General features: G+C 36.1%; 2 protein-coding genes, 1 long non-coding RNA gene and 1 pseudogene across 4 annotated transcripts in view; 1 reads left to right on the top strand and 3 right to left on the bottom strand.

The window, feature by feature from the left end:
- The window catches only part of ABCI11 (non-intrinsic ABC protein 14), a 6873-nt gene extending 3721 nt beyond the window's left edge, over positions 1 to 3152 (bottom strand). The window contains exons 1-6 of one of the 2 annotated variants that reach the window (XM_039030194.2): positions 2798 to 3152; positions 1662 to 1803; positions 1506 to 1563; positions 1173 to 1252; positions 674 to 725; positions 411 to 544 (exon numbers count right to left, since the gene is read on the bottom strand). In XM_039030194.2, the coding sequence (XP_038886122.1) occupies positions 411 to 544; positions 674 to 725; positions 1173 to 1252; positions 1506 to 1563; positions 1662 to 1747 (410 nt within the window). In that variant the 5' untranslated portion in view covers positions 1748 to 1803; positions 2798 to 3152. Of the gene's footprint in view, positions 1 to 410; positions 545 to 673; positions 726 to 1172; positions 1253 to 1505; positions 1564 to 1661; positions 2449 to 2797 lie in introns of both variants that reach the window. The other variant, XM_090313026.1, reaches the window with a different exon arrangement.
- Positions 3153 to 29418: 26266 nt separating this feature from the next.
- On the top strand, positions 29419 to 32386 carry LOC150036905 (uncharacterized). Its single transcript, XR_016528965.1, has 2 exons — positions 29419 to 29693; positions 31529 to 32386. It is a non-coding gene; the product is annotated as an uncharacterized LOC150036905 (long non-coding RNA).
- A 15768-nt stretch (positions 32387 to 48154) lies between these two features.
- On the bottom strand, positions 48155 to 49079 carry LOC150036904 (uncharacterized). The gene has a single exon (XM_090313315.1). It carries the CDS (start codon positions 49077 to 49079, stop codon positions 48219 to 48221), a length of 861 nt encoding a protein of 286 aa, XP_090169441.1. The 3' UTR covers positions 48155 to 48218.
- Positions 49080 to 51166: 2087 nt separating this feature from the next.
- On the bottom strand, positions 51167 to 67594 carry LOC150036903 (uncharacterized; annotated as a pseudogene).
- Positions 67595 to 72089: the final 4495 nt, after the last annotated feature.

Genomic DNA, 72089 nt, shown 5'->3' with positions numbered 1-72089 from the left:
TTTTCTTGAAAAAATAGTAAGGGAACAGAACAAAAAGATTTATTGGGAGAAATGTAAGGAGCAGAAGAAATTCAGGATTGGATTAATGTGTCTAGATGACTTCCTCCTCAACAAGTTTTGTATTTTGCCTCTAGAGTTTTTCAATAAGCTCCTCTGTTCCAATCTTTCAGGTTGGAAACATAGTCCTTCTTGCATATACTTTGTTCATTAATACAAGTGTTTCCCGTCAAAAGAAATGAAGATATATAGCAGGAAAATGAGGTGATATGTAAGAAAAAGAAAGACCACACTAACTCTATGAGGTTAAAGCAGCCTGGCGGTTGCAATGCTTCTTATAATCATATATCAACGATTTTCTAAACTTGTTTCAAAATATTAGTCCTGTCAAGGCTAACCAAAATGGACGCTACCTCTCTGGAAATTGAAAGACAATGCCAACTCTCTCAGGGGTTAATGGCTGAGAAGACTGACATGGTTTGCCATCTTTATCATACTTTTGGACATAAATGGAACCTGAAGTTGGTTTGTTCAGACCTGCAAGAAGCTGAACGAGACCAGGAAGAAAGATTGACTACCTTATAAACAATAAATCAACATACAAGTAGATAAAAGAGACCATGAGAGAAGTAAGGGAAAGCCTAATACATTTAAAATTCAAAGAAAATAGCTTAACCTGCAATAAAGTAGTTTTCCCACTTCCACTCTGTCCAAAAATTAACCCAAAACTGCATAAATCAAAAGTAATGTGAGAAGGATAATGAGGTATATGTGTGCATTAATTAAACCGAAAGAAATCTTAGGGAAGAAGTCCAAATTAGAAATATGTGATGAAACATCCTTTATTACTATAAGAGAGAGCAGATAAGTCTTTCACAAGTACTGCCTTGAATATCTGATTCAAGTTAGCCAGGCTGAACTGCTTTATACAATTATTAGAACTCAAGAAAACTTTAGGCTTCAGAAAGAAAACTCATTCAATCATCAACTTCTAAAACTAGTTTCCTATCCATACTCATCATTAGAGACCATGAGATAACTTTTAAGAAGAGTGATGATTAAATGTTTATAGAATTTTCAAAAGAAGTTTTAGTCATATACTCAAACATCATGGTAAATTTGAAAAATATTTTTAATTAGTTTTAGTCAAGCAAGTCACTAAAAGCAAATTGAACCTTTTCTCTCGAAGGGAAAAATTAACTGCATTGAGAAGAGAATGCTCTGTCCCTGGAGGCCGATAGCTTAAATCCCTAACCTTAATAATTAAAAAAAAAAAAAAAAAAAAGGACTCAGTAGTCAAATCAAGTTTCACAATAACATCCACAATCCACCAAACTGCAGAAATTGTAACGGTATGAAATGGGTCAATCTCAATTAGGGCAACAAGGAAGGAAAAGAACCCTATGCTAGAAACATTAGATTTAATTTAGAACAACAAGAGAGATAGATTTTAAATGACAATAAATCCAAGAAAGGAACGAGTTGAGAGATTGTAACTCATTACTCACTTCAAAGCAAGAGTAATCGGATTTCACAGTGAGAGCATTGGTTCTTCGTAAATTTGAACTACAAACGCCAATATAAAAGTGATAGGGAAATGAAACAATGGCTTGAATTCGCAAAATAAGAGAAAGGAAATGAAAGGGATGTGGGGGTTTGAATACCTGAATGAGTGGGGTGCAGCTAGATTTGATTGTGGGGTTGAGTTCCGACCAATGAACAACTTAGAAACAGAAACAAAGCTCGCCATGGCATCGGTTCAGCCGAGACGAAGAACCAAGCTAATGGGCTGAAGCTGAATTCCGTCTTCAAGCATCAAATTTGTCAAATTATTACCTTGTTTTTTCCCCTTTTCTTTTCTTTTAAAGAAATAATAAAATTCATGGAATTGTATAACAATTATGGCTAAAAGTTTAGCAAACATAGCATAATGCACAAACGATTACAAGCATGGCAAAATTTGGATAAATTCTTGGAGTCTATCACTATATAACTAATACGAGTCTATCAACGATAGAGTCTATTATTGATAGACTTTGCTATATTAATAATTCTTTAAAAATGTTGTTATATACTCAACTATTACCCCTAAAACTTCTACTCATTGCGACGTATATAAATTTGGTATATTGTTTCTTTTAAACCTTTAAAAAAATTGTGTTTAACTAGTGAAAATTATGAAAAAGAATCTATTATAGTTCTTGTTATGGGTAGATTCATCGAGATAGGTTGAGTTTGAGAATCTAGAGAAGAAGCTTAGGCATGAGAAGTCTGAGCTTAGAAGAGCCTAGGAGGGCCTAAGCCTGAGCCTAGGAGGGAGGCACTAGAGGGGCCTAAGAGTGCCTAGAGAAGAAGCCTAGACATGAGAAGCCTGAGCCTAGAGAAGCCTAGAGGGCCTATGCCTAGAGATGCTTTGGCTAGGCATGAAAAGCGCTATTGTCAATCACAACCCTGCAGCAGGGACACAACAGAATGAATAAAACAAATCAGAACAAGAAATTACATTCTGAAGCAAAACAGAGAGGTTTAAAGAGGAGAATTATTCAAGGAAGAAACAGCCACAAAACTTATAAATCATGAGTTCATTCAGTTCATTCCGAGTAAATGAATTGCAAAAGGAAGCAAACCCCACCTCTGTTTTGCATTACTGACATTACTCCAAGAAGTCAACAAGACCAAGAAAATTGGAGAAACCTCAACAGATGATATAGAAGACCCAAAAGCAAATTCAAGATTGAAATGAAAACCCGTTCCATTAATAGACAAAAGAGAGAAAACCCATTACGAGAAAGAAGAGTACCTGGGCGGGTTCAGGCGCCTGATAAGTTTATCATACTCGTTGTCCACGATGAAACCCTTCAACAAGAACAACCCACAAAAACTTACTATACCCAGAAACGATTAAAGAAGAAGAAGAAGAAATCCGTCGAGCAGGAAAGGAGAAGAAGAAGAAGGCAAGGAGTGAGGGTGTTTGGTTTTAGGGTAGGCAGTGAAAGTTTATTAGGATGCTAGTTTGTTAATTTGTAGGATTTGACTATGGGCCTCTTTAGGGCAATAACATATGAGAACAGATCATATAGCTCCTATGTCACTATTTAGTCCACCCACATATCATCTCTCCTTTTCACTTTCTTTGCATAGAGTAATTCTCTTTTAACAACTCAGCTTCTTCACTCCCACTTCCTATATAGCCTCCTTTCCTATGACCCACTCACATTTTTATTTCTTTATTTTTTTCTTGAGTTTATTTGGTATTTCAATCTAGAAGTATACACATTTTTTACCTTCAATTTACATACATAATTTTTTCTTTCAATGTCCTACGATAGAGTATATTAACAATTTATTGTCTATAAATTATGTTATTCAAGTTTTCATTTTTATTTACTTAGTATATCAATTATTTATTTGTATAACGTCCATTAAAAAAATCACAATATTTTGGATTAAATCTTTGTACACAATTACTCGGGTTTTCATGAACGTAGCTTCGTATAAATCTAAAATCAAGAAAGATATTTATCATATTTTTTTCAACAGTGTTGTTGATTGTTGTGTTATACCTAAAAATTTCTCAGGCTCTTGGTGGAAGGTTGGGTTTTGGCAGTGGAGCTAGTAGCTATGGTAGAAGAGTAGTAGCTCAAACCTTACTTGGAAAGTATCATCTTACAAGCAATTCAATTAATTTTTAGTGGAATAAGTTAGCAGCTTGATTGAAGAGATTGTTAGCCTTTTTTTTTCCCTTTCTTTTACCAATTAAGAACATTATAGATTCAAGTTTGTTAGAACTACAGCTTTGCTGTATGAATTTTGTTATTCTCTTTGAGCACTAACTATTATTCACACCTTGTGAGCAAGATTGAGATTTAAATTTTTGTGTTTTTTTGAGATCTTAATATAGAAAAACAATTAAGATTTTATTTTGTATATGTATAGATGAAAAAAGAGACTATTGATTTTCATGTGTGTAACAAAAAAAGTATATTCAATAACATCACGATGACAAACATTTAATATCAGATAATTACTGACAAAAAGTAGGTGAAAAACCGAAATTGAAGATAGTATTCAATGTCGGTTGAAAACTGACATTGAAGATAACTGGAACTGAAATCTTGGTCATCTATAATGTTGGTTTAAAACCGACATTAAAGCCAAGACTGTTGGGATTGGTGTCTTAATTCTCCCGGTGGTCTCGTAGTTTGTAAACATTTTGTACACATTGTTATTAATAAAATAAATGTTATTTTATATGCATTTACTCAAATCCAATAAACTAAGATCTATGGTTATTTCATGTAACTTAAGCATGTATGTGAGACATACAAGTGAATCATACCTTAAGTAATAACCTAAATGGTCTATAGTAGATGGATAAAGGAGGGATACTTTATCCTGGTGACACTATGGATACGACCCGCTTTGTAGATGTTACAAGTGTTGTAAAGTGCTATAAATGGTCTGATTCAGACCATTCATGTGGAGACATGTGAGTGAGGGTATTCTATACAAAGAGTTTGTATAAGACCGGACCATGAGATGATTAGTCTTTTTATATAACGCCGTTGATAATTGAGACTTACATTTCACTAAAATGACCATAGGTGACATGACCTTAATCCTGAGTGAGTTGGGAACTTGATGCATTAGTTTTATGCGGTGATATAATGAAAGGAATTGCGGTGATGGGAAGTGCGTTGTGCAACAAGTTTTCTCAGCAGAATTCAAGTATAAATCCTACTGAGTTTCCTGGTAAGTCCAGAGTCGAACTCAGGGACTAAGGAAAACGGTATGCGGTGATAATTTTTAAGAAGACTTTGTGGTAACTAATAAATCAAAGAGTTGTTTTTGGGTTGTTGTTTGGGGTATAAAAAGTATGCGGCAGAGTTAAGAAAAGAGTTAATAATACGGAAGATGTGAAGAATATGCAGTGAACGGGTTGAAAAGAGGTTCAGCTAACACTTCCTAGGATTGCGTTCATGTTATGCGATCATGCAACACACATACAATAGAAAATCATCTTTCAACGCAAATGCTACGACTTCTAAGTCTAGAACGCATGCAATATATGCGATAAAGTCTATAGGACCTACACGTAAGCCTATATTCTTGTTTATGCAATGACGAATGACATACACACATACAAGGCGACCGCATAATACCATAACCTATCTCTAGGGTGCATGCGATGCATGTTGGCAAACATAGCTTATATCTAAGTACCCATCTCTTGCTTGTGCAGATCTAATCTTGCTCTCTCGAGTCTAGATTTTAACCTAGCTCTCTCAAGTCTCAGGTTCTTTCTTTAGACTCTCTCTCGGCTCTAAAGGGGTGTTGGTCGCAACATAAGACAAGATAATCGTATGCAATGAAGATCCTAGGCCATGTTAGCTAAGTTCTTCTCAACCCATTTGATAGATTTAGCTACTCATGCGTGCTTTTAAGAGAGTGAAAAGATGTAGATAAGCAAGTTCCATTTTATAGATATGTAATTGAAATATAGAATAACAATGCGGAATAAGAATAAAGAGCCTGGTAGCAATCTTTTACTTCCCAAGGCTTTTACACTGTTCTTCTCTACTCTGCTTAAAAGATAATCTCGCTCTCGCGAGAGTCGGTCCTCTCTCTGCTTTTTCATGCCTCTGGGTTCTCTCTCGAACTGACCAGAGCGATCCTCCAACATCTCTTCCCTTCTCTCGCTCCGCCTTCTAAGTAAAATAAAAACTATGAACAAGGCTACTTATATCTAAGGGAAAATTATCTAACTGTCGAACTGTCTAACTAGTTGAACTCCTTCACTGAAGGTTGCCTTTGGTATTTATAGAGCTTCGGGGTGAAAGGCTGCTTCTCTCTTATGATTGTACTGATGGGATGACATTAATTCTCTGTCTGATGCGCCAAATATTTTTTAACGAAAAGTTGAGTGTACTTGCTACAGTAATTCGTTAACGGCTTGTCAACTTAATTTGGAATCGACCATCATCAGCTTTCTGTCCCATCGTGAATTATTGCCCTTTTCACTCAGATGCGCCCACCAAGTTATGCCGGCTCTATATGGCAACCTTCTTGAGCAGATATTTGTGAGCGCAAATGATCACATAGCCTTGCGGTGCGAATGACCGCATAACCTTGCGGTGCAAATGACCGTATAGCCTTGCGGTAACGCAATCTTTTGATGCGCTCGGCCGTTGATTTCTTGTGATCACATTTTTCGCCTTGCGTCAACGCATATTCTGCACAAAAATACATAAGTTAACTGTTTTCATGTGATAGACGCATGCGACCGCAATATTATGAACTTAATGCTTTCTGGACACAATCTTATATGTTTTTATCAACGCAACCCTACATTGTTTTATAACTTAGCACTGTAATAACGTGCATTTCTACCCGTTATCATAAATCCTACCTATAAGGGCGGTCCGTTGATTTGTATGGGTGAGAGTGGCTGGATTGCCAACTCAACAAGCCTACCATTTTGAGGATTCATCTGATTGGGGAGCTGGGAACTCAGCTACACAAGACGGAATTCACTCCTTCCCCGAAGCAGGGGTAAGTAGATAAGTTGTTCCCTTAAGGATTGGTTCCGGGTCTTGAACATGGTGGCTACACCCTCTCTTTGGAAGAGAGGACTCAGTCATAGTAGAACTATAATTTGTTGTTCATTAGAGGAATCAGTGGTACTTAAAGAGTTAGATGTAACTATAGGGGCAAAACGGTTGGCCCAGTCGTATTTACGAGCGATTTGTGAAAGGTCATCACACTGTTGATTGGCCATATGGACACAGAAATATATCTGTAGCGTGAAGATTGCAGCTGTCGGTCTTTAGTGGAGTGACCAACAGTTAACGGATGGTGGATCTCGTGATTAAAGAGTTTAATCAGTTATTCACATACCGTTGGAGCTTGGAGCTTCAAACTACAGGTCCATAAGGTCCCCTTGGTAGCTCAATGGATTCAAGTTGATAATCAGTTTTTGGGTTAGTTTGAAGTGTTCAAATTAACAAGAGGGAATTTGATTATATATGATATAATTAAATTGGTTCAATTATATGTGATATAATTGATTTGATATATTAGATACATTAATTGGAAGAATTGATGTAAATATGATTTATAATAAATAAAGGAGAAAAGAACTATGGTTTAAATATTACATATGATATGATATTAAAACTATAGGTTATAGATATAATATGATAAATTAGTTATTATATTTATTTATAATAAAACAATTATATGATAATTGTGGGTGGTTTTTCTTTTCTCCATTAACCGTGCAAGTGGGAGGTTATTTTCAGTTTTTAATAACTGAAGAATAAAATGAAAAGAGTTTTCATTTTATGGACGATGACTAATTGATCGCTCACGAAAGACTATACGACAGCCCTTTTGAGAGACCTCACGAGAGCGAGAGATTGCTAGACGATTGACTAGATGACGCTCACGAGAGCGAGAGATTGCTAAAATATTGGATAGACGATTTCTCACGAGAGCGAGAGTTTTCTAGATGATTGAGTACCCACTGGCTATACGATAGACTAAACCTTTCCCCACTGGCTATACGATAGACTAAATCTTTCTCCCACTTACTCAATTGTGTAGCTCGATCGTATACTTCCTCCTTCCCTCTACCAAATTCACACAGAGCCCATAACTCTTGGATTATCACTCTGAGAATACCAAGGTTGTCGAGTTGTAGTGTCAAGGGGTTGCTGTTCGAGGATCAGAAAGTTCGTGATTGTGACTAGAGCGAGAGATTGCTAGACGATTACAATGAGAGCGAGAGATTTCAAGAAGAAGAGTTCTTCAAAGGTATGTCTCTCAATTCCTTTTGTTTTAGTAAGAAAGCATGCTATAATTTTCTCTGTAATGCATAATTGTTCTTGTATGTTTGTGAATGTGTTCATTCTTTCACAATGGGTTTGGAAAGATCTTGCTTCCGCTCACTGGTTCTCTTGAATAAGAGTTCCTTCAATGACATTAAAGACCTTTTATCACATGATCTTCAATGTTGGTTTTTAACCGACATTTTAGCCCTATAATGTCAGTTTTAAGTGGACATTAAAACCTAATTTTGTAGTATAGACCCTTCAGGATAAGACACCGAATCCTATCCATGTACTATAGACCTTTATGTTATTACTTTGAACATGATCCATCTGTATGTCAACTATATACTATTTAAGATTGAAAGAACCCCAAGGTTTCCAGTGGAAGCGGGATCGATCCTAATTTTTTTTCATAGAATTGCAAAAATTACAGAACAAAAAATTTATGCATTAAACATAAAATTACAACATACAAAATAAAAGAGGAGGAAGGGTTATGATCAACTTACGCTTGAAGCCAAATATCTTCACGAATTTCCTCTTTTCTAGTCACGATCAAACACGCACCAAAAGGTCGTCAATGAAGGCACCACCACAAACATTTCCTTTATATTCTCTATAGGGAAAGAGATTCTCAGAAGTGTGTCGCTTTGAGTTTTGGGATGAAGGGGAGAGTTTGAGAGAGAGGAAGAATAAACTCTACTAGGAGATTTTGGTAGAGTACTAGATGAGACACAACCCCAGGGAAACTATTTAAATCTTATGTGAAGAATAAAGTGTTCAAATAACCCGAAAACCCGAACAACCCAGACTACCCTGATGGAAAAATAGGCATGCACAACGGAAATGAGAATCGATTTTACTCTAATTGCACAAATTAAACATGCAACCTTAAATAAACTAATTAGGGTTACTTAGAAATATTACCTTTGAAGCTCTAAAAACTCGTCTATCTCCACTCGAACACGAATCGGACAACCACTAGAACTGACCTACTATCCTCTGGACTCAGAATCGGATTGAGGGACCCGATGGATGAAGAACCTGAGAGAGAGAAAGATCTGGAAATAAAAGAAGGGATTTTGGGTTGGGTTTGAGTTTTTTTAACCCAATTTTAGAAAATTATTTTAGCAAAAAGTCCAAAAGTTTTTAATCCAAAATGACAGGCCCATATTTATAGAAAAGGGCCACGCAAAATTGCATGAAATAACTTCATAAAATTCCAACACCCATAATCCACTATCTAAGTGGGCTTAATGTCTCCACTATAAGCCAATACCTAACCCACTATTTTGTTAGTGGAATTATCCAACAAAAGATTGAATTTCCCACTAACTTTAGTCAAAGGGAAAAATAGTCATTTGGTCAAAGTCAAACTTTGACCGAAAAGAACATTTTGACTTTTCATTTTCTCGAAATTCAAATCACATTTGAATATAAGGTCGGTCAAAGTTTACTTTTCAAAGTCAAAAGTCAACTCTTTAAGTTTTTACATCTTTGACCATTTCCATTATTTCCGAGCTTCCGAATATGAACGTATTCAAATTCTTGATATTTAAATCACATTTAAATATTAAAGTTGTATCTCTAAACTGAAAAACCGACCACTATATCACATATACTTGTTTGTTTTTCTCTCTTCACCTAATTCGAACAATTCGAATTATTCTATCATATTGTTCTAAGTTTATTCCATATGAGCTAGTAAGAAAACCTAATGGACCTATAGATCATGGGCTCCAACGATCCGAGATTAGCTGGCTAAACTCTTTAGATGAAGCTAATCAACATACGTTAACTCACGGGTCATTCCACTATAGTCTCGTAGTTGCACTCCCCTTACTATAGATATATTTGTGTCCATATGATATAACCATGATTATTAAGTTAATCCTTCACAGGTTGTTCGTAATCTCGGCTGGGTCATAAAAACCGTTTTACCCTCGAGACTACATCTTATTCCTTAAGTTCCACTGATCCTCTAATGAAAAATTTGTTTAAGGTCCAACCTATAAACCGAATCTTTCTCGGGCCAATGAGAGGGTGGAGCACCTTGTTCAAGACCTGGATTCAGTACTAAAGGGAACAACCTATCTACTATCCCTATAACGGGTAGGACTGAATTCCATCTTACACCCTATGTTCCCAGCTATCCACCTGATCTTACCCCTGAAATGGGAGGCTTATTGAGCCAGCAATAATGAGCTGCCCTCACCTATGCAGATCTAAGGATAATTTCGAGTGAACAGAAGTTCATAGTTAGCTTAGGATTAAGATTAAGTTACCTAGGTCATCAATTAACGAAATAGTCAGTTTTATACATTAAACGACATTTAGAACGTAAAAAGTGACTATTTTATGGTCTAGTCTTATGTAAACTCTTTACATAAGATGCCCCCATTTTCATGTCTCCACATGAACGGTTTAGGATCACATCGTTTGTACTAACTACAAAATGGGTCGCATCCATAATGTCCCCAGAATAAGGCGCCCAATCTTATTCATATACTATAGATCATTTTGACTATATATTTGAACTTGATCCACATTTATGTCACTACATAAAGTTCAAACTTAAACTTAATAGCCTCTGATCCTTAGTTTATTGGATTCATGAATATAGAATTTAAATTTACTAAAGATTTTCAATAACAACTTTATTGAACAAGAATATGATATTACAAACTACGAGTTTTAGGACATAAAATCCAACAAACTCCCACTTGGTCTAAAACTCCTAGCAGGATCAAACGATGCTGAATTTAACCGTGAGAAATTAATATTACATATGAGTACAATAAACATATGAATACAATAAACTAGGGCATATATCCAAGAGTTCTCCCACTTGTCCTAGTTTACAAACACCGTAGACCTAAACTCTATAGGTGACCCTAAAAAACTTTAGCCGTGAGGGTTTTTGTAAAAGGATCAGCAATGTTTTGCTCAGAAGGTATTTGGGTCACTACAACATCACCATGGTGTACGATTTCCCTGATAAGGTGGTACTTGCATACGATGTTCTTTCCCCGCTTCGAGGTTCTTTTGAATTTGCAACTCACCGCTGTTGTCACAATATAAGGTGATGGGTAGATGCATATTTGGAACAACTTCCAAATCTGTTAAGAATTTCCCCAGCCATACTGCTTCTTTTGCTGCTTTGCAAGCAGCTACGTATTTAGTTTCCATTGTGGAGTTAGCTATACAGGTTTGTTTTATGCTTCTCCACACTATTGCTCCTCCGTTAAGAGTGAACACTGATCCAGATGTAGACTTTCTAGCATCTTTATCAGTTTGGAATCAGAGTCAGTGTATCTAGTAAGGATCAGATCCTTAGCACTATACAGGAGCATGTAGTCCCTAGTTCTCCTGAAATACTTTAAGATTTCTTAACGGTAGTCCAATGATCATGTCCAGTATTAGACTGTTATCTACTGACGATCCCTACTGAGTAGCATATGTCAGGTCTAGTACATAACAATGCATACATCAGGCTTCTAACTACGGAGGCATATAGAATATTTCTCATATCCTTAACTTCTTGAGGTGTCTAAAAGGAAACAAACCCTTTTTGGAATTCTGCATTTTATATTTAGATAACATTTTGTCTATATAAGATGCTTGAGACATGGCTAGTGTTCTATTCTTGCAATTCTGAACAATTTGGATCCCAAGAATATACTGGACATTTCCTAAATCTTTCATTTGGAATTGTGTATCTAGCCATTGCTTGACGTCAGTAAGATATCCCACAACATTCCCAATAAGTAGAATATCATCGACATATAAAACTAAGAACACTATAGTAGAATTGACGATCTTCTTGTAAACACAAGGCTCGTCAACATTCTGTTCAAAGCCATAAGATTTGATCGCAGTATCAAACCTTATATTCCAGGATCTAGAAGCTTGTTTCAACCCATAAATGGATTTTTGACGCTTACAAACCTTTTATTCTTGACCCTGTGCAATAAACCCCTCTGGTTGAGCCATATAGATACTCTCTTCAAGATCGCCGTTTAGAAAGGCTGTCTTGACATCCATCTGCCAAATTTTATAGTCATAAAAAGGTGGCAATGGATAAGAGTATTCTTATCGACTTTAACATGGAAACGAGAGAGAAAGTTTCTTCATAGTCCACTCCCTCTCTCTAGGTATAACACTTTGCCACAAGTCGAGCGTTAAAAGTCTGTACTTTATCGGCTTGGTCTCATTTTCTCTTGTAGATCCACTTACAACCAATTGGTTTTACATCATTTGGTTGATCTACAAGTTTTCAAATAGAATTGAAGTACATAGACTCCATTTCGAGGTCCATGGCTTTGATCCACTGATCACGGTTCATATCTTTCATCACTTGTTTATAGGTTGATGGATCCTCTATGCCGTCATCAGGTATGACAACTTGTGTTTCTATTAAACCTAAGTAACAGTCAGGCTGATGAACAACCCTCCCACTACTCGAGGCATTCTCAACTCTTGAGAAGGATGTGACTGACCTGATATACTAGTTTTATCTACTACTTTAGTAGATGAACTAGCTTTATCTGTAGCGTCTTTGGAAATTTCATTCAATACTAGTTTACTGCGAGGTTGATGACTTCTTATGTGGTCTTCCTCTAAGAATGTGGTATTTGTCGATACAAATACCTTATTCTCTTGAGGATGATAAAACAGACCACCCCTTGTTTCCTTTGGATAACCTACAAATAGGCATAATTTTGAACGATGTTCCAATTTCTTGGGATTTTGTACCAACACATGTGCTGGACAACCCCAAATTCTAAAGTGACGTAAACTACTTTTACGCCCTTTCCATAACTCATAAGGTGTTTTTAAAACACTTTTAGAGGGAATGTTGTTCAAAATATGGATAGCAGATTCAAGTGCATATCCCCAAAAGGAATCAGGCAATTGAGCATAGCTCAGCATAGAGCGAACCATATCTAATAAGGTTCGGTTTCTTCTTTCTGATACACCGTTCTGCTAAGGTGTACTAGGTGCAGAGAGTTGTGCCTGGATCCCGTTTTCTATCAAATATCTTGGAATCGTATGTTCATATACTTTCCACCTCGATCTGATGGAAGTGTCTTTATTGTTTTACCTAATTCATTTTCAACTTCAGCCTTATATTCTTTGAACTTTTCAAGAGAATCAGACTTGTGATGAAGCAGGTAAACATGACCATACCTTGAATAATCATCAATAAAACTGATGAAATATTCATACCCACCTCGAGCCTTGACATTCATTGGTCCACAAAGGTTCGAATGTATGAGCTCTATAGGTACTTCGGCTCTGAGACCTTTTCCTGAAAAAGATCTCTTGGTCATCTTTCCTTCAAAACAGGATTCACATGGAGGTAAAGAGTTATCTTCTAACTGACTTAAAAGGCCACTCTTGACCAATCTCCCAATCCTATTGAGATTTATGTGACCAAGTCTTAGGTGCCATAGATAGGCATTGGAAGAAACATTTTGTTTTTTATTCTGAGTTTCTAATGTTCTAAACATTTCAGTATTTAAAATAAAATTTGCTCTAGTTGGTCTTAACTTATATAAGTTGTCTTCAAGTGTAGCAGAACAAATTTGAATACCTTTACAAAAAATGAACGCTTCATTTATATTAAAAGATATTGTATATAATTATTCTATAATACAAGCGATAGATATCAGATTCCTCCTCATAAGAGGTGCATGCAAAACATTTTAAGTACTAGATATCTATCTTTAAAAAACAACTTCAGATCTCTCACTGCTTCAGCTGAGACAACCTCTCATGTTCTAACTTTAAGGGTTATCTCACCTTCTTCAAGCTTTTTCCAAGAACTAGTTTCCTGAAACGAGAAACAAATATGATTAGTGGCTCCTGAATCTAGTATCCAGGTTGAAGTATCATATTCCACTAAACATGTTTCAAAGACCAATAAATCATATTTACCTTATGCCGTTTTCTCAGCTTTCTTCTCTACAAGGTACTTTTGGCAATTTCTCTTCCAATGCCCGTTTTGATTACAGTGGAAACATTTTCTTTTATCTGTATCTTTCTTTCCCTTTTTTTATCTTGGGAGCCTGCCCTTTTCCCTTCTTTTTCATTTGAGCTTTAGAGGGTCCAGCTTTATTTTTAGAGGATGATCCTCTTATAAATTTTTTCTTAGTGGTAGCAACATTTGCTTCCACTTCCTTCCCTTTACCTAAAGTAAGGTTTTGGAATCACTAGAGTTCTTTAAGAAGGGTAGTGAGGTTAAATTCTATCTTATTTAAAGACGCATCTGTCTCGAAAGGTATAAAACTCTTCAGAAGAGATTGTAAGATAAAGCTAACCTGAATAGCCTCTTCAATGGGTCTGCCATTTACTTCAGCTATATTGAAGTACATCATCATGTCCAGGACATGTTCTCTAACATAGGTCCCCTTCTTCATCCGCTTCGTGTAAATGTGCTTAATTGCCTCGTGTCTAAGGGACCATGATGGTTGCCCAAACATTTCTCTTAATGAATCTATTATCTCTTTAGTCGTAGCTAAGGATTCATGTTTCTTTGCCAAAACATCAAACATGCTGGCAAGAATGTAAACACAGGCCTTTTCATTGCCTTTGACCCATCGATCGTATGCTTCCCGAACAGTTCGGTTAGCATTTGAGGTTGGGGCTTGAGGAAATTCCTCAGTTAAGATAAATCTTAGATCGTCAACTACTAGTATTGTGTTTAGATTCGATTTCCATGCCGAATAATTGTCGTCGTTTAGTTTCTCAGAAGCTAAGAGTTGAATTATTGAGCTGTTCATGCTGAAAAGATAAACATATTCTTTTTAGTAAAAAACATTAATCTTTTAAATCCAATCAAGTTTAGCAAAAAAACTAATAATGTATCCTTCATTATTATATTTTGCAATGATATTTCAAAAGTTTAGAGTAACCTCCACCGAAGGGCAGTCGATTATTCCTCTTTTGAACCAAGACAATCTTGACTAGATGCTAACCCCAGAATAACTCTTTATTCCTATAGCACTTTAGTTATTGCTACTTTGGTCGAAAATATACTAACATCTTAATAATTCTTGTAAGTGTAACCTTCCATTTTTGGATTTCAGAAACCAAAATCAACATGCTCTCGAAAGTGGAAAGTCAATATGAAAACTGATCTAAGAGAGCCTATCCAGATTTGGGGTTCGCGGTGTTCCAAATCCTATAATACAACCCTTCGAAGGGAAAGGTCGCTCCAGGGCAGACATGCAGGCGCATTATAGGAATCTCACGGTGCTACCTAATGGAAGAGACCGTAGGATATGTTGTTACATACCCCTCACCCGCTTACTATGAACTACTTCCCCTATTCACCTTGATATTGATCCATGCAAACACTCTTTGAAGGGAGTCCGCTCCTAAGCACGAACCAAAGCCCTGCATAGACCTCACGATGTGAACTCTTAGGAACGCTAGAGCTAAAAGTACACTACTTCTCTCTAGCTGAAGTGTTCTATAACGGTTTAGGGTATAAAAAAAAAATACTTAGAGATATATTTCGGCTAAATTAAACATATCCTAAGTTTAGGTGATAGATCCATATATAACTCTTATACTGGATTTTAACCTATGATGTTTAGGTGATAAACAAATTTTATTACCTCACATCTCTCACGCATGCTCATTAAAACTAGGATTATTTGACTTAGACACTAGTTTGATCTCCAGGTAGGAGGTGTTTCATAAACCGTCATCTTAAGAACCCCAACCTTAGACAAGATCTCCCCGAGTAAGTAAATAACTCTTTGTTTAACAAGTAATCGACCTATACTAACTCTTTAGAAAAGCCGATTGAAATTGCACCAATTTAATCCTAGGTGAGCATGCAACTTTTACCTTTGTTATAGATTTTAAAGTCTAGGTTATTTTATAACAATTATAAAATAAAATTATAACCATTATAACCCTAGAATCATACATCTATAACATATATTCATACTTAATGATCATGCTTTAATATAACACTTTATATTAAAAAAAACTTAACATGCATACTATATACATTATAACAATTATAACATATATTAAATGCATTTACATGTTTACCTATGGTGGGATTTTAAATCTATATGGCATACTATATGCACAACAAGATTCAAAATTTAATTAAAACATACATCAACATGCATAATTAATTAAACACCCTAAAATGAATTGGTTTTGGCTCTTAAATTAAGTAACAACTAAATTATTACAATAATAATTTGGTGTAGTACAAAAAACCGCTCTCAAACCAGCTTCAAATACCTTTGAATCAACTTGACCAGCAAAAAAACTCTCGAATCGGCCCAAAAACTCCAAAAAACCAAGTGGAACCGATCAAACCAGCTCAACCAGGTCAAACAGACCGATCCAGACCGTCTGGACCGGCTGGTCAATGCACAAAGGCACAGTCAACGAAAGCGAACGGGTCGACGAAAATGGGCTGGAATGCTTCGTAACAGCTGGCGCACGCGTGCGACAAACCAGGTTGGATCTGGGTGGGAAACGCGGGCGCGAGCAGGTGGGCGGCGAACCGGGTCGGATCTGAGCATGTCTCGGGTCTAGTGGAGCGCGAGAGTTGGATCCGAGCTTCGAGTTGGGTCTGGGAGCAACTTCGGGTCTGTGAGCCTTTTTTTCCTTCACTTTGAAGGTGTCCTCTTTCTCGGAACCGAGCAATTACATCATAATTTCAACTCTAATGATTTTAGCAAATTTACAGACTCTTTTTCACACATTAATGCTCATAAACATGTGAGCAATTACAAATTAATACTACCAAAAAAACTTAATTTAATTGCCAAAACCTAAAAACCATTTTAGATTTCAATCTCAATTTTATCTAATAAATTGATACCCATCACATGCAATTGAGTAAAATTAAAACATCTCTGATACCACATGATGGAAAAATAGGCATGCACAGCGGAAATGAGAATTGATTTTATTCTAATTGCACAAATTAAACATGGAACCCTAAATAAACTAATTAGGGTTATTTAGAAATATTACCTTTGAAGCTCCCGAAACCTGTCTATCTCCGCTCGAACACGAATCAGACAACCACTAGAGCTGATCTACTATCCTCTAGACTCAGAATCGGATTGTGGGACTCGATGGATGAAGAACCCGAGAGAGAGAAAGAGATGGAAATAGAAGAAGGGATTTTGGGTTGGGTTTGAGTTTTTTTTAACCCAATTTTAGAAAATTATTTTGGCAAAAAGTTCAAAAGTTTTTAATCCAAAATGACAAGCCCATATTTATAGAAAAGGGCCATGCAAAATTGCATGAAATAACTTCATAAAATCCCAACACCCAGAATCCAGTATCTAAGTGGGCTTAATGTCTCCACTATAAGCCAATACCTAACCCACTATTTTGTTAGTGAAATTATCCAACAAAAGTTTGGATTTTCCCACTAACTTTAGTCAAAGGGCAAAATAGTCATTTGGTCAAAGTCAAACTTTGACCGAAAAGTCAACATTTTGACTTTTTATGTTTTTTTCCGTGTTGACTAATTTTGACCTCCCGAGTATGAATCTACATTCATTTTCTCGAAATTCAAATCACATTTGAATATAAGGTCGGTCAAAGTTTACTTTTCAAAGTCAAAAGTCAACTTTTTGACTTTTTACATCTTTGACCATTTCCATTATTTTCGAGCTTCCGAATACGAACGTATTCATATTCTTTATATTTAAATCACATTTAAATATTAAAGTTGTATCTCTAAACTGAAAAAATCGACCACTATATCACATATACTTGTCGGTTTCTCTCTCTTCACCTAATTCGAACAATTCAAATTATTCTATCATATTCTTCTAAGTTTATTCCATATGAGCTAGTAGAGGAACCTAATGGACCTATAGATCATGGGCTCCAACGATCCGAGATTAGCTGGCTAAACTCTTTAGATAGAGCTAATCAACATTCGTTAACTCATGGATCATTCCACTATAGTCCTATAGTTGCACTCCCCTCACTATAGATATATTTGTGTCCATATAATATAACCATGATTAATAAGTTAATCCTTCACAAGTTGTTTGTAATCTCGGCTGGGTCATAAAAACCGTTTTACCCCCGAGACTACATCTTATTCCTTAAGTTCCACTGATCCTCTAATGAATAATTGGTTTAAGGTCCAACCTATAAACCGAACCCCTCTTGGATCAATGAGAGGGTGGGGCCTCTTGTTCAAGACCTGGACTCAATACTAAAGGGAACAACCTATCTACTATCCCTATAACGGGTAGGAGTGAATTTCGTCTTGCACCCTATGTTCCCAGCTATCCACCTGATCTTACCTCTAAAATGGGAGGCTTATTGGGCCAGCGATAATGAGCTGCCCTCACCTATGCAGATCTAAGGATAATTCTGAGTGAACAGGAGTTTATAGTTAGCTCAGGATTAAGATTAAGTTACCTAGGTCATCAATTAATGAAATAGTCAGTTTTATACATTAAACGACATTTAGAACGTAAAAAGTGACTATTTTATGGTTCAGTTTTATGTAAACTATTTACATAGGATGCCCCCATTTTCATATCTCCACATGAACGGTTTAGGATCACATCGTTTGTACTAACTACAAAATGAGCCGCATCCATAGTGTCCCCAGAATAAGGTGCCCAACCTTATTCATATACTATAGACCATTTTGACTATATATTTGAACTTGATCCACATTTATGTCACTACATGAAGTTCAAACTTAAACTTAATAGCCTCAGATCCTTAGTTTATTGGATTCATGAATATAGAATTTAAATTTACTAAAGATTTTCAATAACAGCTTTATTGAACAGCTTTATTGAACAAGAATATGATATTACAAACTACGAGTTTTAGGACATAAAATCCAACATACCCAACCCAAAATATAAGGGTTGGGTTGGGTTAAACATTTTCTATTTTTGTTGGGTTGGGTTGGGTCATGAGTTAGCTAAAAAAAAAATTTGGTCGTCCCAACCCAACCCAAATTTTATATATATTTCTCTTTGTTAAAGGTTTGATTACTTTGTGAATTTTTAATATTTTTTTTTTTTAAAAAATTGTTATGATCTTTGTCTTTGTTGAAAGTTAGCAATAAATATTTTAAATATTTGGTATTTAGCAGTTGAATTTTATGAGATTTTAGTTATTAGTCATGTGTTGTATATAAATTTACATATTTTTAATTAAAAAAATTATAATCCAACAACCCAACCCGAATTTTAAGGGTTGGGTTGGGTTGGAGACTTTGTGTTATTTGGGTTGTCAATCCAACCAACCCAAATTTTCGGATTGATCCTAAAAACACCTTCAAACCAACCCAACTCATGTATACCCCCAATGAAGAAATGATTGTCTCGTGAAACTACCCACTCATCACGATAGAGATTGTGAGAGAATTAAGGGGAGAGACGTTATTTCCCTCCCTTTAATTTTTAAAAATAAAATAAAATTAAAAATAATTTAATTTAAATAAAATTATATATATATATAATAACTAACTTATTATGTATATATAACTATATATTATATCATATCTAACACATAACCTATAATTTTTATATTGTATCAAATACAATATAACTTATAGTTATTATTTCTCTCAACGATGCATAAAGTGTTTAATATAAATCGCATTTATACTAAATTCAATTATATGAATCTCATCCATTTAATTAGTATTTGAATCATATTCAAATTTAATTCATCTCAAAATAAACTTTATACTATAATGTATCAAATATATTATATTAATGATATCATATATAATTAATGTAAATTAATTATATCACATACAATTAATTCCCTCAATTAATTTGAATAATTCAAATAATTCAAAGTTATTTCTCAATAATCCTGGTTGAGCTATAGAGGGGACCTTATGGACCTATAGATTAAAGCTCCAATGATACTTGAATAATTAATTTACTTGAATAATTAATTAAACCCCTTTAATTAAATTATTCAATATCCATTACTTCCGGTCACTCCACTAAAGATCGATAGCTGCACTCTTCGCATTACAGATATATTTTCATGTCCATTGGATTTAATCAGTCAACAGTGCGATGACCCTTCACAAATTGCTCGTAAGTACAACTAGGCCAAAATTACATTTTCACCCCTGTAGTTACATCTAACTCCTTTCCTTAAGTACCACTAATCCCTCTAATGAACAATAAGTCATAGCCTAACTATGGCTAAACACCTATGGGCCAAGAGATGGTGTGGCACCACATTGTCAAGCCCTAGAATTAGCCTTTAAGGAACAATTTATCTACTTACCCTAACATTAAGGAATGAGTGAATTCTGTCTTGTGTAATTGTGTTCTCAACTCCTCAATTAGACAAATCCTCAAAATGGTAGGCTTATTGAGTTGATGATCTGGCCACTCTCACCATACAAATCAAAGGACTGCCTGCATAAGCAAGAGTTCACAACTCACTCAGGATAGTCACCTATGATCATCCTGGTGAAATATAAGTCTCTACTATTAACGATGTTATATAATAAGACTATTCATTTCGTGGTCTAATCTTATATAAACCCTTTTGTATAGAACACCCCTACTCACATGTCTCTACATGAATGATCAGAATCAAATCATTTGTAACACTTTACAAAAATTGTAACATCTACAAAGCGGGTCATATTCGTAGTGTCAACAGGATAAGGTATCCAACCTTATCTATCTACTACAGACCATTTTGGTTATCACTTAAAATATGATCTACCTGTACATTTCTACATACATAAGCTACAGAAGATAACCTTTGGATTTTAGTTTATTGGTTTTGTGGGTTAATGCTACTAAATATCAAATAAAATATCTCATATTTTATTAAATAAATAAAATTGTTTGTACATTACAATTACAAACTACAAGACCCACGAGATTTAGGGCATAAATCCCAACAAAAATTACATATAATAAGCTTGGATTTTATCTATAATGGATAATTTAATATTGCATATTTATAATTAAAGTAAACTAGCTAATTAACTACGAGGTTTTAGGGTATAAATTCCAACACACTTAAGCATCAGTTACGATGATGATGTAATTACCCAGCGAGTATTAATTCAGTGTGGTTCCAAAGATTTAAGAAGGGTCGTATGAGCTTGAACATCAATTATGTTTTACTATCCTATATAAATGACCAAAGCCATTAGTCGAAGGTATGCCTAAGACACCTCACTATTTCTACTATCAAGTTACTCACAAACCCGAGACTGACTTGAACGTCGGAGTGTGTGTGACTTGACACCACATCGGTGCTCAATTTATTTTATCTTGCAGACACTTGAACTATTTTCTTCCATAATACAAATTTACGGTTGATCTTTTTATTTTATTATTATTATTATTTTTTTTTTTGCATCAACAGTTTCCTTTATTAAAAAAAATTCTTTTTATAGTGTCAAGTATAAATTTTAAAATTTTAAAAAGCAAAATTACCAAAATAATAATAATTATTATTATGATAGTAAGTTTTTGTAAATATTTTTTTAGTACAAACAGAATCAAAGGATTCAAACCACAGACCTTTGGGTCATAATAATATTATTTTTTATTCTTATAATTTGATGTTCAATTTTAGTGTAAGTGATTTTAAATATTCAATTTTAATTTCTTTTCTTTTCTTTTAATACATTTTAAAGTTAGTCATTACAACCCGTGAATGATATTTTAACCTATAATGTTCATGTATGAACTCTTTCTTTCTTTCTTTCTTCTTTTCTTTTCTTTTCTTTTCTTTTCTTTTCTTTTTTTTTTTTTTGTTAAACTTGAAACATTTATAACCATATATTATATAAATTAGGTTAAAAAACATTTCGAATCCCTATTTTTGAAAAAAATATCCCTTTTAATCGATGAACTTTATATCGTAACAATGTAATCTATGTGTTATTGTATGTAACAGTTAGTTTCCATATTTTAAGTTTTCTAATAATTTAGCTTTTATTGTGAAATTTTTTATTAAAAGTAAGTATCAAATTTTACTATGTAATCACTAATTAGACTATATAGTTTAGATATAATCACATGTTCTTAGTCACTCTGTTAATCTAAAGAAATTATTCATCTGTAATGTTCAAGATGAAGACTAAGTTGTTATAAACTTTAAAGTATATATATAGACTAAATTAGTACAAAGAATTAGATTCTTACAACATTGAAAACAAGAATTGAATAGTTGCATCAAAGTAATGAAATAAAAATCAAAATCTAAAGCAACATAGCACATACTAAGGGATCCCATAGATTGTGTTTGTATTAACTTACCATGGAGAGATATTTCAAATATTTAGAATTTCAATGACGAAGGTTTAGATGAAAAAAAAAACGTGAGTTATAGAGACTCTTATACCATGTAATCTTTCACTTAATTTATGAGAAGAGTATTAGTAAACAGAAAAATAAGTAATAATAACAATTTAGTATTATTAGTTGGCACAATTAACATCATTTTAAATGTTGCGTAGAGTCTAACAACAACATGTTAAAAGGAAAAAAAAAAGCATAAATATAACTTAAGGTTACTACGTACTTAGAAATTACTACAAATTATACTAAAACGCTTTGGTAATCCCACCTACCATGGGAGCAATTTAAATTGTATTTTGACTAAATAATTTACGTTTGAGCTTCTAAATGTTTGTTAAGTATTTTTCTTTCCCATTTAGTCTCATATAACTTACTTTAAGAAGTAAAAATAATAAAAAAAAAGTAGTCTAATATATTTTAACACGTTGCCAACAAAGAATAAACTTGTCTTCCTTAGTTGAGGTAAATTTTAGAAATTAAAGTGTAAGTCAAAAAGTTGTTTGACAAAACTTACAAATATAAAAAAATTGAAAATCATGATACAAATAACGCGTGGAATTATCAAAGTAGGCTAACAAGAGCGTAACTCAACTGACATAGTGTTCATATTATCAACCTCGTGGTTTAAGGTTCGATTCTCCCGCCTCACATTTTAATTACAATGTTTTTGTAAAAAAGCAAAATTGTCAAAATAGACTTTGTTCCACGATAATTAATAAGATTTTTTCTTTTAGAAATGGAATGTTATATTCAGTCTCTTATCTTGTTGTTGTTATATTAAAAAATAACATGTGAAAATTAAATTAGGTAGAAGAATCACACAATGGAGGACAAGTTTTGAAAATTTGAATTCGAAGAAGACTTTAGATGAGATGTATGTGGGCATTTGAGTGTTATTGGAGAGGGTTTTAAAATGTAAATAAAGTCAAGGTTTAGAGGGCAACCAATAAATTAGGTCAATGATTTTCCAATCCATCTTGAAATTTCGTGACACGGGCTGCGGAGCTAATCATGCCCATTTCTTTCAAACTTCTATTTCACGTGCCTTCTCGAACCTCCTATTACATTTCTTTACTATTTTCTTTTTGAATGGATATTGTCCACATTAGACATACTTTCATTCACTCCTAAAGATCTCATATCAATAAAGATAGTTATCTTCAGTTATATATTCATGATCTTCTCCTTATCTAATCAATATGAGACTTTTGGTTACATTCCCAACAAGATGAAGTTACTCAATAAATATATATATATATATATATATATATATAAGAAAATAGAAAAAGATGGGAAAATAGATTTCTTTGATAAATGTGAAAATAGGAGAAGATAAAATTTTTTGATGAATGTAAAATACAGAACAAGATGGGAAGATTGAGTTTTTTTGATAAATGTTAAAAAAAACAAAATGAGAAAATAAAGTTACCTGATAAACATGCAAATTTCAATTATTGAAGTTGAGTTGTTTGTGCTAACTTAAGAAGTTAGTAGGCTAAATGACCCCAAAGTATTTAATACTAAAAACATTGCTTACTCCTTGAAGTGGAGGAACAAGAATGAGACTATTTATATCATTCATCATTTGACATCTGCTTAGAATATATGGAATATCGAAAATATCAGTGTAGATATAATCCAAGAGTGTTTTGGCCATTAAACTCCAACTTGGTTACTCCTTTGGTTATGTGAAGCAAGAATGAGACTTTGGGTTTCTTTCTTTAAACGTGTTTACTCTGAAACTATCCGTAGGCTTGAGCCCGTTTGTGAGAACATGTGATAAATTTGGTTCACGACTTAGTTTAATTTTATAGTTTAGAAATTTAGTTAATTATATGTATGAACTAGAGTTTGTAGAGTGTGTAGGGGATGAATTTGGAAGGAAATGGGTTTTGAAATTGAAATGAAGAAAGAGAGATGATGATAAAGCCGCCAGCAAGTAAATCCACTAAAGTGATTGACCAAATTAATTATATGAATATCTGTTCTTTTTCGTGTCGTTCACGACACGCCCTCTTCACATATTTTTGTCAGGGCCAAAGAGGGTTGGGATTGCATAATTCAACCAAACTCCGAAATAAGAACTCTCATAAATATTATTATGGATAACAATTACCAAATATTCTTCCCAGATTATTCCTCATCCTCCCATAACTCACTGCCTATTACACCCATGGATCATCAGCTCGAAGAAGAAGAAGAAGAAGAAGAAGAAGAAAGTAGTTTGAAAAAAACAAATGGATGTATGAAATCGAAGACGAAGATAAGAAAAGAGAGATTTGCGTTTGAAACGAGAAGCCAGGTTGATGTGCTTGATGATGGCTACCGCTGGAGAAAATATGGTCAAAAGGCTGTTAAGAACAACAAGTTTCCCAGGTTTATTCCATTCTCCTCTTCCATCCTTCTTCTATTCTTTTTCTTCCCATCTCCAAATCATTAGAACTTCAAAATTAAGTATCTTCGAAATATCACAGACTATATCACTGATAGATTTCTATTCATCGATTATATTGTTGATAGAATACTCCTACTAACATTGATAGACTCTAAAAGTTGGATCAAGTACTAAAGATATATAGTTTATTACAGTTAAACTTTGAGAATTAATTTAAATTTTATCATTTGTAAATTTTTTTATATTATATTATATCTATTAATATTTTTGGCCAGATGGTTATATTTGCAAATGACCTATAATTTAATCCAGAATCGTATTTAAGCTTTTGAAATTGAATAAACTTAAATATTTTAGAATGCTTTAACGTTGTTGTAGTAGTTGAGTGTTTGAAATATGAAATTTTGTTGTTATTCTAATATTATTAAAATGTATATTGAGAATAGATTTTAGTGAGTTATAGCTCTTGTGTTCAATAGTACCGGTGATTTAAATATATCTAATCAATATGTCTTGTGTTAAAAACTCTAACATACCATGTTCTCTTCAATTAATACCATTTTTTTTTACTTAAAATGGCTTCTAAATAATATTTGTATTAGAATTACTAATTAACTTAATCATATAACCTACTAATTTAAGAGTTCCATGCGAGTTCAAAAATATTTAGGATAAAAAATTCAAATATCTTGATAAAGATATATGTCATAACCAGTTGAGCTATGTTCAAGTTGAATCTACCTTAAATTTTTAGATTTATCAACGAAATACTCGATCGAGAATATATCGATGTTAACCAATGGAATTATGAATATGCATAGGAGCTATTACAAGTGTTCACATGAAGGATGCAAAGTGAAGAAGCAAATTCAACGGCTTACAAATGACGAAGGAATGGTATTAACAACCTATGAAGGAGTTCATTCGCATCCCATTGAAAAGCCTCAAGATAACTTTCAACATATCTTGACCCACATGCAGATTTACTCTTCTTCTTTTTAAAACATTTATTCCTTTTTTATTTCTTTTCCTTTTCTTCACCTTACACTTCTCAATTCTTATTATTCCTTTGATATATATATATATAATGCTTTAGTATTTTAAACACTCAATACTCATTAATATTATTGAAAGTATTTTGATGAGAGCTAGGGTAGTACCTATTTTCATGCCATCTTCTTTTATTTCATGATAAAAATAATTTAATTTGTTTGAAACAAATTTTATTGGACAACTAAATGGGCTACACACGTTGCTATCTTGAATGCAATTCAACTTACACTTATCTTCATGTATTCCTTTCATGCCATCTCCTTTTATTTCATGATAAAAAACGATCATTTAAGTTGTTGTTTCATTTTTTTAAAAAAATATTATTTTGATTCTTGGACAAATTTGTTCTATTTTAGTCCATATACTTCTAAAAACGTCTAATCTAGTTTCTGAATTTTTAAAAGATGTTTACTTTGCTGCTATTAAAATTCTATTAATTCTTATACCAAATAATGAGAAGACTTATATTTTTAAATAAAGTAGGATTTTAATTTTAAATTAAGGGGAAAAGTGATTTTATATAGAATTCAAAAGTGATTCTCCATATAATTTTATCAAAAGAATTGATAAAATCTTGGACTAAAAGATCGTTTTTTGAAAGCAAGCATCCCAAATAGTCTCTAACAATCCAAACAATTCAGGAAGTATCTCAACTCAGCTACGGACATATATCAGAGTTGATAAGTTAAAAAGGAGTAAATACTACGATAGATCCTCTTGAAAACTCTGTCTTATCGAAGTTGCCACTTTCAAGTTAAACAATTAATTTTTTAGTTGAAGGTTATCTTTTTGTATCGATTTTTGTGAAAAACGAATAAATAGAATTTGGAGTTTTAAGGGAAAAAGAAAAGAAAATAAAAGCGTAGGCAGTTTCAATTTCTTTATTTTGTGTTTCTATTCCACAATGAACCATGAAGAAGATGATCCTCCATTTGGGGCTTTTTACGATCTCTGCTCCATCATTATTCACGTCCTCAAAATTCCTCCATTACCAATCCCCATCCTCGCTTCCAATTCTTCTCCGCCGCTCTTCGCTTCGCTCTTCATCGGAATTTCTCTCGCTTTGATTCTCTTCGGAACCATCACACTCCTCATTGGATTCCTTTTGATTCCTCTTGTTGTGGCCTTCCTCTTTCTCTTCTTCTTCTTCAACCTCCTTTCATTTTTCTCCAATTTTGCTCGCTCCGTCCTCTGCTTCTCCCCTGTTTCTTCCCCAAAATATGTTTCCGCCGGTCAGTGAATTCATCTCTCTGTCTATTCATCAATTTTGCTATTCTATGTTTGAGGTTAATCAGATTTTGTGGCTAACTTCTTTGCAGTTTGGGAATTGCCCTGCTGCGGTTCATACTGAATTCCGCCGCCAACTTAGGGTTCCTCGAGATTCTGGAGGTTATTTCCTCACCACTTTTTTTTTTTTTTTTTTTTTTTTTTTATCTTTCTTTTAAGAAAAAAAAGTTTTCTTGTTTCGTTTTATTATTCCAGTGGAAATTGTTTACAGCAGGTTTAAAAATTCTCTTTAGTTGTGACTTTCACACGTAACAATTTAGTCTTCACACGTTCAGATGGGTAAGAAATTAGTCCTAACGTTAAAAAAAAAAATCAAAATTACATGTCATTTTTTACTATTTTATGACATAAAATTATGTATTTTTATAAAAATATTGATTATCTAATCAAATTATCAGTTTATTTAGGTAAAAAATTTTATTAAATTTTAACACTAATTTTTATTACAAGAACTATATTGATACAAATTTTAAAAGTATAAAAATTAAATTATTATATAGTAAAATTTATGGACTAAAGATTAAAAATATTAAGACTAAATCGTTATACATCAAACTTGAAAGTGGAAGATTAAGATGTTACTTTTAGGAATAAAAGTAATTTTTAACCTTAATTATTTAGGATGAAAATATTTGGCAAACTTGTTGATTTCTATACTAAACAACCATTTCAGAAATTAGTTAGGATTTAACTTTTGGCAAACTTGTTGATATCTATAATAAACAACCATTTTCTTAACTTTTTTTACAATTATATCCTTACCTTAATTTATGCAACTACAAAAATGCCATTAATATTATCTATTTTATTATTTAACTTAAAAAATGTAACTTATTTCTTTTTTTTAATTGCAGACGTTAACAAAAATATAATTAATTTTTTTTGGGATATAATTGAGAAAATGTTAACCTACGTCAAATAGATTCTATAAAACAGTACATTAAATAGTACTTTAAACTCGTAATAAAAGAAAAGTAATAAACTTCTAAATATAGTTAGTTGTTTATATTAATTAATTAGAATTATGTAGTAATATAAGTTAAATCTCATATTTGTTCTTTTTTTAAAAAAAAAAAAATTAAAAAGTTCTTTTAACGTTATTGTCACCTCCTACTATGAAAATGAGTTTCTTTCACAATTTTGATTTACCAACTAAAATTCATTGTTAGGTAACGTGACTGTGTAGATTAAGATGATTCAGCTCAAAATCCTACACAAATAAAAGTATGTAGAAGAAGAAAGATGTGTGTTTGCTTACTTCAATAGCGAAGGAAAAGATTGAATGAAGATCTAGCATAGCATAAGATATATTTGAGAGCTTCCACGAAAGAAATTTAAATATTTTAAATTCATATTTAATTTTCATTTTGATGTATTCCAAAATTAGAAGAAAGAAAGTTGGAATTCTTTTTTTCCCTTTATTTTACTACTTTTAGTTCTACTCTCATGGAATCTCCATCTTGAAAATACTTCAAAATGTTAGAAGAAACAGTTAGAGACAACATAGAATGCACATAGGTTGAATCATACCCATATCCATATTTTTATTCTATGTTTCATAAATTGTATGATGATATTATATTTTTATGATTGTCAAGTGAAGTAATGTAATCTTATTTCAAAGAAATTATGTATCAACATACTTAATTCTTTATTTTTTTTAATGATATCATGAATTTTATTTTCATTATCTTTTGTATTTTTTCATTATTTCTTTTTCTTTTCCATATAATTACACTTGAATTTTGTATATTTTATAATAATATATTTTCATAGTGTTTCAAATATTTATATTTATGATTTATTTTTAGATGCTAATGTAATCTTAAAATGTTTTTTTTCTGTTATTTTCTAATATCCATAACAAAAACAAAAACATATTCTATATTTTATTTTATGTTAAACTATATTAGTTATTACTAAATGCATATTCTTTTTTTAAATAAATATAGTCCAATAAATATGTTTTGTAAGTTCTTATAAAAATATGTTGCGATTTTCTTTTTAAAAAGTATATTATTTGAAATATTAAAAATATAATGTATGAACCATTTAAACGATAATCTAAGGGTATAACTGTAAATTTAAATTGATTAAGAAAATGAAAATGGGTAAATAAGAATTTATTATTAACTAATTAATAGTTTTCGTAGAATTGTGTATTAAAACAAAATTAAATATCAAATATTTTCAAAATAATTTTTTTCTACATGATGTAAGTAAAGTAGTAGCACATTGAAATTGTATGAACGATTTGGATCAAATTGTTTGTAATACTTACAACATTTGTAACAATTACAAAGTATGTCGTATCGATAATGTTATTAGGATAAGACACTCGGTCTTAATTCATATATTATAGATCCTTTAGGTTATTGTCTTAAACATGATTCACTTGTATGTTCACTACATATTGTTCAAGTCTCATTAAATATCCTTGGATTTTTCCTGTAATGGATAAATTATTGCATGTTTAAAATAATCAATTATTATATCAAATAACTAATTAACTATGAGTCTTTAGGGCATAAATTCCAACACGAAGCAAGTGAACCAAATATAGATTTGCCTCTATCAACGGTGCAACAGAGGCAGAGATTGGATAGAAGCGGAGGATGACCACATAACCCGTTCTCAATTTTGAATGAGTTATGGACTCATGTCTATGCGGGTAGTCCTTTGATTTGTTGGATGAGAGTGATTCGAGTCAATAAGCCTAACATTTTGGGGATTTGTTCGAGTAGGGAGCTGTGAAAATAGCTACACAAGATGGAATTTCACTCATTCCCCGCCTTTAAGGTAAGTAAAGGACTAGTTCTCCTAAGTGCTGATTCTGGGTCTTGAACACAAGGTACTCGCCATCTTACTGGCACAAGAGGGACTTGGTTTGGTAGGACCACAAATAAATTGTTCATTAGAGAGATCGATGGAACTTAAGTAGTAAGAGGTAGTCATAGGCATAAAATAGTAATTTGACCCAACTATAATTACGAACCGCTCGTGAAGGATCAACTTACTATATCAGTTAAATCCATGGACACAAAAATATTCTACAGTGCGAAGAGTGCAGTTATAGATCTTTAGTGGGGGTTAATGAATATTCATTAACATAATTAAAGAGTTTAATTAATTAATGTTGAATCATGGGTGCTTTTTAATATGTAAGTCCATTAGGTCTCCCTACTAACTCACAATAGATAAACAAGGACTAATATTTTGGAAAGAATTTGAATTATTCAAATTATTTAAAGGAATAACGTTAATTGTATATGATACAATTAATATAATGTATTCAGATACATTATAATATAACATTAATTTGTATAAGATTCAAAATTAAACTATGTAATAAAAGAAGATCTAACATATTTGAATATGATTCAAATATTAAATTAATATAAATAATATCCATATTAAAACTATAGGTTATGAAAGAGATGCTATTACTACAAAAATTGTATTACTTGACATTTTTTCGCAGTTAAGTATCAATGTACTTGACGTTTTTTAAAAATGTCAAGTAATCTCGTATCAAGAATAAGAGAAATATTTTTGACTGGGTAAAAACGTCATGTTGTAATTTACTTGATATTTTATAACTGTCAAGTATATGAAATCTTTGGACTTATTTTAAGTGTCAAGTATCTAAATTCTTGACATTTATTACGGATTAAGGTTTTTATAACTTGACAGTTTTTACTTGTCAAATGTAACTTCTTCTTGACATCCCATAACTGATAACTTAATTAATACTTGATACGTTTTGTTAGTCAAGCTCATATTTTTTTAAAAAAAATTGTACTATTAAAATTACCTATATAATTGCTCCTGTTTTGAATATACCATAGAAGATGACGATTTTATTAACCAAGTAAACAAACAACACATATATTGAACTATTTAAGTGTATTCAATCCAATCCAAACTCTTTAGTAATCAACAAAAGTGCATATATATTTTTGAACATATATATAATTGTTGTATATACTTACAACCATAAAAATGTTAACAAAATTCATAACAAAGTCCATATGAATAATATAATTTGTAAGTTATGTAGAAGACTATCAACTCAATCATACGAACAATTTCAAATAATATAATTTGTAAAGTACTTTTCTTCGACTATATATATACATATATATATATTCATCGAAACATCGACTTACTACTAAATTTAAAAACTTAAATAGCTGGTATTTCTTCTTTCTAATTGTGTCGAAACACTTTTATATTATGATATATGTACGTTGAATCACTTTTAAATTAGAAAATTTAAACCCTCTTTCTAATTTGTGTCAAAATCCCCTTCTTATTATTCTTTATTTCTTTCTTTCTTTGTTGGTCATATATGATTATTCTCATTATTTATGTTATTTTTATAATCCAACAACTAAAATTTTTGGATCGATTAATGATTTAACATAGATTAGAACATGAAATTATGTGAATTCATGGAGTGTCATTTTCTCCTATCAATATTGATATCCACTCATTTGATTTTTTTTTTTAATACAAACTTTCAAGCTAATATACAAAGTGATCAAAGGAGTGTTATAGTGTTAGATATATAGCTATTTTTTTTTTTTAATAATCCATCAACTTACTCGAGTTGTTTTTGGTGATTTAAGCAGGTGTTCCATGGAGCGAAGAGGAGCATAGGGTGTTCCTAATTGGGTTAGAAAAGTCATTATGTCAATTATATCATATATAATTTAATTAATTTAATTATATCATGTATAATTAAATACCCTATTATTAATTTGAACATTTCAAATTAACCCAAAAACTGATTCTCAACTTAAATTCATTGAGCTACCAAGGGGACCTCATGGACCTATAGCTTGAAGCTCCAACGGTACGTAAATAACTGATTAAACTCTTTATTCACATTATCCACCATCTGTTAACTATCAGACACTCCACTAAAGACTGACAACTGCACTCTTCACACTACAGATATATTTCTGTGTCTATTGAATATAACCAATAAACGGTACGATGACCCTTCACAAATTGCTCGTAAGTACAGCTGGGCCAATTTATTGTTTTGTCCCTGTAGTTATATCTAACTTCTTAAGTACCACTGATCCCTCTAATGAACAATAGATCATAGTTTCACTATGACTAAACCTTTCTTAGGCCAAGAGAGGGTGTGGCGCCACATTGTTCAAGACTCAGAATCAACCCTTAAGGGAGCAATTTATCTACATACCCCTGCTTCGTGGAAGGAATGAATTCCATCTTGTCTAGCTGAGTTCCCAACTCCCCAATCAGACGAATCCCCGAAATGGTAGCCTTGTTGAGTCGGCGATCTGGCCACTTTCACTCATGCAAATCAAAGGATCACTCTCATAGATAGGAGTTCACAACTCACTCAGGATTAAAGTTATGTTTGTTGGGATTGGTGTTCTAATTCTCTCGGAGTCTCGTTATTTTGTAAAGATACACATTGTTCGATGAATAAAATAAGTGTTATTTAATTCTGGCAATTACTCATATCCAATAAACAAAACTCCTTGGTTATCTTATGTGAACTTAAGCATGTATATGTGATATACAAGTGGATCATGCCTTAAGTGATAACCTAAATAGGTCTGTAGTATAAGGATTAAGGTGGGATACCTGATCCTGGTGACACTATAGATACGACCCGCTTTGTAGAAGTTTGCAAGTGTTGTAAACTACTACAGATGGTTGATACTGACGATTCATGTGAAGACGTGTGAGCGGGGTGTCCTATACAGAGATTTTGTATAAGACCTGGACCACAAGATGACTAGACTCTGTATATAACACCGTTGATACTAGAGACTTGCATCTCACCTAAACGACCATAGGTGACATGACCTTAATCCTGAGTGTTTTGGGAACTCCTGCCTTTGAGGGCGATCCTTTGATTAGTATGAGTGAGAGTGGCCAAAATGCCAACTCAACATGCCTACCTTTTTGGGGACTTATCTGATCTGCGAGTTGAGAACTCAATCCACAAGATGGAATTCACTCCTTTCCTGAAGTAGGGATAAGTAGAGAGATTACTCCCTTAAGGGCTGATTCTGAGGCTTAAACATAGTGGCTACAACTTCTCTTTGGAAGAGAAGACTCAGTCATAGTAGGACTATGACTTATGTTCATTAGAGGGATTAGTGGTACTTAAGGAGACAGATGTAACTACAAAGGTATAACGATTATTAGCCCAGCTGTACTTACGAGCGATCTGTGAAGGGTTGTCGCACTGCTGATTGGTTAAGATGGACACATAATATATCTGTGGTAAGCAGAGTTCAGTTGTCGGTCTTTAGTGGAGTGCCTTACAGTTAACGGATGGTGGATCTCGTGACTAAAGAGTTTAGTCAGTTATTCACGTACCGTTGGAGCTTCGAGCTACAGGTCCATAAGGTCCTCTTGGTAGCTCAATGGATTTAGTTGAGGATCAGTTCTTGGTGGTGTTTTGAAATTTTCAAATTGACAAGAGGTATTTTGATTATATATGATATAATCGGTATAATGTATGAGATACATCTAGTGGAGGATTGATGTAAATGAGATTTATATTAAGTACCATGGAATAAAAAAAGAACTATGGTTTACATGTTTCATGAGATGAAATATTAAAACTATAGGTTATAAATATAGTATGATAAGTTGGTTATCATTTATATTTATAATAATATTAATTATTGGATAATTAATTCTTTTTCTTTAATAACCAATTGAGTGGGTGGTTATTGGATTCATGGTAACCGTGAGATAAAAGGAAAATTGTTTTCCTAATTTTAGTAAGATTTTACAAAACAATCGAAAACTTTTCATAAAAAGTTTTGGAGATTTCTCTCGACGAAAAAGGGATATCACGGTAGTCGTCAAGTAAATACGGATCTACTAAACGACGGTTGGGCGAGCTAAACGATCGTACAGTGACGAGCTAAATGATATTGCAGTATTTACTAAACGATTGCATAGTTTTGCTAGACGATTGCTTGCCCAAAGTAAATGATCGTGTAGAATCTGTAGGCGAAAGATCGAGCTAAACGATGAGCTAAACGATCACATAGCTTTTGCTAGACGATCACTTAGCTTTATCTAAACGATTGGGCATCGACCTATACGATAGGCCTCCGCCATCTCCCACTTGCCCAGTTGTGTACACGATTGGTGTTTCCTCCTTTGTTTGCCTCAATCCAAGTCCGAACAAAGCTCATGCTCTGGATTCTCACACCGAGAATACCAAGGTAGCCTTGTTTGTGGTGTCATACTCAACTCGACGTCGTAAAGGTGCTGCGGAGGTCGTTCGTGCTGATGCTGAGGAGTTCGTGGCCGAGGCGATCATTGAGGATGAGCGTGGTGTTTGTGTTGCGGTGTTGTGGTCGCGTAGATTGAGCGTTCAAATTTGCTGTTGTTCGAGCGATCGTGCACAAAGGAGCATGGAGACGCATTTAACGACCCGACCCCCTAAGACTCAAGTTAGGCCGTTACTAAGCACATGCATGCATGAAACTTAAAACGACACCCTTTTATAGTGAAATAAATGTTAAATAAATAAGTTGAACTCAAAAGACCTTCATTAAATTTAGATAAAACAGACGATAGGGTACCCATAAATCATAAATGATAATAAGTAGGTCTAAAAACAAATCTTAATAGTATGTTTCAAACATCAAATTGAAAGTTGAAAAACATGGGAAGAAATCTAAATATCATGAGCGGAAGCATAAAATTGGTCCCCAGTGGCTCGTTCAAGGATTCCTCTTGCCATTTGCCAGTGTGTCCTTGCCCTTACCTGAAACATAAACACGAGAAAGGGTGAGTATAAAATACTCAGTAAGTAACCCTACTACTGTGGTTGGGCTAGACATATATGTCCTCTAGATGCCTACCTCTAGTGGAACATAAAAATTGCTCTAGTCCTCATAGGACACATATATACATGCAAAACTGGTTTCTATCTTACTGTAGTTAAGTATGCCCACTACCTCTGGTGAATCCCGAAGGAAACACAATCTGGTGAATCTTGAAGGAAACACAATATCTAGTGGGCATCTAACTAATTAATAAAATCACTATCATAGTCTCAACATCATAATTATCACAATATGGTTCTAGACATACATACATGCCTCCATATCCACAGATCAAATACAACGTCATGGAATCAAATATCATCTCATGCTAGCATTCAAGTATCTACGTGCACAAATAAATCTTTTAGATCCTCATTCAAGAACATACATCGGTTATACTAAACTATCAGTCTATCATGCCATCGTTCTGTTCCTAATATTCATCTATCATAGTAACCTACATCTAGTGCCTGGCCCATGGACAGTTTCAGTAGTAAGATTACTTACTTTGATATTAGGTTGAACCAAAAAGCAATTGAATCTTTGTGAAATTTTTGAATCTTTAATCGAGCCAAATATTTGAGCAACTAACCCCTTCTAATCTCCACAATATGTGAATTAAATCCTAGTACATAAACCAAAATAAAATTTAACCTTTAGGTTCACACCTAAGCGTTTAATCACCCCAAATTCAGCAACAATAACTTAATTCGTATAAATTACATTCGAACTGAACAAGTCACAAAGCCTCAAATCTTACCAAAATTCTTGTTGAAATCACCTTGTTCACACGAGGTTTCCAGAGAAACGTATTTCGTGGGGTTGAACTTGAGTTGGTGTTGATGTTGGAGTTGATCTGGTGCGATGTGGTTCGATTTTTAATACTTGATCATCTGATTCTCTCTCAGTTGGGTGAATATACTTGACTTGGAGAAGGAAAGCACCAAACGTTCTTGAAGTAGAAGTCTTGGAAGAGTATTTGTGTCTTCAAAGGTCTTCTGCCTTATAGGAGTGCAGCTTCAAGAGTTTTGGAAGCTTGAAGTAGAAGTCTTGGAAGAGTATTTGTGTCTTCAAAGGTCTTCTGCCTTATAGGAGTGCAGCTTCAGGAGTCTTGGGAGTCCTCTGCTTGTTAGTGAATTCTCTCTGGGTCTTCTGAGTGTAGAAAATGCTGCCCCTACAAATGAAGAGAACTTCCCTATTTATAGAATTTTCAGGTGGGCTTCGTGGGCTTGGTTGGTCCATGGGCCTGATCTGAAATTTGAGTCCAATTCAACTTTTTTTGTATTTTGGACTTTAAGCCCAAATCGTAATATCAAATTGGACCAATTTAATCTCATCTGATTCATCCACGTGACGTCATCGAAACTTTTTCTTCAATTCAATTCGGAACATGTGTCAACTTCTAATTGGACCCAAAGTCAATGATTTAGAAATTTGTCGTTAATTTAGCAAATGTCATGGTGACTTGTGATTGGTCCAAAATTTCTCATTCAACAAATGCCCTATTTTCGAGATTTATGCACATATATGGGTGGAGGAATCTCGAAAAAAAAAAATGTAATTTGAGATCAAAGTATGATTGTTTTGACTCTTTTAATTTGATGCATCATCATGATCAAAATATGAGAATTTAGCTCAAATTTTTGATTTGAAATCTTGTTCATTTGACATACTTTCGCTAAGTAAACTTTAATTTGAACTAAAGTAGAATTTATGTTCCACTTTAATTGCAAATTTAATTTAATTCGAATTCGGAATAGAATTTGGGGTGAAATTGAATCTTGATCAATTTTGGTTTGAGAAAAAAATTTGGGATATGCTCAATTTTACTTGGAAATGAGTATAGAAACTAAGTTGATTTAAATTTGAAATAAAATTTGGAATATAGCCAAATTTTGACTCGGCATTATATTCATAACTCAATATTAAGGTTAACCATTTGAATATTGATAAAATTTGGGATATGGCCAAATTTTAATTTGGGACGGATTTGACATTTATCTCACCCAATTTGGCTGGCTTGAATTTAGAATAAAAATTTGGATTAGAAGCTTTAGACTGAGATTTGGAATAACAGTTGATTTTAATTCCAATTTGAATGGAAAATGAATTTGAAATTAAATGGATGAGATTTTGGAGAGCCAACGTATTGGAAGACAACCTTACTAGCGAGATCAGGTCATTACCAGCGATACCAAACCATTATAAGCGAGATCAGGCCATTACTAGTGATACCAAATCATTACCAGCGAGATCAGGCCATTACCAGGGATACCAAGTCATTACTAGCGAGATCAGGCCATTACCAGCGATACCAAGCAGTTACTAGCGAGATCATGCCAATACCAGCGATACCAAATCATTACCAGCGAGATCAGACCATTACTAGCGATACCAAGCCATTACTAGCGATACCAGGCCAATACCAGCGATACCCTACCAACTTCATGGTGATACCCTACCAACTTCACCAGGAACTTAATTTGAGAATCAAATTTGATTCGTTTAACAGTTGAAGAAGGAATGATACTCTACTGTCGGGGACAAGAAGAAGAAGAGGACGAAGAATAGTGTAGAAACGTAGAAGATCTACATCTTCAAGGTGCTGAAGCAAGTTCATCTAGACATCGGTATTTCCAGTAAGGCCATGGGTATCATGAACAGCTTCATCAACGATATCTTCAAGAATTGGCCAAACACATTGTCTTTGAAGGCACCAAGGCGGTGACTAAGTTCACGAGTTCGTCTCCTTTCATAATCTTCTATTTGCAGTGCTTGCAATTAACACGTGAAGTTTGTTGGAGAGAGCGAGATTTTGAGCGAGAAAGTGGGAGAGAGAGAGATTTTAGGAGAGAGCGACATTAGAGAGAGCGAGATTGTGGGAGAGAGCGACACTGGAGAGAGCGAGATCGTGGGAGAGAGCGAGATTGTGAGCAAAAAAGTGGGAGAGAGCGACATCAGCGAGAGTATTTTGAGCGAGATTCTCCCTTTTTATTATTATTATTATTATTTTATTAATAATTTTTTCCTCTTTTTTTTTTTTTTTTTAACTCAGGCAGTAGTCTGCTTTGTGGCTAGCGATACTAGCCTTAGTGAGATTTCCTTCTCCATACTGTTGGCTTATGCCAGATTCTCTTAAGTCTTAAGCTCAAAACTCCTTGCCGTTGAATATGGGGATTCGAAACTCCACCGTGACCCCTAATTTAGGCAGCCTTCAATCAAGCATGATCTTGTTTTGTTGACTCTTAACTAATTTCAGCAAGAATCGGAGTTCCACAACAAAATAAACAGTATTTAGTTCGAGTAACCCGTGGTTTTATCAGATTTCAACTGATTAGTAGAAAAAAAATCCCATCGAACTTAGCTATATAAATACTGGCAGGATGCATGCTCTTCTTCATCTTGTAGTGTGATCTCCTTCGTTCTTACGTCCTTTGCAGTTTGAATTGTGATTCTCTTTTGATCTTACGTTCTTTACATCCTTTGTCAATCGGACTTGGATTGCAAATCAGCCTTGAATTGCAGTAGGAAGATATAAGTGAGGAGAAGGGAGAAAGAAGGAAAGATGGGGAATTAGGGTTTCCCTTCTTTTTTTTTTTCCGTATATTTAAATTTCTTCCCTTTTTATTTATTTCTTATTTATTTTATTTTTTATTATATTATTTTATTTTTTATTTAATTTATTATTATTATTTTTACTAACTTGCCCTTTCTTGTTCTTTGCAGGAGTTGAAGCATAACTCAAGAGTTTTTTTTTTTTTTAAATCTTGCCTACCGTCAGTAATCACGGTGGGTTTTTTTTTTCACGTCCGTGTGCTCGGCTCCTTGGTGTGCATGTTCTTCCTCGTATTCGTGCATCTTGATCGTCATGGGAGGGGCCCCGCAAAGGCTTACAACTCTCCCATTCAATCACCCTAGGGAGGATCCTCGAAAGGTTTGCCTCGTAGCACCATTCCTGTATCCTGATCGTCATGGAAGGGGCCCTGCAAAGGCTTACAACTCTCCCATTCGATCACCCTAGGGAGGATCCTCGAAAGGTTCACGTTGTAGCATCATTCCTGCATCCTAATCATCATGGGAGGGGCCCCGCAAAGGCTTACAACTCTCCCATTCGATCACCCTAGGGAGGATCCTTGAAAGATTTGCTTCGTAGCATCATTCTTGCATCCTGATCGTCATGGGAGGGTCCTCTCAAAGGCATACAACTCTCCCATTCGGTCACCCTAGGGCCGATCCTAGAAAGGTCTGTCTTATGTGCCGCTTTTGTATCCCAGTCATCATGCGAAGGCCCCTGCAAAGGCTCAAAATTCTCCCGTTCAATCTAAAAAAAGGGCTACTATGGATTCTCCGGGCCATTTTTGTTAGCACGTCGTCATGAAGGATAGGTTTTATCTCTCCTTTGTATTTTTTATTTACTTACTTTTTTTTAAATGGTTGAAACCTATTCCCCCTTGTGATATATATATATATATATATATATATATATATAATTTTTCTTCTTTCGCAGAACAATGGTTCACTTTACCGAGTATATTTCATCCAATGAGAAGCATCTCATGATTCTTAAAGACCGGAGTCAGCCCATGAAGGAGGGACTTAGTCTTTCTGTAGCGAAATCATTAGGCGGTCTTTTCACTGATCATTGGCCCAGTTTAGACGACAACATGATCCTTCCCAAACTATCGATGGAAGTGCTTTTGACCCGAAGAGAACGCGCATAGGTCCTGCGGTCTTCTATTCATGAGGAGACCCCAAATCCCGATCGAGTGTTGACTCTTGGACGTCGCATAGTTGAGGGTCAGGTCCGCTGGACCGTCATGACGAAAGTCCCTGGAGAATTTGGCTTCGTTGACTGTTACTGGGAGTGGCTTGAGGTTTCACTAGGTCGAAACGAGCGATTCCTCCGTGACGTCAGTTTGCTTGGCGCATTGATGACCTCCTTGTACACGTATGATCACAATGGCGACATAGTTCGAGCTTTCTGTGAAGCCTGGTGCCCTTCAACCAACACTCTCCATATCGCAACGGGTGAAGCGTTGATTTCTTTGTGGGACCTCTGGTTGCTCGAAGGTCTATCGGTTAGAGGAAACTTTTATGAGGAGGTAGTTCCTTCCCTCAAAGAGCTAACCGGTCACCGTGACAAGGAGAGGAACTTGCCAAAGACATGTGAACACCTCTTTCAGGCATATTTTTCGATAGTGTGTTCGCAGAGAGAAAGCCGCACGACTCCCTCGAAACATGACTCTTAGTATCAATCAGCTCCTGGATCTCTTTTTGGCCTAGGGTCTCGCAAATATGACAAGCCCATCACACGGATGCCGAAGAAAGCCTCTCGGTCTCGTTCCACACAAAATCCTGACGGCTCGCAGATTGCATTCCGAGGTTGGTCGAGCAGGGAGAGTATGTTATTTGCGGAGTTAGAGGTCGAAAACGAGCTAAAAGACAAAACTTATCTGACTGGCTTTCTGTCCTGCTGGTTATGCCTTTTTGTATTTCCCTAGAAAGGTGATTACTTCGCCCCGAGGTTTTCAAGATAGCTAGTTTGATGGCTCACGGGACTATTTATAGTCTCGCCGTTCCAGTCTTGGCCAACATCTATCACGGCTTGGGGCTAATAACAGAGGCTTCGAACCCGATCGGGCGCATGGACTTTCATTTTCCCATGCATTATGTCCATGTTGGCTGGCCCATTACTTTAACACACATTACCGCGTTTCTGTCGCTATTTGAGGCCCCAAAATGGTTTGCTTTTCTGGCGAAGGTGACTCGATTTATTTCGACGAGTACAAGGCATGGGAATTGATCCATAGTGGTGCTAGTATTCAGTGGCATGCGAGCATTCTGAACAGGAGCAGGCACGAATGCCTAACTAACGATAGAGACCTGTCTTTTCTGAAGTCCAGTTATTTTACCAGCATGCGATATGGTTATATATCTTCTCAGTGTGGGAACGTCCGAACTATAGAGTCGTATAGTCCTTTTCGTTTCGGCCGGCAGTTTGGCTTCCATCAGGACATTTTGAATGATATGAGGGGAATACCTCCTGCTCTTATGTCGAAGAACGTTTTACATTATTGGAGATTATGCACGAGACGCAAGCCCTCGTCTCAGGTATTCTTGTCGGCCCGTACATTGGATCCACACACTCATGTTACCCCACAGTTCAAGAATTGGTGGTTAACAAAGCATGGGGACTATTTCGAAGTGAATTGTCATTTGTTAGTGACTAGTGCTATTCCTCCCCCAACGCCGCCAAGGTTACCCAAAGGTAGAGGGATCAACCATGGGGGGAAGCAACTTCGCCTGACTGAGGAGGGGGCGACGATTGTACAAGAAGACGTTCCAAACTGGTTGAGGAGGAAAGTCATAACAGTACCAGAGACCGTTGTTGGAAGTGACCCTCTAAAAAATGCAGGCCCTCAGATGCCGATTTTATTGAGAGGGTTCAGAATGATCTGGTGGCTTCTGACGCTCTCCATCTACTGGTATAGTATTTTTTTAAAAGTTTATATATATATTTTTTAAAAAAAACTGTACATCTTACATTTAGTGTTCGCCTCTGCAGTCACCCCTGAACCTTTCTCTTCAAGGATTTGAAGCCTCACGAAGCGAAGAATCTTTGGTGGTCCCTTTTGCTATTGACTTGGCCATTGAGGGCGTTGGTACCTCTGAAGTGTTGCCGGTTGATCCTGTACCTGGGTCTTGTCCAGTGCGTGCTATCCCCAGTGACATCCCTTGTGTCAAGGAGGCGGTGGTCGTCGAGTATATCGGGGCTTCAGATTTCGTAACCAAGGAAGCTAATTCCCCCTTGGTTCCTGTAGCAGTAAGGGTTCTTCAACCCGGAGAGGAGTCAAAGGTTTTGACAAGTCCAAGTGGCAGTGAGTTTCCGAGGCAAGTAGATAGGGCATCACCCCCGGTCGTCCCCGAGATTTCTGAGTTCTGTGTTGCCACCATAGTTTCCAACGTTCAACGCCACGCAGCCTCGGTCATGTGGGAGACCATGCATAAGAAGATCATGCATACTCCTTTTGAGAAGGTTCTTAGTCTGGAGAAAGAGACACATGAGATATTCCAAGCCATTTTCGACATTTGCGGAGCCAAACTCCCTTCTCTAAAAAAACTTGTTGATGAGTACTTTCGAAGCGTGGAGAAGTACAATCAGTTCCAGTTATCCTATTCCTCTCAATTAACTCAAACAAGTAAGGAGGAACGTCTGAGGGAGGCTAAGTCTGATATGGAGAAGATACTATACGATGAAAGTGGTGCTTTTGGTAAACGAAAGGCACTACTGGAATGCGACTCACAGGCCTTGCAAGAAGAAGAGACGCTACTAGCCAGATTAGAGGCCATCAGGGCCGAGCGGGTTGAAATATCGAGACTGATTTCTGAGAGTGAAGGCCTTTTGACTTGGCATAAACTTGAGGCCTCGGAGATGCGGGGGACAATAAAGAAAATCGAGACCACCCCAATCCATTCTGACAAGGATGTCAAAGCTTTGGACTTCTTACGCCATGTGTTGGAAGCGATGCAACATGAGCTGGGGAACTACCACTAGGTACCTTGACTTGATGTTGCTCGTTCTATTGGATTAGGCGCACTCTTAGTCATAGCTACTGGATTCGACTATTGTAACGCTGAAACAACTTGAATGGAAGTATTATTTTTTTTTCTTCATTTTTCAGTGATGTTCTCTGGCGTCTTGTAGCCTCCTCTAAATTTATGTTTCTCTATGTATTTATTTTATTATTATTTTTATCACGTGACTGAACTTAAATCTTTTAAGCTGCCTACGTACCCTGTATAATGACAGGGATCAAGTCGTAACGTAGTTCGTAGAGAATTTTTTTTTTCTTTTTATGCGCGACTGAACTTAAATTTCTTTAAGTTGACTATGTACCCTTTATAATGAAATGGATCAAGTCGTAGCATAGTTCATACAAAGGTTTTTTTTTTATGCGTAAAACTTTTTGAGAAACTTGCCATTGATTGGGCCAATCGTTAGCCTGTCCTTATCGATTATCTTGTACGCGCCGTTCGTGTAGACCTCCTTGACGATGTAGGGTCCATCCCATTTAGGTGTGAACTTATTCCCCGTATGTTTCGTTGTGATAATGGGTCTCCTTACGGCGAGCACTAGATCACCTACTTGAAAGGACCGAGGCTTTAACCTACTTGAAAGGATCGAGGCTTTACATGTTTATCGAAAGCCTTAGACATTCGTGCCTGGTAACATTCCAGCGCTTGCTGAGCTTCTAACTGTTTTTCATTCAATGCTTCCAACTCTTGGAGCCGCAGTTTGGCGTTGTCTTCCGTAGTTAGCCCTTCTTGCACTGACATTCTCAGCGATGGAATCTCTCTTTCCAAAGGAAGGACAGCTTCTGCCCCATAAACAAGAGAGTACGGGGTGACTCCTATAGGGGTACGGTGAGTGGTGCGATAAGCCCACAACGCTTCACCGATCTTTTCCTGCCAATCTCTCTTCGACTTGGAGACAATTTTCTTCAGCAGGTTGTACAATGTCTTGTTAAATGCCTCAGCCAACCCTTTTGCGGCAACGTTATATATGGATGACTTGTACTGCTTGAATTTGAAATTTTCACACAACCTGCCAATCAAACTATTGAAGAATTGTCTTCCGTTATCTATTACGATCCGATGAGGAATACCGTACCGATAAATGATATGTGTGCGGATAAAATCCAGCACGTTTTCTTTCTTAGCTTCCTTTAGCGCGACAACTTCAGCCCATCTTGAGAAGTAGTCGGTGGTTGCGAGGACGTAAGTGTGCCCTGCTGTCGACTTAGGTGTTATAGGGCCAACCAGATCGAGCCCTCATGCTTCAAAAGGCCATGAGGCTATGGTCGGATGTAGAGGCTCGGGTGGTTGGTCAATGAAATTCGCATGATATTGACAGGCTTCACATTTCTTCGCATAATCTATTGAGTCCTAGATCATTCCCGGCCAATAATAACCCATTCTTTTCAGCTGGAATTGTAGCTTTGGTCCTGCTTGATGCGTGCCGCATACGCCCGAGTGTACCTCCTCTAGAGCCTTCGTTGACTCTTCTTTATTGAGGCATTGAAGGAAAAGTCCCTCAAGGGATCGACGGTATAAGACCCCTTTGTAGTAAATGAAATGCGCAGCCCTCCTGCGAACCTCAATTTTACGGCGGGAGTCATCCGGGAGCCTTCTGTGCTCAGGGTAATCTATGATGGGCTGCCGCCAGTCTTCCTCATCGGTTAGGTAGACCAATAGCGCATTCGTTTCCCCATATGCAGTCCCAATCGGAGGTACAACCCATCTTCGCCAAAGCGATATATTAAGGGGCACATTATCTAGGTCTGTTAAAGCGGTGGCTAGGTTTACCAAGGCATTTTCTTTCTTGTTCTCCATCCTCAGGATATGTTCCAATGCCACGCTTTCAAACTTCTTCATTAACTGGCGAGCGTAGGTGAAGTAGGGTTTCAAGTCGTCATGCTTCACCTCATACTGGCATAAGATTTGATTGATTATCAACTTTGAGTCACTGAAGATTTCTATAAAAGCTACTCCAATTTCTAAGGCCATTTGGAGGCCAATTATCAAAGCTTGGTATTCGGCGACGTTGTTTGAACATGACTCGGCAAGTGCGAAGCTATAAGGCAACATGTGCTTTTCTGGCGAAATGAGAACGATACCTGCCCCCGCGCCACTTTTCGTGCTGCACCGTTAAAGAACATGACCCACAGTCTTGAGGTCTCTGTGAAGAGAACTTCTTCATCAGGCAAGTCTTCACTTAACTCCCAATCCAATGGAACTGGGTGATCTGCCAGGAAATCGGCCAATGCCTGCCCTTTAACCACCCTTTGTGGTACATAAACAATGTCGTACTGTTGAAGCATGATTGCCCATTTGGCTAAACGTCCCGATAGGATTGGCCTAGACAGAACGTACTTGATGGGGTCGGTCTTCGCGATTAAGTGGACTGTGAAGGCCTGCTTGTAGTGCCTCAACTTATCTATGGCGTAGAAGAGTGCAAGACATGTCTTCTCTATAGGGGAATAATTGATCTTGGCTCCATTCAGGGTTCTACTCAAGTAATAGAGAGCGCGTTTTTTTCCCTTTTGTCTTTCTTATGTCAACAGTGCCCCCAGTGACCTCTCTTGCGCTGCAATGTATAGTATCAATGGCTTGCCTGCTATTAGGGCTCCCAAGACAAGAGGGCTGATCAGATATCTCTTTATGTTATCGAAAGCATTCTGACAGGCCTCATCCCATTCGAATTTCTCTCCCTTTCTCATCAGTCTTTGAAAGGGTTGACACTGCCCTGCCAGGTTAGAAATAAATCTCCGGATGTAAGCTAGACGTCCCTGCAGACTTCTCAGCTCATGTAGATTTCTTGGTCTTGGCATCTTCTGGATGGCATCAATCTTAAATTGGTCTATCTCTATCCCTCGATATCTCACAACGAAACGCATAAATTTTCCTGAAGTTACCCAAACGTGCATTTGAGGGGTTCATCCTTAACTGGTACTTTCGCAGACGATCAAACACAGTCCTTAGATCCTTCAAATTGTACTGTCGTCGCTTGGTTTTGACCACAAGGTCATCCACATAACACTCCACATGTTTGTGTAACATATCATCAAACATTTTCTACATGGTGTGTTGATAAGTGGCGTCGGCATTCTTCAACCCGAAGGGCATTACCTTGTAACAGTATATCCCTTTTGGGGTTCGAAATGCTGTCATTTCTTCGTCTTCGAGGGCCATCCGTATCTGGTTATATCTGGAAGATCCGACCATGAAGGACAGGGCCTCATGTCCCATTGTCGCATCAACCATGATTTCTGTGATGGGCAATGGGAAATCGTCTTTAGGACAAGTGGTGTTTAGGTCGAGAAAGTCTACGCAAACACAAAGCTGTCCATTCTTCTTTCTAACCGGGACAATGTTGGCTATCCACGTTGGATATTTAACTTCATGAATGAACCCGACCTCAATTAGTTTATTGACCTCAACCTCAATCTGGGGGATAAGTTCTGGTCGAAAGCGTCATTGAGCTTGCTTAACGGGTCAACACCCCTGTTTGATCGCAAGATGGTGGACTGCTACTTTTGGATCTAGTCTCGGCATCTCTTTATATGACCAGACGAAAACATCCCTGTATTCGATGAGTAAACTTATGTATTTGTTCTCCTCCTCTTCCGAGAGAGACGCGTTGATGAAAGTCGGACGCGACTCTTCTACGGTGCCTAGATTCACTTCTTTTAGCTCGTCCACCGTGGATTAACCACCATCCTCTAGCCCTTGCGGAGCGTCTTCCACTTCCTCTTCGGTCATACCTTCTTCGGGTCCTTCGGTGATGGTGATGTGGTGGCACGAAGTTTCGACTTCTTCCCGCTCTAGATTTCTGTTCTGAGGGTTGGTGAAAACGATGTCGTGTCTCTTTACTTTGAGCGTGCCCTCGCTTATGTTTAGGGTAACGAAGGTCTTTCTCTTCATGCGTGAGGAGATGGTACTACGGATTTCTCCATCACTTCTTGCCTTTTCTGATGGTTTCTGATCTGATAACGCTTCAGCATTCTTAAGGTCGATTCGTCGCCAGATGGACGCTCGAGGTATTGGCTTCTTCTTTCCTGTAGTTGTTTCGAGGGTGTTAGTGCAGACTCTTCCTTTCTCCTGTGTCTTGCTAAGGACATATTGATCGAGGGGACATTCAATCCTTTCGTGCTTCAAGCGACCGAAAATGGGAGTGCGGGGTTTTCTTTCACTCTCTTTTGGAACTGCGCCTAGTCTTTCGAGGGCTGACGGTCGTACTACCACCCGCGATTGACAGATGATCTCCTCATTTTCTTCATTTGGCAGAGTTAACCTTCGAAAGACTAAGCATCGAGTATCTCTAGGAATAGTATGTGGGCTTCCCCTTTCTGCTTCTGTTATGCTTAATCTTTCGAACACCAGGGCTCGTGCGACAGGTGGTCTAATACGATCGAAGGCTGAGGCTCTTTTATCTTTGCCCTCCTTTTCTCATGTATCATCAACTTTTTACGCAGTGATATGATTGTTGTTGGCCACTTTCCCCTTTGCTTTTCTAATTATGTGGACTGACTCTAACGGCTCATATCCGAGACTCGCCCTCGACGTGGGTATAGTGTGTCCCTCTTGCAAGAGCTTCTTTTGGGTTGGCGAGAGTCGGGGTTGCTCATAAATCTTCAAACTTTTGAACTCAATGTGAGTTATGAAATCGTAGCCCGCCTTCGCCAACAAATTGTAAGCTTTGGGATCGAATCCGTCTTCCGTTCGCTTCTTGGGCAACTTTGACCCCGTCACTTCTGCCTCCGGCTTGTGGACTTTCTGCCTCGTTATCGGGGTGAGGGGTGTGACGAAACTCTCCTTTAGAATTTCTATGTCGCCAACCTGCAAACCCTTTGAGTATTCTTCAAAAGGCGACTCACCCTTGTTTCGTCTCGATAAAGGGACATAGCGCAGAATTGGAGGTTTTGAGGCTTTCCCGCCCCTCACCCCAGGGTTTCTCTTACGCCAAGGGACATTCTGTCCTCTTTTGGGTTGGAGGCTCGCACCTTGCCCGCGTCTATTGGCGACTTCGATTGGGATCCATCCATTTTCTTCATCGGCAAATTCCCCGCTGCATAGTCTCATCGGCATTCTCGCTCTTTAAGTAAAACTTTACATCTGCAAAGTGAGACTCTGCTTCAGAAAACGGATTAGAATCTGTTTCGACCTTCTTAATCCCGCCCTGGTAAAACTTGAAACACTGATGTAGTGTCGACATAATCACACCATTCCTATGAATCCAGGGGCGTCCCAATAGCAGTTTGTAGGTGGTCTTTGAGGCTATCACATGAAACAGCGCGTCAGCCTTTAGATCGCCAATGAGAAGCTCTAAGCGTATCATGCCTATCGCCTTTTGGCTGCCTTGATTGAAACCCTGAATTACTAATTTGCTGTTTGATAGTTCTTCCATGAGTATGCCCAACTGTTTCATAGTCGTCTTGGCATTATATTGACGTCAGATCCGTTGTCGATGAGGATTGTACCCATTCTCTATTCTCGAATGTATCCAGAGACGTATAGAGGTCTATTATGCAATTTGAATCCCAACCGCAGATCTTCGTCTAAGAAGCCTATGGATATGCAACACGAGGCATAAGCATGTGCTGTGGGGGTCGGTGCGCCAAAGGCGTTGGATTCAAACAGTGCTTCAATCAGGGTCGTTTTAGCCTCTCGCGGGAGTAAAAGCAGGTCGTCTATGTTGGATAGTGACGAACCCTTTGGTTTTCTCGTCGACCTTAATGGGCTTGGAATAGTATCTTCCTCCTCTTTAATATTGACAGCACAACATGCGGCAATCTCTGCTATATCCTCTGAACCCCAATTGCAGAAGTTCTTCAGGAAGAAATCTGCTAAGGTTATCTGTCGTCTGGGAAGAGAAACATCCTCGTCTTCCCCGTTGACAGCCTTGGGCCTTTGAGCCTTTTTTCTACCCTTCCTTTTTTGTGTCTTGCTTTCTCTCTTGTAGCTTTAATGAGAGCGTAGCTCTTTTTGGGTAGAGTTCAGTCTTTCCCTTCTTACGGCGTGCCACAAAAATCCAGCCTTCGTTATCGTCATTGTAAGTGCGCTCTCCTCCGTTTTGAGGATCTATAGCTTGGACCTTCTGCTGAAACCGCACTACCATAGGTTCGAAGGTTCCAAATTGGACCAAGCTCTCCCTTTCTTCATAAGATATGATTGGTGGCGCCACGCTTGAAGTTATTGTCACTGCAGGGTGATTCGTTTGGACCACCTTGTCTAGATCCAGTTCTATTTTCCTTTCACGGGCCAATTTGAGGATCAATTCTTTCAATACGAAACATTTTTCGATCGGGTGACTGATGACCCTGTGATACTTGCAGTAATTGGGGTCATCCACCTTGCCGGCCTGTTCCGGTCGCCTACATTCTCGCAGTTGGATAAGGTGGTTCTCCAATAATTTTTCAAGCATGTCCGCTACGTCAGAGTCGGGGAATGGATAAACCTTCGTATGTCTCTCTTTCAGGGTTGGGCGACGTCTCTCGCCTTCTTGGTCTTTCTTCTCTATCTTCTTTTCTTTCCCTTTTGAGGAGAACTTTAATGGGGTTGTGTTAATGACCATTGATTCCTTTGTGACACCTTTCACAGTTTTCTCGGCGCCCTTCACCTTCTTCTTGTCTTTCCTTGGTTCGTGGTTCAGGAAGTCCCCTGTTCCTCTATTGGCGATACTTAGCTCCATGTCGTGAGCGCGGGTTGCTAATTCTTCAAAGGTACGAGGCTTAATCCCTTGTAGAATATAAAGGAGTTCCCAGTGCATACCCTGCGTGCACATTTCCACAGCAGACAACTCGGTGAATCGATCTTTGCAATCCAGACTCAAAGCTCTCCATTGATTGATGTAGTCGACGATTGGTTCCGCTTTCCGTTGGTTGGAGTTTGTCAGCTCCATCATTCTGACGGTGCATCTGGTGCTGTAGAAGCGATTCAAGAATTCTCTTTCAAGTTGCTCCCAGTTGTTAATCACCTCAGGCTTTAAGTTTATGTACCAGTCAAAAGCGTTCCCTTTGAGGGTTCTGACGAACTGTTTGACCAGTAGATCTCCTCTTGTTCCCGCATTTTCGCATGTTTCTATGAAGTGGGCGCTGTGTTGCTTTGGGTTGTCTTTTCCGTCAAACTGTTGGAACTTTGGGGGCTAACATCCAGTAGGCATTCTCAGGTTGTCGATCCTCTGAGTGTATGGCTTGGAATACATGAAGGAGGTTTGGGCCGGCCCTCCATATTAAGCTCTTATGGAGGTCATGATCATGTCTTGTAGTTGTTGGACCGATAAAGTGGCCACCGAGGCTGACTATTGCGATTGGCTTTCTTGTAGCACGGTCTTCCCCTTGTCGATTGCTTTCATCGTGGGTGCTAGGCTTGATTGAGCAGCCTATCGAGACTGCATTTTTTCCTCCAGGGTAGCGATCTCATGGTCTCACTCCTCGACCGCTTTCATCAGGAAGTTAATCTTCCTTTCCATTTCAGCCATGGCTGCTTCCGCCGTCACATACGCCATCATGACAGAAATCACATTTGGCGGTGAATCTCTTTCCGGTCCATCGGGTGCGAAAGTAGAGTTGTCGAACAAGGGGTTTTCCTTGATGACAACCCCAATTTGTGGGGATTCCATCATTTGTTTCAAGATGTCGTGGGCAATGGGGGAGCTCTGCTCTTACTCCTGCGTGATTTCTTTTGAGCGGTCGTGGGTGACCGGTCCCTTGTATGAGCCATTTTCGGAGGAAGCTTTGGATGCCATCTTCTTAGGAGATTTGGATGACATCTTCTTATGCGCCATTTGGCTTGTTTGAATGCTGAGAAAAAGATGAGAGGTAGAGAGGTCTCACCGGGCGTGCCAATTTGTTCACATGAGGTTTTCGGAGAAACGTGTTTCATGGGGTTGAACTTGAGTTAGTGTTGATGTGGAGTTGATTTGATGCGATGTGGTTCGATCTCTAATACTTGATCCTCTGATTCTCTCTCAGTTGGGTGAATATGCTTGACTTGGAGAAGGAAAGCACCGAACGTTCTTGAAGTAGAAGTCTTGGAAGCTTGGAGTAGAAGTCTTGGAAGATTATTTGTGTCTTCAAAGGTCTTCTGCCTTATAAGAGTATAGCTTCAGGAGTCTTGGAAGCTTGAAGTAGAAGTCTTGGAAGAGTATTTGTATCTTCAAAGGTCTTCTGCCTTATAGGAGTGCAGCTTCAGGAGTCTTGGAAGCTTGAAGTAGAAGTCTTGGAAGAGTATTTGTGTCTTCAAAGGTCTTCTGCCTTATAGGAGTGCAACTTCAAGAGTCTTAGGAGTTCTTTGCTTGTTAGTGAATTCTCTCTGGGTCTTCTAAGTGTAGAAAATGCTGCCCCTACAAATGAAGAGAACTTCTCTATTTATAGAGTTTTCAGGTGGGCTTCGTGGGCTTGGTTGGTCCATGGGCCCAACCCTTGGGCCCAATTAGTTGGTTTTGGACCTGATCTGGAATTTAGGTCCAATTCAACTTTTTTTGTAGTTTGGACTTTAAGCCCAAATCGTAATATCAAATTGGACCAATTTAATCTCATCTGATTCATCTACGTGACGTCATCAAAACTTGTCTTCAATTCAATTCAGGACATGTGTCAACTTCTAATTGGACCCAAAGTCAATGATTTAGAAATTCGTTGTTAATTTAGCAAACGATGTGGTGACTTGTGATTGGTCCAAAATTTCTCATTCAACACATCTTAACTCTGCTTGACAGTATACTAATGACCTTTTAAACTTCTTCAAACTTTCAAATTCAACCTCCAAAATCACGATTGAAATGATAATTAAACACGTTATTTATTGGGTATTCAAGACCCTAAACAAAACCATGAAAATCATTTAGATCTTATCCCAAAACTACGAACCTCACGACGGTGTTTGACACAGGACAACGACTGGAAGAGAGGAGGAGCAACGGCGAGCAGATCCGACGACGTGAAGGTTGGAGTGACGCTGTTGCAACTTGACAGAGGAAAGGATGTGGACGTTGGCGGAGCGGCAGTTGAAGTTCGTCTAAACCAGAGAAAAAGTGAGAAAGTGGGGTTTGAAAATTCCATATTTCTTTTTTTTTTTTTTTAATTCTCCACCAAACAAATACATGAATAATACATATATGTTTCCTTTCCTTAATAAATATGTCATATCAAACTCAAATCTTTCACCTCTTCTCCAATTAATTAAATAAACCTAAAAATAAATTCACCAATTTAAATAACTTCTTTCCAAAAATTCTAAATCCCAAAATTAAATTCTAACTTTCCAAATTAACTTGAATCCAAATTTACAAATCTTTTTAAGTACTTGATTTAATTACTTCCAAATAAACCAATTATCTTTTCCTATTTCTTTACTTAAATTTTAGATCCAAGTTTCAAAATTAAAGAGGGTAAAATCTTAAAACCATAATTTCCTCTTTTCCCTTTCAAATTTCACAAAAACTCAAAATTTCTTATACAAATAATTCAATTATTCCTTCCAATTAATTTAAAACTCATACTCAAAGAATCCACATTAACCAATATAACTTCTTCAACTGTAACAATTTGTTTCCAAATTCCAAAGATTAGGAAAGTAAAACTCAGCAATTTGGGATAACTAACTTAAATTTTCCTAAAAAAATCGGGATGTTACATTCTTCCCACATTTAGAGCTTTCGCCCTCGAAAGTTCAAATCTCGAAGAGCTTTTGATACTTAATCCTCACCTCATCCTCTCACTTTCGAGTTACTTCATCGATCCAGGTGAATAGTATTTCAAACTTCAATTGTCCATAAAGTTCTATACCTCCTTTCATATAACATCTCCAAATTTTCAAAGGAAAACCAATTGAAATCGATCTCAAATGCTCGCAACCAAAGAACTTTTAACTTAGGAAGGCAAACCAACTTAGCCTTTGACCTCAAAATATTAATTTCCTTTATCCTATCAAAATAATAAAACCTTCATTAAATGATTTTATTTTCCTCCCACTTATCTTCGTTAAGATCAATAAGTTAAAGGTTCTTTTTTTCATTCCAAGTGTAACATAAATTCTATACCGAAATATGTGATCACTTCCAACTCTTTTATAACCTACAATTCAACTTCAATCTTCATACTTTTATTAGGGTACTTTCCACAAGTTAACATTGCCTTTAAACTCCAAATTCTCATCCTTCATCATAGTATAGCTAATTAAACTTAAGTCTCTTCATCGCAATAAGACATAGGTAAAATCAAAGTACCTTGAGATCAACAATTCGTTCCAACAACTTATTTTCTCCCATTTTATACCAATTATAATTTCAACCACCTCACCTTCCTTGATCAATTTATTTCACTTAAGTCTCATAAGGAATTCCTTATACTATTGCTTTATGTTCCAACTAGTAATTCTTCTTCCTTTTAGATACATTACATGAAGAACCAACGCATCTGTAATTGTTCGTATAGTTTTTCCCTTTGTGCATTTGAGTTTTTCATACTGTAATTTCTGTATGAATTGTATAATCGCTTGTTTGAAGTCGACTATAAATGTTATGTTCATTCATGATTGTGATTTGGTATCTTGTTTCCGTTGCTCATGGAAATCTCGAAATCGATTTCCTTCAAATGATATCAGAGACAAGTTTTGATCTTGTGACTGTAAATCATGTTACCTATGGTCATCCTAGTGAAATGAAAGTCTTAATTATGACGGAAGTTATATAATGAAACTAAACATTTTGTGGTCCGGTCTTATACAAACTCCTTTGCATAGAATATCCCCGCTCGCATGTCTAATACATGAATGATTAGGATCAGATCATTTTTAGCACTTTACAACATTTGTAATACCTACAAAGCGAGCCATACTCATAGTGTCACCAGGATAAGGTACCCAGCCTTATCCATATACTACAAACCATTTAGGTTATCATTTAAACATGATCTACCTATATGTCTCCTCATACATGTTTAAGTTACAACAATAACCTTGGATGTTAGTTTATTGGTTTGTGGTTAATGCAACTAAAATATCATATATTTCATAGACAGAAGTGAATAAAATATCAAATATTATAATTTATTGAAATGTTTATTCATACAAGGTTTACAAACTACAAGACTATGAGATTTAGGGCATCAACCCCAACAATATTATAATATAAAGTTTATATTTTAATTAAACTTTATAATATGAATTTAATTTTGGATATGCTTCAAAATTAATTTATGGGAGAATTATATATTTAAAAGAGTTCAAATATTAATTTTGAAGGATCTCCGTTTACAGAGGACCTTTGAGTGGAAGCAGATCGTCCAAATCCCATTTTGAATGAACACATACATTTACAATCGTACAGTACAAATTATGCACAAAACTTAAATTACAACATGCTTCTGAAATAAAAACAAAGGATAAGAGATTACCTTTGAAGAACCCCTCTTCAAGTAAATCCCTCGATCAAATTTGTTCACGAATGCAGCAAATAACTTGAACTCCCTTGGACAACAACAAGCAACAACTCGATCCTCGAACCAACCGGATACTACCACTTGATACCTTAGTATTCTCGGTGTGAGAATTTAGGAGTGGTGGACTCTGGCTAATTTTAGCTAGAAAGAAGGTTTGGTGTGGAAGAGGAAAACGACCGAGTAGACAAGCAAGGGCAATCATGTAGATGATGAAGTCTATTGCATAGACAATGTAACTTGATTGTTTAGATATTGAAACTATCGTATTGTCTCTTAAAGTGATCGTGTAGGCACTCGATTGATAATCATGTCTGTTCCTTGAGATTTGAAATCAAATTTCATTTTATCCTAAATTTGCCATAAAACTAAATAACTACCCACTATGGGTGGTTATGGAGACAAAGATGTTAATTATCAAATAATTAATAAATATAAATAAACATGATAACTAAATTATCATATTATGTTCATAACCTATACTTTTAATATTGCATCATATACAATATATAAACCATAGTTCTTTTTCTCTATTTTATGACATTTAATATAAATCATATTTATATTAAATTTAATAACTATGAATCTAATTTATAGAAAATATATTTGAATCTTATCCAAATATTAGTTCCTCCAATCAAACAATAATGTATCAAATACATTATATCAATTATATCATATATAATTGAATTAATTGAATTATATCATATATAATCAAATTCTCTCTTGTTAATTTGAACATTTCAAATTATCCCAAAAACTGATTCTCAATTTAAATCCATTGAGCTACCAAGGGGACCTTATGGACCTGTAGCTTGAAGCTTCAATGATACGTGAATAACTGATTAAACTCTTTAATCACATTATCCACCATTCGTTAACTGTCGATCACTCCACTAAAGACCGAAAGCTACACTATTCGCACTATAGATTTATTTCTGTGTCCATTGGATATAACTAATCAACAGTACGATGACTCTTCACAAATTGCTCGTAAGTACACTTGGGCCAAATTACCATTTTGTCCTTGTAGTTACATCTAACTCCTTAAGTACCACTAATCCCTCTAGTGAACAATAGATGATAGTCCCACTATGACTAAACCCTTCTCGGCCAAGAGAGGGTGTAGTATTACATTGTTCAAGACCCAGAACCAGCTCTTAATGGAGCAATTTATCTACTTACCCCGAGGAAAGAGTGAATTCCATCTTGTGTAGCTGAGTTCCCAACTCCCCAATCAAATGAATCCCTAAAATGATAGACTTGTTGAGTCGGCAATCTGGCCACTCTCACCCATGCAAATCAAAGGACCGCCCTCATATATAGGAGTTCACAACTCACTCAGGGTTAAGGTCATGCTACCCATGGTCATCCTAGTGAAATGAGAGTCTCAATTATGAACGACGTTATATAACAAGACTAAATATTTCGTGGTTTGGTCTTATACAAACTCCTTTGTATAGAATATCTCCACTCGCATGTCTTATACATAAATGATCAGGATCTGATCATTTGTAGCACTTGACACATTTGTAACACCTACAAAGTGGGCCATACTTGTAGTGTCACAAGGGTAAAGTATCCAGTCTTATCCATATACTACAGACCATTTAGGTTATCACTTAAACACGATCCACTTGAATGTCTCCACATACATATTTAAGTTACAACAGCAACCATGGATCTTAGTTTATTGGTTTGTGGTTAATGCAACTAAAATATCATATATTTCATAGACTAAAGTGAACAAAATATCATATATTATAAACCATAGATGTTTGTTTATACAAGTGTTTACAAACTACAGGACCCTACAAGATTTATGGCATCAACCCCAACAAATTTAATATGAATTAGATTCATATTAAAACTATATGTTAAAAATTAATTTGTATTTGATGCACATTAAAAGTATAGGTTATGGGAGAAATACAATTGAATATGATTCAAGTGTAGGCTAAATTAAATATTTGATATTTAGTTTGGTAATTAATTAATTAATTAATTAAATTGATTTAATTAAATTAATTGAATTAAAACTATAGGTTATGTGAGAGCTGTTTAATTTAAATATGATTTAAACGAAATCATTAATTAAATAATATTTATTTAATTATTAAATAAATAATTAAATTAATTAATTTATTCTTTTTTAATTAATAGTTAACTCCCATGTAAGGAGTTAATAGAAACATGGGATGAATCCCACATTTCACTGCAAAATGTTTGTAGGTGTGGTGATCGTTTTTTTTGGGAGACACAACTGTTATGTGAGTAATCAATTTTTTCTAGAAAAAAATTTCTTCTTTCTTACCAATTATTTTTGGTTTCACAAATCAATCCTCAAGATTTCTTAGAGGATAGGAAGGTTATTCTTTTAGTAGTGTTAGTGGATTCCAACGCAAATGAGTTTTAGCGATTCTCAATCGAGTCTTCCATGAAAGTAAGATTTCCTTCCTTTTTCTCTGCAATTTTTAAAATCATGCTTAACCTAGGAATTAATTCACAGTAGGTTGGTTTTTTGTATTTTGTCTCTATAATTTTTTCTGTAAGTTTTCAATACACTGGTATTTCAGAATACCTAAATTGATCACGAGTAATGGTCCTGTATTCTTTCGTTGCGTTTGGGCTTTCCACCCTACAAGGACAACCCTAGATGTGAAGATGCCTAATACTAGGCTTCTTTCCTATTCATAGCTCATAAGGGATTTTAGCTACTGCTTTACTAGGTACCCTATTAAGAATATATGTTGCAGTCTTTAGTGCATCACACCCAGAGTGATTCTGTTAGAGAAGAATAACTAATCATACTTCTTACCATATCTTTAAGTGTTCTATTTCTCCTTCTCGCCATACCATTCATGCTGGGTTTGCCCGACATAGTGTATTACGAGATAATTCCACATTTCTCTAGATATTTGGTAAAAGGCCCTGGATGTTATTCACTTGATCCATCATATCTATAGTATTATTCACCACTACGATAAGATTTGATAGCCTTAATTTTCTTTCCAAGTTGAAGTTCAAATTTAGATTTGAAAGACTTGAAAACGTCCCAAGATTGAGACTTCTCATGAATTAAATATAGGCACATGTATCTTGAATAGTTGTCTATGAACGTAATAAAATATTGTTGTTAATTCCAAGAAGCCATAGAGAATGGACCACAAATGTCTATATATTAGTTCTAAGATGTTTGAGCATCTGTCGACACCTAATTATCTTATGATGTATGTTTTCCTTTAATACATTCCACGAAAACGTCAAAGTTACTTAAATTAAGTGAATCAAGAATCCTATCTGACATAAGTCTCTAAATTCTCTGTTTAGATATGTGACCTAAACGCTTGTGCCATAATATAGCAAAATTCTCATTTCATTTACGCTTTGTACCACATGAATTAGATAATAGGATCTTGTTAAATGAAATAAAAGAATCAAGTATATATAGATTATCAATTAAAGAACTGGTACTAATACACTTGGAATCTTGGAAAATACTAACTTTATTATTTTCTAAAGAAAAAGAAAACCCAAATTTGTCCAAACTGGAAATAGAAACTAAATTCTGTCTAAATGACGTTACAGCAAAAGTCTCATTCAAATCGAAATAACAACTAATATTTAAACGTAATCTAAAATTCCCAATAGCTTCAACTGAAACTGCTTTGCCATTGCCCACATAGATGATTCTTTCAGCATCACTTAGCGACTGCCTCCACAGGAAATCCTACATTGATATACTTATGTGAGTAGTACCAAAATCTATCCACCAAGTATCTGTTGATACAGAAGCTAAATTAACTTCAAAACAAAACAAAATAAGAAGTTTATCCTTCTTTACACTCCACTTGGCATACTTGGAACAATCTTTCTTGAAGTGACTTTCCTTTTAGGATTTTAGTAACATGTTTCTTTTTTCTTATTTTGCTAAGATGTCACTTCTGCAACACTCGTAGATTCCCTTTTCTTCTTATCACGAGAGTCAGTTGCCAAATGAGCATCTATTATTTCTCTCTCAAACCTACCTTTTTCTTGCACACATTGTGAGATAAGCTCATTAATACTCCATTTATCCTTCGGACTATTATAGCTTATCTTAAATTGGGTGAATCGTGCAGGAAAAGAGATAACTACCAGATGTACGAGTAAATTTTCATTTATCTCGATATCAAGTGCCTTTAATTTACCTGCGAGATTAGACATAATGTACTCCCTTATGTTCCCATTGCCTGTATACCTCATGGAAATTGAAGAAGTCAAAAGATTACTTGCTTCCTTTTTTTCATTTTTAGCAAAATATTTTCCCAATTCAAGCAAGGAACTTATTGGAAGTTTCACTTTCCGTGATAGAGCACCGAAAAGACTCTAGAATGGAGTGTCAATGATCACCAGACACATGCAATTTGGCCATTCACACTTCTTAATATTAGCTATATTTGGTTGTTCCTTCATAAAAGTAGGTTTATCGATCCTTGATGTAAGGTCCAAATCCATACATTCGAGAAGTATCTCTAGGCTTTCCTTCCAAATCTTGAAGTTCGATCCATTCAACTTAGGGATTGAACTCAAATTTCTAGATATTTGAGTAAAACCAATTGAAAAAATAAACAATAAAACATATACTCACAATTAAAATATGAAAAATAATTTCACATATATGGTGGGCTATTTTTACAAGATACACCTAACACAACATTAATATCTTGCCTTTGGGCAAAGACACCAACTATAAATAGTCCTCTCAATGTAGTAATCAACGTATTGATAATAAACTTTTTTAAAAAATAGCATTTTTTTGGACCGACTATTTTTCACATGAGCAATCCTTATAATTGTCACATACTTATTACCACATGCATACCCATAGTTTGGCCAAATAATTGTCTTCCTTTGGACTAATAATCATTCGCATAAATTTATGAATATGCACATCTTATAATATAGAATTAATTAATTTAGATAACAAAAGCTACTTTGGTAACATATTATTTTGACAAATTCAATTTAAAGTATAAGACACAATATAAAATAATATTATTGTACAAAAATAATGGAAGAACACCAAATAATCTTTACTAAATTCACACAATAATTGTATACACAGAATACAATTAAAGCTATATAAACATGTGAATATCACCAAAATTATCAATTAAATTCAAACTTAAATCCATAACATGATCGATTAAACTTGAATTCACATCATGATCAATCGAACTTGAATCCACAATATGTGGAAAAAAATTAGATCGACTAATTGTACACCAAACAATAGTAATCAATCAATTTAAAAATAAAACCACAGAATTCATTGGACTAAACCCCAAATAATAAGCATTGAATTAAAACCCATTTAATCTTGTTATTGACTTAAAGGCAAGGCAAAGAAACCAGATTACCAAATAGAACCCCCGATTACATAGAATGAAATATATTAATCGATCAATTTAAAATAATAATAAATCCACAGAATTAAGGCGGGCAAGAAACTAGATTTGCCTAAAGAAACCTCTCAGACTGCATAAAACGTTTGGACTAAGTAACTCCTTTAATACAATGATTGCTTAAATGTTCTCTAATTTCTATTAAAATGACTTGATTGATAGATTTGAGCGCTCTCACAAGAGCTTGAGAATCCGTTTCCACCCAACAGCTTGAATCGCCAGCTTCTAAAGCCCATAGTGGCAAGGGCCTCCGCCGACAGCACGTCAAGCCATTCGGCCCTAAACGACGCCGAGGGAGGGCCGATTTACTCAGTGGCACGATTACGGTCGGATCAGAGGATCCAATACCCAACCATAAAAAGCTCCAAACACACTTCTTGGCAGGATATGATCGGAGGGCAACGTCTCTTCCGACGTCGGCACCAACAGTCTCCACATCATTCTCCCTCTTCGGCATCTAAGAAAGCTACGTTCAATTGTCTCCCTATCCTTTTCACACACCAACACTTCTTCTATTTAAATTCTGATTCGACGGAAGAATATTGTGGAACAATTTTCACATAAACATTTTAATTCTATGAGGAATCTGCAAACCCCACAACAATTTCCACCATTTTAACTCCTTCTCCCGATTTCAGCAACTACTACATTTTTAACGCTCCATCTTCAACCTTAACATTTAATATCACATCCCTTCTTCTCTCCTTTTCTTGTTTCATTTGCAAATTCTGGTTCATATATTAAATAATTTTTTTAATTAGGAGAAGATCCATTTGGCAATTTGAAAATTAAAAAGATTTTTCTACCTCAGCTCCTTAAAAAAGATGGATATTTTCTTTTCAAAGAAATAATTAAAATGAAACTAAATTTCCTACTTATCAGAATGAATATTTTGTAGGTTTTAAAAACAAATCTACTGATCAATAATGAATCAAAATTTAAACTATGAATATCTATTTTTTTTTCTAAATATATCTATTAATGAACAGTAATGAATCCAAATTTAAACTTGAAGATAACAATCAAACATTTTAATGAAAATAAGATTATGTATTACGCGAATGCTTTTTCTATGTAGTACGCAAGCTTCTATTATCATTCTAAAACTTCCTATCATATGATATTTTGAAAAATGAAGATGAGACCAAAGGAAAACATAAAAGTTCGTAACATGAAAGTCGAAGAGGTGAGATATTTTTTTTTATTGGAGTCGTATGTGAAACTGAAGTTTTCTACCTAATCAAAATTTAAATTTGAAAATAACACAAATATTTGTTAGTGTTAGAAAACAAATCTACTAATCAATAATGAATTAAAATTAAAGTTCAAGATACGATAAGTATCTAGTTTTTTTCCTAAATATATAGAAATTTATTTAGTGGAATTTCAACTTTTTGTGAATAAATCTCTAATACACAGTATTTAAACTCTGGTTGATCTTCGGGTCTTAGGTGATCGACCTTTGGGCTTGTTGATATTCGGATCTTGGGTGATCGACCTTTGAGCTTGTTGATCTTCGGGTCTTGGGTGATCGACCTTTGGGCTTGTTGATCTTCTTGGGTGATCGGCCTTTGGCTTGTTGATTTTGGGTTATTGGGTGATCGGTCTTTGGACGGTTGATCGGCCTTTGGACATCTTCTTGGAGAATTAGTATTCGAGGCTTCCGGAGAAACTTGTTTCGTGGAGTTGAACTTGAGTTTTAAATATAATTTTACATCAATTTGGATGAAGTTGAGATAAAAATTTGAATGATCGGCCTTTGGAGGAATTTTAGACTCCTCTAAATTTGGATGAAGTTGAGATAAAAATTTGGAAGATACCCAAATTCAAATTTTACATCAATTTGAGGTTTTATCTTTAATTTAATTTGACTTTGATGATAGAAGGCTAAATTTGGATAGAATTCCGAATCTTGACTTGAATTTGGAATATAATTTTAATTTTGTTTAGTTTTGACTTTGCATAAAATTTGGAGTATGCCAAATTTTGACTTGAAAAAGATTTGAATTTCAAATATAACTTGTATTCAATCCAAAAATTTGGTTTGGATTTGGATTAACTTCTATCTCTATAAAAAAAAGTTGGAATATACTTCACAATTCTCAACTTTAAATTTATTTAGCCAATTGGCCTTGAAGCTAAATAATTCTAGACTTGGCTTTTACTTTTGCCTGCAATGATCCCATTTTTTTTTTTTTAGTTTCAAATTTGTCTAAAACCCAAATTTTGTGAAACTTGGTTTGACTTTAATTTCTTCAGGATTTTATTGAAGATTAAACCCCAATATTAGTTAGGATTTTGTTTTCATAATTTATCTATACCACATTTCTCCTATAAATTGTTTTCATAATTCCTATAAATTGGGATGGAATTAACCCATTAGAAATCAAGCTTGGCTCTTTGAAGCTTTTAATTGCTTTATTCTTTTTTTTTTTTTTTTTAAATGGTTGAAAGGGGAAATCCACAATTTGAGCATTACTGTGAATGGCTTTTGTTGCTACCATAACTTTGCCATCGGTTCTTTGGTTGTTGATCTTTCTTTTTTTTCTTTCTTCTTTTTTTTTTTGAGTTTTGTGCCTCAGTGCACCAGTCGACTTTGCCACCTACCGTCGCACACTGTTGCATCGAGGAGTGTCCATCGACATGATCGAGCCGCTACTCATTTTTTGTTTGAAATGTCAGAATAATGTGTGAGAGGTGGAGAGAACAGAAAGAGAGAGATAGAGAGAAGATGGTGAAGGACAGAGAAATAAAATGGGGATGAGGGTGGCGACGGCAAGGCGCAACAGAGAGTTAGAGGTTTTTTTTTTCATTTTTTAAAATTTTTCCCCCCTTTTTCCCTTTTCCTTTTCCCCTTTCTCTTTCTCTTTCTTTTTCTTTTCTTCCCTTTTCCTCTTCTCTTTTCCTTTTTCTTCTCTTCCTTTTTTTTCCGGTTGTTTTTTCTTTCTTTTTCCTTTTTTTTTTCTTTTCTTTTTTTCCAAAGTTTTTTTTGCTTTCTTTTTTTTCGATTGTTTTTTTCATTGTTTTTTTCATTTTTTTTCTTTGTTTTCTTTTCCCTTTTTTTCAAAGTTTTTTTCTCTTTCTTTTTCTCTTCTGTTTGCTTTTTTTTTCCACACTTTTCTTTTTTTTTTTATTTCTTCTCTTTTTTTTTTTTTTTTTTTTTTTCAGAAGTTTCTTTTTTGCTTTCTTTTTTTTTTTTTACTAACTTGCCCCTTACTATTTTTTTTGTAGAAGTTACAGTGCAACCAAAGGAACACAATAAAACAAATTTTTTTAATCTCATCGACCTATCTTTGGTGCACATAAGAACGACCTTGGCATGGTCTGTCTATTGTATCCCTATTCGTGCTTCCTGATCATATTGCGGAAACCTGCAAAGGCTTATAACCCCCTCATTCGATCACCGACTACCTTGCAACGTCGTTTGTGCATCCTGATCGTCATGGGAGGGGCCCTGCAAAGGCTTACAACTCTCCCATTCGATCACCCTAGGTGGATTCCGAAAAGATCTACCTTGTAGCACCGTTCGTATATCCTGATCATCATGGGAGGGGCCCCGCAAAGGCTTACAACTCTACCATTCAATCACTCTAGGGAGAATCCTGGAAAGGTCTACCTTATAGCACCACTCGTGTATCCTGATCGTCATGGCAGGGTCCCCGCAAAGGCTTACAACTCTCCCATTCGATCACCATTTGATCACATCCTGGAAAGGTCTACCTTGTAGCATTATTTGTGCATCTCGATTGTCATGGGAGGGGCCTCACAAAGGCTTACAATTTGATCACCATCCCGGAAAGATCTACCTTGTAGCATCATTTATGCATCCTGATCGTCATGGGAGGGGCCTCGCAAAGGCTTACAACTCTTCCATTCGATCACCCTAGGGAGGATTCAAAGGTCTGCTTTATAATGCCGTTCGTGTATCCTGATCGTCATGGGAGGGGCCCTGCAAGGCTTACAACTCTCTCATGCTTTTACCATAGGGAGGATCCCGATAAGGTCTACCTTGTAGCACTGTTCGCATATCCTGATCGTCATGAGAGGAGCCCTGCAAGGCTTACAACTCTCCCATTCGATCACCCTAGGGAGGATCCCGATAAGGTCTACCTCGTTATGTTACTCCTTGATCAAAATTTGAAGATAAGAGAAATATGCCATTGAGTATTGAAGATGAGGCGGATATGCCATCAAATCTTGAAGATGAGAAGAATGTGCCATCAAGATTTTGAACGGAGTCAGGTTGGCTAGAGTCGATCTCGCGTACAAGGTGGAGCCAGACGGACCAGAGTTGTCCTTGCATATGAGGTGGAGTTGGATGGACTAGAGTCGTCCTCGCATATGAGGTAGAGATAGGCAAACCAAACTTGATCTCGCATATGAGGTGGAACCACAACCACATTTTTGGAGAGAAGCGAAGCTACACCAATTTTGGAGAAGAGGTGAAGTTGTACCAATATTTTGGAGAGGAAACGAAATCGCACCACGACTTTGAAGATGGAGTGAAGTCGCGTCATCAGTTTGGAGATGAAGTGAAACCGCGCCATTAGTTCGGAGATGAAACGAAGCCACGCCACGACTTTGGAGATGAAGCAAAGCCACGACAACATTTTAGAAAAGAAACGAAACCGCACCACGACTTTGAAGATGAAGCAAAGTAGTGCCATTAGTTTGGAGATGAAGTGAAGCCACGTCACAACTTTGGAGATGAAGCGAACCACGCCAGACTTTAGAGATGAAGCAAAACTGTGCCAACATTTTGGAGATGAAACGAAGCCACACCATAACTTTGAAGATGAAGTGAAGTCGCGTCATCAGTTTGGAGATGAAGCGAACCATGCTAGACTTTGGAGATGAAGCGAAGCTGCATCATGATTTTGTAGACCGAGTCATTGAAGATTGAGCCAAGCCATGCACACTGACCTTAAACTTGAAGATGGAGGGGAGTCATGCACACCGACCTTTAACTTGAAGATGGAAGTAGAGCCATGCATGCCAATCTTGAACTTAAAGATGGAGAGGCATCAACGAAGCCTTTGAACTTAAAGATGGAGAAGCATCGACGAGACCTTCGCACTTGAGTTTGACAAAGCATCGACAAATTCTTCGCATTTGAGTTTGACGAAACATCAGCCAATGCTTCACATTTGAGTTTGATAAAGCATCGATAAATCATTGACATCTGAGCTTAACAAAGCATCGACCAATCCTCTGAACTTGAGCTTAAAGTATCGACGAATCCTTCGCATTTAAGTTTGAAATATCGGCGAATCTTTCGCATTTGAGTTTGATGAAGCATCAATGAAGCTTTGGCAGTAGGGTTGACTTTGTGACTTTGAGCATGAAGATGGCATCGCAAAACCTCCAGACTTGAGCATGAAGATGAAGCATCGATGAAGCCTCTAAACTTGAAGATGGAGAAGCATCGATGAAGCCTCTGAACTTGAAGATTGAAGAGCATCGATGAAGCCTCTGAACTTGAAGATGAAGTTGCATCTAAGTTCAATTTTAAAGAGGAAGCGAAGCGCATTCCAAGTGTGTGCCTTTTATTTACTATGTTGGCTCCTTATGAGGGATGAACATCTTCAATTCATTGTGTTGCCCCCAATAGGGATGAACATCTTCAATCTAAAGTGTCATTCTTTGACGGGGATGATCAACATCAATCTTGTAGTAAGTTCAAGGTTTTTTTTTATTTTTTTTATTTTTTTTAACTGGACTGAACTTGAAGTTTCTTTCAAGATGCCTACATACCCTTCTTAATGATAGGGATCAAGTCATAATGTAGTTCAAAAAGATTTTTTTTATGCGCGATTGAACTTAAATTTCTTTAAGTTGCCTACGTACCCTTTATAATGAAAGGGATCAAGTCGTAACGTAGTTCGTACAATTTTTTTTTTTGGAGCCGTTCACATTTTAAGTTCATGCGGCCTAGGAACATCATGCAGTTTAGGCTCTTGCGATAAGGAGCTTCTTCATTTAAATTTTAGAAGCTCTTATTTCATCATGGTTTTGATCATCCTCTTCATTTGTAGGATTCATCAATATGATGAGTTTTGGCTTCACTATCAAGGAACCTTTGTATTTATGTCAATAGAAAATTTCCTCTTCATGCGTGAAGAGACATGACTGTGAATCTTTTCGTCATTGTTTTCTTCATGGAATGACGTTGGCTTCAAGATTTTCATCCTTCCTTTACGTTGATCGCTTGTTGTCTTGAGACGATCAAAAGCAGATGTTGAAGGTTGATCTTTCTTTGATCTGGATATACTTAGCCTTTTGAAGGCTGAAATTCGAGCAGAAGTAGTCGTTGGACATTGGTCTTCTTCTCCTATCGTGGCCATACTCAATCTTTGAAAGACTGAAGATCGAACACTTGAAGGCTTAATACGATCGAAGACAGAAGTTCTTTGTTTCATTTCTTCTGAGTCGTTGACTTCTTTGACAGCTATATGATTGTTGTCAACTTCCACTATACCGATAGTATGACATGCAATAACTTCTGATACTTTCTCTGGATGATAATTGAGAAAGCTTATTGGGAGAAATTCTGCCGAAGTTGTCGGCCGTCGGAATTGAGAAAAGTTCTTGTCTTCTTTCTTAGTAGGCTTAGGCTTCCGTGTCATCATTTTACCTTTCTTTTTATGAGTTTTGTTTCTTCTTCTATAGCTTCGATAGGAACACGACTCTTTTTGGGTGGAGTTCGGTTGTCTTCTTTTTCGACGAGTCACAAATATCCACCCTTCGTTGTCCTCTCCAACGAGCTCATCTTTCTTTTTGGAATTTGCTGTTTGAATCTCTTGCTGAAACCAAACGACTATAGGCTCGAAGGCTCCCAATTGGATAAGGCTTTGTCTTTGAGCATGGGACACAGACAGTGTTGGGACACTTGAAGTTGCCGCTACTGCAGCATGATTTGTTTGAGCTATTTCATCCAAATCTAACTCAATCTTCTTTTCACGAGCCAACTTCAAAATTCGTTCCTTCAGCACGAAGCACCTTTCAACTGGGTGACTAATGACCTGATGATACTTGTAGTAGTTAGGATCATCTATTTTTCCTGCTTGTTCCAACCACTTGTATTCCGACAGCTGAATAAGTTGCTTTTCTAGTAGTTGCTCCAACATATCTGCCACATCAGAGTCAGGGAATGGATGAACCTTCTCTTGTCGTTCTTTAAGAGTTGAAGGACGCTTCTCGCCCTCATTGTGCCTTCTTTCAAATTTTGTTTCTTTTTCTTTGGAGGAAAATTTTAGCGGGGTCACATGAGCGACCATAGATTCTTTTGTGACACTATCCATGATCTTTTCAGTGCCCTTGGCTTCATTCTTGTATTTTCTCCCTTCAGGGACTAGGAAATGTTTAGTTCCCCTGTTGGCGATGCTCAGCTCTATATCATGAGCGCGGGTTGCCAGCTCCTCAAATGTACGAGGTTTTATCCCTTGTAGGATATAGAGAAGCTCCCAGTGCATGCCTTGAGTGCACATCTCCACTACAGATAATTTAGTGAGTCTATTTTTGCAATCCAGAATTAAAGCTCTCCATCGGTTGATGTAATCGTTTACTGTCTCTCCCTTCCACTGTTTAATGTTCGTCAGCTCCATCATGTTAACAGTGTGCCTTGTACTGTAGAAGTGGTTCAGGAACTCCCTTTCTAGCTGTTCCCAACTGTCAATCACTTCTGGCTCCAAATCAGTATACCAATCAAAAGCATTTCCTTTCAAGGTACGGACAAATTGCTTGACTAGATGGTCTCTTCTGGTTCTTGCATTTTCACAGTTTTCAATGAAGTGTGCAATATGTTGTTTTGGATTGCCCTTTCCATCGAACTGCTGGAACTTTGGAGGTTGATACCCAACTGGCATTCTCAGGTTGTCAATTCTTTTGGTGTATGGCTTGGAGTACATAAAGGAAGTTTGCAACGGTCCTCCGTACTGAGCTCTTATGGAGTTTGTGATCATATCCTAGAGCTGTTGAATTGACAGAGAGGCAACAAAGGTGGATTGTGGTGGCTGACTTTCCTGCAAGATAGTCTTTCCTTTGTTATTGGCTTTTGTAGCTGGAGATTGACTTGACTCAGCAGTATCTCGAGCTTGTATCCGATCTCTTAAAGCAGCGATTTCATGATCTCACTCCTCTACAGCCTTCATTAGGAGATTTATCTTTACCTCTATCTCTGCCATGGTCGACTCAGTCGTTATGTCAGTCATCATGACAGACATCACATCAAAATGTGATTCTTTCTCTGATAGATCAGTACCAGAAGCATATTTTTCAAATAAGGGATTTTCTCTGATGACGATCCCACCTTTAGAAAATTCCACCACCTGGTCCCAGATTTTCTCCATGATGACAGAGCTTATGTAAGTATTGCTTGTGACGGTAGCCTTGGATGCAACTTTCTTTGGTGCCATTTGTAGGCTTATTGACTTGGATGACGAGAGAGAGATGAGAGGTAGAGATGTCCCACCGGGTGTGCCAATTTGTTCGCACGATATTTCAAGAGAAATTTATTTTGTGGAACTTCAACTTTGTATTTGTATTAATTTTGTGGAAAGTGAGTACAATCTCTAATACACAGTATTTTGATGCTTTCAAAATAAACTATAAACTTTAAGCTATTGATCTTCTTGAACGATCGGCCTTTCGTCTTGTTGATCTTCTTGGGTGATCGGCCTTTGGGCTTGTTGATCTTCTTGGGTGATTGGCCTTTGGGCTTGATGATCTTCTTGGAGGATCGGTCTTTGGACTTGTTGATTTTCTTGGATGATCGGCCTTTGGGCTTGTTGATCTTCTTGGAGGATTAGTGTTCGTACGAGGCTTCCAGAGAAACTTGTTTCGTGGAGTTGAACTTGAGTTGGTGTTGATGTTAAGGTTGATTTGATGCGATGTGGTTCGATCTCTAGTACTTAATCCTCTGATTCTCTCTCAGTTGGGTGGATGCGCTTGACTTGAAGAAGGAAAGCACCGAACGTTCTTGTACAAGTCTTGGAAGAGTGTTTGTGTCTTCAAGGGTTTTCTGTCTTCTAGGAGTGCAGCTTCAGGAGTTTTGAGAGTCTTCTGCTTGTTGATGAATTCTCTCTAGGCTCTCTGAATGTAGAATTACTTGTATCTTCAAAAGGACTTCAGTCTTCAAGCATGATCAGAATGCTTGTATCTTCAAATAACTTCAGTCTTCAGGATGCTTGCATCTTCAAAGGACTTCAGCAATATCGTCCTTAATTTAGTAAATGACATGGCAATTTGCGATCGGTCCAAAATTTCTCATTCAGAAATATCTACTAATGAACAATAAATAAAAAATTAAATTTGGAGATAACAATCGTACATTTTTATTGCAGAAAATAAGTTTATAGATTATCACGAAACGACTTCATTCTGGTATGATCTAATATTTTCTTTACGAAGAACAAAAACTTCTACCACCCCTCTGAAATGATTTTTATCACATGACATTCTAGAAATGGAGATGGGGCAAAGAAAACATGAAAAGTTTGTTTGAAAATTAATAAGTTATTATGTGAAGTGATGTGCTTTATATGCAAATGATGTGTCAAGGAGGATTCCATAGAAAGGTGAAAATGTGTGATATTTTTATTATCATATATATTTTTTATTCTTGTTGGAGTTGTATGTTGAAGTGATCAAATAGGAATGATGTGTATTGAAAGGTTGCAAAGATAAAATGAGAATTATGAATAGATTCAAGGACAAAAAGGGAATGTAAAAATTCATCCTTAGTGCCCCTTTTAATACATATATATATCACTCTTCTTTATTTGCATTATATAATTAAAATAAATACTTTCAAAGGGATTTTTCAAAAATAGAAAAATAAATGAAACTATTTATACAAAGTAACAAAAGTTAATATTCTTTGATAGAGACTGATAGAGACTGATAGAGACTAATAAAAGTCTATCAGTGTCTATTAAGGATAGAAACTGCTAGAAGTCCCTCAATCGATACTATATGATAGACACTTATAGAAGTCTATCAGTATCTATATCAGACACTTATAGAAGTCTATCAGTATCTATCTTTCTTTCTTTTTTTTTTTTTTTTTTTTTTGTTATTTTTCTAAATAGTTTGACAGTTTTTTTATATGTGAAAATTTTCATACTTTCAGTCATATATATCACTCTTTGATTATATCGTAGTTGTTTTTTTTTAAAAAAATATACAAATTTAAATTTAAATTAATATTTATTTTTATAAAACATCTTAAGTTATTATATACTATTTTCTTTAAAAAATATAAATATAAAATATTATAAACTATATTAATTTAAAAATGAATTCAAATTCAAATTCAAATATGTGTGTGTGCGTGTATGTGTGGGTGTGCGTGTGCACGTTTGTGTGTGTGAGCGTGTGTGGTTGCATGTGTTTGCGTGTGTACACGTGTGCACATGTGTGTGTTGTTAGGATGTATGTCCTAAATGAAGGAACTCCTAACGAAGAGTTTCCATGAGCGCGTTCGGATCTTTCCGATACAACACATACATTCTAGTAGACAGTTATGCAATTTACACTAATTAACGGCATGCTTTGATAAATAAAATACAAGGGATTGAGTTCATATACGATGAAGACTCTCTTCAATTTTGAACTCAACATAGGGGAAGAACCTCTATGAACTCTATCGGCCAGCAAAACAGGTGGCTATGGCAGCACAATCGTCTACACGAACGGTAGCAACACGAACAAGCACGAGCAAGTAGGAGCGAGGAAAACACCACCACTTGGAGCCCTTGGTATTCTCGGAGTGAGAAATTAAAGTGTGGTCTTTGGTGATTTTGGTAGAGGTCAGAGGAACAGGCTGATCGTGTAGACGATAAGCAAGTGGGAGAGAAGCGATCGTATAGCGGGGATGCTTATCATTTAGATAAAGCTACACGATCGTGTAGGTTTTACTAAGCGATCGTTTAGTAATAGGTAAACGATTTTTTAGAAAACGCGACACGTTAGGCAATCGTTTAGGAAAGCTAAGCGTCGTTTAGAGAAAGACGTGCGATCGTTCGGATGCGGGTGTACGATCGTTTAAGCAATGAAGCTGTATCGTATAGGCTCTCAGCTAAGTCGTTTTCACACCGATTGCGAATTTTTACGAACCCTTGCCAAATTAAACAAATTTTCATTTTATTCTTCGGTTACAATAACCAAATACGGATTCTCCCACTAGCGCATGATTGAGGAGGTATTTCAGGCCAATTATCACATATTAGCGAATTTAATAAATAAACAAATATAATCATATTATATTCTTGCCGTATAGTTTGATAGTATATATCTACTATAGTAATTTCTTCTCCACTTGATATAAATCATATTTATATCTAATTTCCTCCAAAATAATGTATCTCATACATTTAGTCAATTATATCATATATAATTAACCAGTTCAATTATATTATATTTAATCGAACTCTCTCTTGTCAATTTGAACATTTCAATCTGATCCAAAAACTAATTCTCGACTTTATCCAAACTACCTAGGGGATCTTATACACCTGTGCCTCAAAGCTCCAACGGTATGTGAATAGTTAACTAAACTCTTTAGCCACGAGATCCACCATTCGTCAACTACCAGGTATTCCACTAAAGACCAATAGCTGAACTCTTCCTACCATAAATATATTTCTGTGTCCATCGGATATAACCAATCATAAGTATGATGACCCTTCACAGATTCTCGTAAGTACAACTGGGCCAATTTACCGTTTTGCCCCTGTAGTCACATCCTACTCCTCAAGTACCACTGATTTCTCTAATGAACAATATGACATCGTCCAACTATTTGTGAACACCTCTCAGGCCAAGAGAAGATGTGTGGCGCCACATCGTTTAAGCCTTGGAATCAGCCCTTAAGGGAGCTATCGCTCTACTTGCCCTTGCCTCAGGGAAGGGGTGAATTCCATCTTGTGTAGTTGAGTTCCCATCTCCCAAATCAGATGAATCCCCAAAATGGTAGGTTTGAATTGGCGACCTGGCCACTCACACCCATGCAAATCAAAGGTCTGCCTTTAATGGTAGGAGTTCCTAACTCACTCAGGATTGAGGCCATGTTACCTGTGGTCATCCTAGTGAAATGAAGTCTCTGTCATGAACGGTGTTATATAACGAGACGTTAACACTTCGTGGTTAGGTCTTATACAAACTCTTTGTATAGGACGCCCCCGCTCGCATGTCCCCTACATAAATGATCAAGATTAGACCATCTGTAAGCGGGCCGCATCCATAGCGTTACTAGGAAAAGGTTTCCCTCCTATATCCATATACTACAGACCATTTTGGTTATCACTCAAGACATGATCCACTTGTATGTCACCACATACATGCTTAAGCTACATACAGATAACCAGAGATTTTATGTTTATTGGTTTGTGGTAAAGAAAATAAAACATACAACTGAGCCACAAACAAAACATACAATTGAGCAAAAACAAGATTTGAAGTAAAATATCATATATTATACAACATAAGCGTTCGTCCAAATTGCTTACAAACTATATGACACGAGACTTTAGGGCATCAACCTCAACAATCTCCCACTTGTCCTAAAGCAAAGTGGGGTGTACATAAAACTAGTACAAAACAATAAACTAGGGCATAAAAGCCCAATACAAAAAAATCTCCCACTTGCCCTAGTCACGCCGTGGGCGATCCTGTAGACTCATACTTCGTAGGTGACTCTCAAACACTGTAGCCATGAGAGCCTTCATAAACGGGTTAGCAACATTGTGCTCCGAAGTGATCTTCGTGACTATCACGTCTCCTTGATGCACTATCTCGTAGATCAGATGATACTTCCGCTCTATGTGTTTACCACGCCTGTGACTCCTCGGCTCCTTGGAGTCTGCCACTGCCCCACTATTATCACAATATAGGGTAATGTGCCTAGACATA

This window comes from Benincasa hispida, chromosome 4 (genome assembly GCF_027475165.1).
Source record: "Benincasa hispida cultivar pf3 chromosome 4, pf3_genome.v1.1, whole genome shotgun sequence".
NCBI lineage: Eukaryota > Viridiplantae > Streptophyta > Magnoliopsida > Cucurbitales > Cucurbitaceae > Benincasa > Benincasa hispida.
The sequence above is the reverse complement of the archived record's forward strand: the minus strand, read 5'-3'. Positions and strand labels throughout refer to the sequence as shown.

Excerpts from the sequence above, each read along its gene's own strand:
- LOC150036904 (XM_090313315.1), bottom strand. The coding sequence starts at position 49,079 with ATGTGCACGCAGGGTATGCACTGGGAACTCCTTTATATTCTACAAGGG.